Source organism: Triturus cristatus, chromosome 9, assembly GCF_964204655.1.
Source record: "Triturus cristatus chromosome 9, aTriCri1.1, whole genome shotgun sequence".
In the NCBI taxonomy this organism is placed as follows: domain Eukaryota; kingdom Metazoa; phylum Chordata; class Amphibia; order Caudata; family Salamandridae; genus Triturus; species Triturus cristatus.
Window position 1 is genome coordinate 695,323,507 of NC_140592.1, and position 72,089 is coordinate 695,395,595.

Here is a 72,089-nt window from a genome sequence, read left to right on the forward strand (position 1 = left end):
TTGCACTAGTGTGTGCTGAACTTCAATTTGTTGCTACACATTGAGAGTGTAGATATTGTGTAAGAGCACCAACTTTAACAGATTTGCTGCATCACCTCCAAGTAAGGCTATTTTTTCAAAATAATCAACTAAAATACAATATATTTTCACAACTTTAAATAGTCTATAACAATGAGTCAAACATATTCTGCCCAAATACTAAAGAGTTTCATTTTGAAGCTTAATCATGTTTTAAGAAATAAACCTAATTTACAAAATGATGGCATTATGAGCTGAACTGGGTAGTTGACAACAAAGAATTTGATTAGTCGGATGGAATTGCAGGAAATGTTTTCCTTCAAAGATACACCAGTACAAAGTCCAAATATTGTAGACTGTACAAAAATAAGGTAATAGAATATAGAGATGGTGGCATGTCAGTACAGGTTTTGATGCAACTGGCATCCATCAGAAGAGCACAGTTTATCAGATCTTGCACCCAAGTTACATGTTGGGTGATGGGAATTTGTGTTCCAAAATCTATGTTGACATCATCACAAAATCATATGTCTTTGACACCGATTGCTTTAAATGTATGTGCACCAAATCACCTTCCAGAGAGTAGACATTGTAGCCATAATTTCTTTACACAACGGGAGGGGGGCGCGCGTTTTCCCCCTTCCCAGGGCAAGTTTTGGCCCCAGGGACCCCATCCCCAATGGCCTGGCCATATATGAATGGGGGACGGAGGCGACACAGACCCGCACTCTGGGCGATTTCGGCCCCGGGGACCCCGCCATGTATCCCTGTATGCCTTGTTCCAGCCAGGGCACTTTGTGTGCAGCATCGGGACCGCTGGGAAAGCCTAAAGGCCCCTGCGCCCCCCAGTTAGCTCCCTGCCTCCTGCAGGAGCCGGCATTGATACTGCACGCACGGAGTTGCTGGAAATGCAGTTCCCTGCGTGCAGGAGAAATAGTTTCATCTCTTTCCCTGCCTGCATTTCTGTCACTTTGACAGCTCCTGCCCGCTGGAACCCGAGTCTTTGCATTTGCTTGGTGGGAGTTATCAGCCCCCACCAAGCAAAAGAAAACAGCTATGTCCCCAGGGCCATTAACGATCCCTCTTTCTCTGTGCACAGGCCGGCCTCGGGTTGGTGGTGGTCCCCGGGTCAGTATATGGCTTGGGGTGGGGTTGAATGTGGATCCCCCCTTTAGTGTTTAATTTATCCCCAGGGAGATATTGGCCCCGTGGGGTCCACCGGGTCCGCACAGGGCCCCCTATTCATTTTAATATATAGCTCCGGGGAGGTGGTGGTCCCTGGGGCCCAGGGGGGTCTGGGCAGCCCCCTGCATATCTTAAACATAAACCCCGGGGAAGTGGTGGTCCCCAGGGCATACAAAATGCCCATGGAGGGAGGCCACGTGTGCCCCCTCCTTTAATTTAGTAAACTTGGCATGCGCCCGAGACCTGGCCCACCCAGGGGCTTAATTAAAAACAAGCCTGGAAGACCGGGCTTGTTTTATTATTATTTTTAATTCACAGTGATATTCGCAAATATTTTATAAAAAACGCCTTGAATTTTAAAAATAATGCTTTTTTGCCCTGCCAGGGTCCCTCTAGGACCCCAAGAGCAAGGTTGGGGTTCAGGGTATTCCTACCCTGCACCCTTTTCTTTTTTTTCACCTTTTGTTTGGGACTCGGCTGAAGCCAAGTCCCACGAAGGCTGCCATGACTTCCTAGCTGAAGTGTTGGCAATCAGAGCTCTGCAGATCACTGCATGAGTTTGTTATTATTCACCAATTAGACACGATTGCAGATTAACACATTTCCTCAACAACTACTGAACAGATTTACACCAAATAACTGAAAGTGTGATCTGTGTAACCAAATCTACCTCTCTGCCAAATTCTGTGATATTCCGTCCTGCAGTTCGGGCTGTAATCGTGTTCAAATCTCCTATGGGAATTAACATAGGAAATTCACTTTTTTTGACGCCCCCCCCCTCCCCCCCTGATTTTGTCGTCCGCCGTTTGACAGATCACCCTGAACTTTTCCATGCGCAACAAGAATCACAACACACTTTTTCGTGAAGATTCGTCAAACTGCACCAAAAATATAGGCAAGTAAAAAAAATGCTTTTCCTATGTAAATGGGAATGGATACAGATCCTCATAATGTAACGACTTGAATGAGGACGAGTTAGACTGAGAGTAGTGAAAGTTACCGGTAAGTAATTTTGCCATTTCTGAAGACTCTAATAAGGTGTGAGGACATTATGGAAGCAATATCACCACAGTAGTGAAAGGACTCCTGAGACAGTAACAGCAGAATTTACCAACCACATTTAACAGACTTGAATGACTAGCCTTTATCAATCAAAACTCCTCAATCATTTTACAATAGACACCAGGTTTGAGCATTAACCATGATTTGCAGGTCAAAGATAATATCCCCCGATTTGACATTTTTCCGATAATTAAACTCTATCTGGGCTCTATAGTTAGAGGTCGAAAGTCGTGTTGCATCCTTAGATTTACCACAAACATGACTGGAAATGAGACCAACTCTAATGGCTCAGATGAGAGGAACGTGTTTTCCAACTATGCTGGTAAACAAATGAAACACAAAAATGGATGTAAGGTCAGCCAGAGGCCATGTATAATGGCTGAAAAGCACGGGGCTAAAAATAAAATTAGAAAAAACACGCTTGTGTGCTTCATTGAGAGTCAGTCTCAAAAGGCTTCCACAGGGGTAGAGTGGCACAAAGGGAGCCCTGACACTGTGAGCCTATGAAATGCATGAACTTTGACCGATCATACAATATGTGGTACCATATGTGGTACGATGCCACTCTTTTGATATGTCTGGCACAATAAAAGTTACATTTACACAGTTTCATTAAAATACATTAAAACAGTTTAGTCGTGCCACACACACTGACAACTTATGCACATTACAGGCCTCAAAGTATGTTTTTGAAAGGTGGTACACCCAGAAAAAGGCATCCATTCGTTTTTTTTTAAAACATACTTTATTGAAAACCTTAACAATATAATAAAGTCACATTATTGATACACAAGGTATTTTGTCTTTTGTTGATGTTCCGACTTATACACTATACATATTTGTCATGGTATATCTTCTAGAAACAGATGTAAGGCATCCATTAGTTGATCTACAAACCTTTAAACTCAAAGTTTCCTGATTGGAAGTTAGAAATTTTGGACAAAAACCATTGGGCCACATAAGTGTAGCCTTGCTCCTGGGCGCTGATGGAGTTCTCATCGGCGCGGAGGCTCCGGGTACCGTTGTGGAGTGTGTCACCAGAGGCGGAGTCAGAATGGGAGCCAAAGGAAGCCCAGTGGTGGATTCAAAGGGCCCAGCTGGTGCAGAGGTGAACCCGTCAGTGGTTCTCCAGATGGTACCTCGGCCCGCTGGGAACGGAAAGTGTGCGAAAAGAAGTAGGTGAGTCAGAACCTGACCTCACAGAGCAGTTTGCTCTGCCTCTGTGGCACAGAAGGCCCCAGAAACTCATGTCATGCCAGGACAAGTTGGGGGATAGGCTTAGACAACGATCAACTTTGGGAGCGAGATCGAGAGGCATGATGATGCCCTTGCACCTTCTCAGGAGTGTGTGTGGCGGAGAGTCCTGCTTGGTTTTTTCTTTGTTTTACCGAAGACTTGGAGCATGAAGACAACTGACCTCGGGTACGACTCTTGCAACTTCAGGACCGAGAACAGGACCAACCCTTTAACTTGGACTGGTCTCATCATGGAGTCTTCTGGTGCCTGATGACAGAGTTTCACCTTGCGGTCCCTTATGGTCTTTGGGTTCATCAACGTGCAGTCACCACAGGCCTTAGAGTCAAGGCCTAATGAGGATCTGTCATAGACCTGTTTGTGACAGTCCTTACAAGGTTTTAGTCTTGCTGTCTTGGTTGGGGACATTTCCCTTCCATGCTGTAAATTTTTCATTTGAAAACTGCCTCAAAGAGAAGAGAGGTTGCTCAGGATCTGCGCCTGGTGGCGGCGAAAGGAAGGAACTGACAGGGCGCAGGAGTGGTGTCTATTTTGGGCCTGTATGTTATTTCTGGAGATAACGGCATCAGTGGGGAGCCAGATGGCACCACCTACAGGCATGCAGAGGTAGATCACAAACATTTCTGGATCCAGTCTGAAGCCTGGGGAATATTCAAAAGGTGAGGAATCTGTGGTCCGAAGTCTTTATCAGAAACAGTTTTTTGTTCCTCTGGTTCTCGAGTCTCCCATGTGACTATTCCCTAATTGCCCTTAAAATGCTCATACAAAGACTCACTGCGTTACCTGCAATAAGAAGATAAATGGTGAAAGAACCAGTCTGACCTTGATCTAAAAGAAAATTATCCCGATTGTATATTCTCTCAACCCAGAGAGTTCAATACTCAATAGCAACAGCTGGATGCAATCACTGAATCCTCTCACCTGCAAAGACTGCCAGTTCCAACCCGCCTATAAAGAGTTGGAGGCTATGATGAGATTGAACTCTCTAGTCTCTCCTTAGACCTGTAGCGGGTCATTCCTGGAAATAGCCACACAATTTCAAGGAGTGCATACCTCACAGGAACTTGGTCCCCTGCTAGGATGTTCAGGTGAGACCTCTTCCTCTGGCCTCCATTTCTATCCTGAGTACAAAGGCCATTACCACACCCCAGGCCTGCTTCTGTCTCCACCTTGACAGTCATTCATGGAACAGCCTTCACAAATCCTTCAAGGCAACTGGTATTCTTGGAGGAGGTAGGAGCGCCAGGTGAACGCTATATGTTCAAAACCAAAACGTCTAGTCTTCCCTGTAGAAGCAGTCATGCAAGAACTTACCACAAGTGGCTCAAAGGTGTGGACTCTGGATAATAACATCTCAGAACTGACATCAGAGATGAAATCAGTTAGGGCGTACCCATTATCATTTCACAGCAACCACTCAGCAACTGAAAAACATTTTGAGAACTTGGAAGATTGTCTAAAAACTGTGCTAGGGTGGAGTCAGAAGATCTGGCAGGTACAAAATAAAGTTTATGGACATAGAAGATGGGCCATAATTTACAAGTTATGCTTTAGAAGAAATCCAGAGAAGATGATGTAAAAGGGTTCCTAAAAGTGCTCATGCCTGAACTGTTGGGGATCATGTTCTTTCTGCCACTTGAATTCCTAAGAAGTGAATTAGGCCAATATTCCCTGCAAAAGAATTAAGCTCAAAACCCATTACTGCCTACTTTATAAGGCACGAACAAGCCCAACAAGTAATACAGACAAAAACCAAGAATGGCCTATTCATCATAGAAAGGCATGCTGTGCCTATCCCTGATGAGAAATGCCTTCATAGCATTTCACCCGAAACTGCACAAATTGGACATAAAATATGGATGGGAGAAAATGCGGATCACCAGAGAGGGCATATCCTCTGGATACTCAGATCACAAAGAACTGAAAGTTTTTTTGAATAAAGTGGAACCCACTGATACAGAAGTCTCCACAAATGGCCACCAGAATCTGAGCCGAAAAATAGCTCCCATGGATTGAAGTTCTTGTTACCAGTTCCAGCAGCACTGCACAGCACAGGGCAGACATCTAGGTATGGAGGGACTGAACAGAGTAGTAGAGGCACTGTTTAACCCTTTCGATGCGCATGACGGAGCGGTTCCGTCATGCGCATCGGTTGCGCTGTGCGGATGACGGAACCGCTCCGTCATGGCCCCGCCCGTGCACGAACCCTTCAGCACAGCGCGGTAATCCGTGCCGCGCTGAAGGGGTTAAAGACAGAGAAATCTAGCTCCCCTCTGAAACAGAAAGAACTTGAGCCTTCATTGTCCAACACAAATACTGAGCAAATTTCATGAACGGCTACTCCTCTCAGCTATCTCAAGTAAATTCACCCCGGCCTCAAAAAATGTTACAAGACCTGCAGGTCTAGTGACTTAAATAATGTACTCGACCTAATTATAATGCTCTTGACCCATAAACTGTTCTCATATTATGTGATCCTGGGCAAATATTTTGATCTACTGAGCTGCCATTTTCTTCTTTATCACATGTGAGACTTCCTTCAAATAAGCAAGTTCAGCTGGTCTGCTGTACAAAAAACCCTTTTTTTAAATTTAATAGACCACATGTTTTGCTGCATATAGAATACTAATCTAGCCACATATAGGATACACATGACTGCTGACTGGCCCCTTAGTTCATTAACAGCATTGCCATCAGGGCAGGGGCAGGAATGTTTCTCAAATCATGTTTATGACTTTTAATAAATACATACCTAAAGCATGAATGGTAGCGCACTCGTTCGCAATCAGCAGATTTTTCATTGAAATGGCCACAAAATGTCCCACTGACATGCTACCTACTGATAAAACTGTATAGTGTACAAACACTGTTTAGAAATCAAGTTTCTGTAAATATTTGTCATTTGCACCTCACCAAGTAAAGTGTGCTGATTTGTTTTGGTCCTATTCCAATCTTTGCTTGCATCACACTTCTGAATTACAAAAGAAATATGCTTTCTTAATTCCTGATACATATTGAAATAATTGTACCATTAATTTACAAGCTGTTTAAATATAATCTGTTAAAAAAAAACTGACATCTTACAGCCTATTGTTTTACAATGGTTGGCAGATCACTTGACAAAAACCCCTAACTGTAATAAGAGGGAAAAAAAGAAACACTTTTTTCCAGGATAAGGTAAGCAGCAATTAGTAAAACGACAAACTGACATTTTATCTCTGTCCTTGAACAGACAGCAAATGTTTCAAGACAAAAACAAGATTTAAAGGCGTGTTTATTGCGCATTCATTTTCTGAATGAACAGAATGCCTGGTCCTTTCAAATTTATGTTCACTTGCCAGATTCGACAAATAGGTCCTATAAATAGTTCAACATGATAATATCGGACTCGCCATAGCAAGTGGGCGAGTTGATTTTTCGAGGCCTCTCACCCCTTTGTCTAACGCAACATTGTATTATAATGTTAAGAGAAATACTGTAGACCGCTGATAGAGGAACACCCGAATAAAGTACAGTTCAGAGGAAATAAGACCACAATTGTATCAACAGGACACCCCTTTCTCCTCTCCCTGACAAAAATACAATGTCTTATCATGTTGGATGCAATCTGCACTTCCACAAATTTACTACTTTGCATTGACATCAGCCCTTCATGGACTATAGGACCCCAAAATCAATCATACCCTGTCCTGCATGCCCCAGTCCCTCCTGTTCCTACCTCCCCTTGCTCCCAACCTAGCAAATACAAGGTATCCTTGCCAAACTTCAGTAATTACCCAGGATCCAGTCCCATGTAAGCAGAGTGCCATTTTTGTGTGTGTCAACTAGGCGTCACTACCGGTCACCTAAAGCTTTTGATCCAGAATAACCTTGTGACTGGTACCACTACCAAGGGAACGTATTTACACGCACTCAGGGTAATTACAACACCCCTTCAACCATTCATTTCCCAGCAAACCCACCCCCAAAATACCCTCAACCCAGATACTTCATTAGCCATCGACATTTTCCTGCTGACGGAGGCCAATCCCCCAAACACACATACACTTTCGGTACTAACAATATTTGCAACACATAACCTTCAACAGTGGTCACATTGCATCAGTGTTCATTACTGTTGTCAAGGGGAGTCCTCCAGCATTTTCTCAAAGTTTCCTTGCTGTGTCAATCGGGGTGTCTCATTATGTCAAAAGAAATAAGATACCTTAAACCAAAGCACATTCACATACCGCTATTGAAGGAGAAGCATCTATCTCCAACAGAAGCAGACAAACTGAAAAGAGACTGTGTAGGCATACTTGTACACAGTAGCCAAGTGGCATATAAACAAGGATGCACTGAGATAGCCCCCATCGTTTCCAAGAAGGGTGGATTTGTAAGTCTACAAAAGAAAATCACTGCCATACCAGATATTAAAAAGGTGGTCCAAATATGGAATATTCTCCTGCCTATCCAAAGTCATTATGGAACTTGGGTCCACCCTTATGCTGGTAAGTGGAGACTGATATATGGCCATTGACCCTACCCTGGACAGAAAAGCCCCAATTGCCTCTAATAATGCAAATGGAGTGGCTTTCCTGTGGAATTTAATTTAATTGAAGATCATTGAAGATAATGGCCTATTAGATGTGTGGAGGTTAATAGACTTGACTGAGAACTACTCCTTCTTTTCCTGTAACCGTGATATCCTCTTGAGAAGACTACTTTCTTGCTACATACAGTTGCTGCCCCATTTAACAATGTGTTATGCCCTGGAAAATTCTCTCTCGGGCCACTCCATGATCACAGTGGCCATATCCTGTGGCCTTACTGTTCCCACTAATACAATGTAGTGAATACATGTTTGTTAGTTGCATGATGCTGATGAGATACATCCATATCCAAAAAGAACTGCTAAATGGAGCAAACCAGACTAAAATCTATCATGAAGATCTAGCCAGCAAATACATTAAATAACTCAATGAATGGTACAGCAGCATACTAAAAAAAGAACAATTCTGCATAAACCCTTTAATGAGCTCCTGGGGTAATTACGCCATGGCATGCCTGTAGTGGCACCATTATGAACATGAGGAGAATACATGGAGATTGCTAGTAGTGCAACTCAAAGAGAATGCCAATCCATGATACCAGCTATTTACATGAACACGGCTCTCTAGAAACACCTCCTCAGCACATTGCAGAAACATCCCCTGCATTTTATAAAAGGCTATATGAAGCTGAAGAGCCAGTAACCACTGATGTAGGAAGGCAAAGATTTCTGGCTCTCTCACCTTTACGTCTAATGAGGTATTGAGATCAGTACTTTTTAAACAGGGAGAACATTCCTTCTACTGTGCAAGCTACCACCCGATCTCAGCAATGTTGATATGAAAATACTAGTGAAAATCCTCAAAAAGGTGATTCTGTCCATCTGTCCCAGTTGGATATTAGTCTATTTTCTGAGCCTTACCAAGGATCTCCACATAAAACCATAGTCCTCTCCCTGTATATGAAAAGGCCTTCGTTGGGGTTGAGTGGGGATACCTCCTCAACAACTTGTGAGGGCAGAACTGGGTGAAGAAACATTTCTAAGTGAAGGTGGCTATGACAACATACAGATTAAGTGAGAGGGGATTCCTCTCCCCCACATTTACCATCCACAGAGGTACACAACAGGGAGTATCCTGCTTCCCATTCTGTTCCTGCTGGCCCTGGACCCCTGGAAGTCGCCATAAGGCAATCAAATTAAATTAGATGAATTCAAACTCAGGTTGGTGAATCCAAAGTACTATTAAAGGCAAATATCATGCTACTTACACTAATAAATATAGACATTTACCAGCCTTTCCTGATGTCCCTACTCACAAAATTATCCCTTTTCACTGGCTGTAATGTGAACTAGAGTAAAAGTGTGGTCCAACTCGTGTCCAACACCACTGGCAAAACATGCACCGGAGGCTTCAGTTTCTAACAGGGACAAAGTAGATTCAAATTCCTAGGCATACTTATAAACAGGATTCTTGAATGCATGTTGACAACATCACAACTCTGACCTCCAAAGTAAAGTGATATGTCCTATGGACATGGCTACAACTGTTGCTATGGAGTAAAATTGGTGAAAATTGCAGTGGGTCCAACATTTAACTATCTCCTCAGAAAGTTGCAACTACTTATCCCAAAGTAATAGCTTCTCCAAAGAGATTCAGGCATTCTGCCATTCGTCTACGGAGACTGAAAAAAATAAACAAAGTAAGTCTGAAAACCTATGAAGTACAGGACGATACTGACTTGGGAGGTCTTCGTTTGAATGTATGTCGATACTTCGCATACCATTACTTCGCATGCTTTTACTGCGATGTTTTTACTTAGCATAAACCATTACTTCGCAAGTTTTAACTGCGCATGCATTTATAACGCAAATGGTTATAAATGTACTATGGTGTATGCTAATTAAAAACATCGCACTAAAATCATGCTTACACTACACTACCTTACACTACTTAAACACCACTACACTACCCTAAACCCTAATACACTACCCCCTACACGACCTTCCCCCTTCCCCCTGCCTGGACCCTACACTCTAACACTACACTTCGCGACTCCCCCCCGACACTACCCTAAACCGCTACCCTACACTACACAAACACCACACCACTACCCTAAACCCTAAAACACTCCCCCCAGCACGACCCTGCCCCTACCCCCAAGCCGGTCCCTACACTAAAACACAACCCTACACTACACTAACACCACATCACTACCCTAAAACCTAATACACTACCCCCTACATGACCTTCCCCCTTCCTGGACCCTACACTCCAACACTACACTTCACGACCCCCCCAACACTACCCTAAACCCTAAAACACTGCCATACACTACACAAACACTACCCTAAACCCTAAAACACTAACCCCAGCCCAACCCTGCTCCTACCCCCAAGCCGGTCCCTACACTAAAACACTACCCTACACTACACTAACACCACATGACAACCCTAAAACCTAATACACAACCCCCTACATGACCTTCCCCCTTCCTGGACCCTACACTCCAACACTACACTTCACGACCCCCCAACACTACCCTAAACCCTAAAACACTACCCCCATCACGACCCTACCCCTACCCCCAGTCCTGTCCCTACTCCCAAACACTACCCTGCACAACCCCCCCGACACTACCCTAAACCAAAATACACTACAAAAACACAACTACACTACCCTAAAACCAAAAAGACTACACCCTGCACGACCCTCCCCCTACCCTTAACCCTTAAATACTACACAGCCCCTCTTACCTCTCCCTCCTCGGTTCCTCTCTTCTCCTTCAGCCATGGTTCCTCTTCTCTGGGATTCCAGTGTCAGTTGCACATCGTTGTGTGGAAACGGAAGCACGTCCATTTCCACACAACGATGTTGATAGCCTTGCTTCGCAAGCGTTACAACGCATGCGATGTTACAACTTGCGTAGTAAAGGTTACGCGTTGTAACATCGCATGCATTGTAACGCTTGCGAAGTAATGGTACGCGGACAAACATCCGCGTACTAATGGCTGTTTACCCTTCAATTACCACGTATTGAATCATCTTACAATGCACAATGTTTCACAGCAAGCGGAAATGCTCCATTAGTTACCAACCACCTCTCTTTGGGTTACTGTAGAGAGAGAAGTAGTAGTAGTAGTATTTTATTCGATCAGGGTATGATCATTTAAATACAAATACATAAAATATAATTGAAACAAATACATGCAATCTGAATAAAACATCATCATACTGCTCAAGACATTATTATAATTCATAATACCGAATAAATCATAGTGCAGGGACTAATTATGTTGAGTAATTGAATCCCAATTAATAAACATCTCATGTGGTAGGGGTATCTTTATGCTATAACTTGTAGACCAAATTATAGAGGAGTAAATACAAAAAATCATCTACGTTAATAAAACTTTCCCACCCTAAAAGTATATCTGCTATGGCATATGGCTAATGTATGCCCATACCTAAGACAATGTAAAACAAGACCATAAGTTAAAATACCTCAACGTTCACCATTATAATACAACATACATTAGGCAGCAATCTTATTGGTTTGTATTACGATCATGTATTAGCATATGCTTGGACCCAGTGTTTTTTTTAAATCTAACTTTAGTAGATGACAGGGCCTTGTAACGAATGCGCCATGGATACATTAAATATCTGGATACTGAGAACACAAGATATTCAGTGTTTTCTGTTGTAATAATATGTATTTCATCTGTAAACGGTTCGTGCATAAAAGCTGACAGATGTAATTATCCACCTTCTACTGGTTTTTGCATAGGCAGGACAAAAAAGCAAAGTGCTCAACAGACTCCAGGGTGTGGTTACATACCAGACATCCTGGTGAAGTCGAACTATGTTTAGCTTTTACTGAGTTAACTGGTAAAATCCTATATCTGACTTTTAAAAATAGTGTCCTAGCTACAGAAGGTTCTATACAATCCAGGAATGATTCATGTGCTAAAATACATTTAATATTAACATAAAATTGTCAAAGTGCCAAGTGCCATTGTAAACAACCAGTTTTGCAAGAAATGGGCCCAACATGTTTACTTCAGTTTAGCCAACATGCCTTTCTCTTGTTTTCTGGGTGGACCCACGCGTCTTCAAGGCGCAACTTAAGCAGCCAAGACTTAACATGTCTGAGCCGTGGGCTTAATGTCCTTGTCTGCACTGAGTTAACCTCTTATACAGCTTGTTTGATGGGGATCTGTGATTTCCCTATCCAGATCCTTATCCAATACACCAAGGGCTTTAGTGCGGCAATATGTGTTATATTCTTTATACCCAAAACAAGCCTTATTGGTACAAGCGGAGCTCTCTTAGGCATTGCTAATATAGCCATAATAAATGTATCTTATGTTATTTCCGATCCGTTTATTTTGTCAATCCCCCAAAATTCTGTTCTGTAGAGGGCAGCGCCAGGCCCTCTTAGCACGTTATATGTGTTGCATAGGGGCTGTAGGGCGATAATTAGATCTATTTATTTTCTTCTTAACTGCTGACTCAACATGCTGGAGTCATTTGACTCCTCATACTCTCGTCTGTCTATAAAAATTACTTGACAGCCTTACTCCTAAGTAGTCAAATTCCTTGAGCTGTTCAAGGATCCCTGGGCCAAACTTTATTTTCACTTTAAATGACTTCTAGGGCTGAAGGTCATTAGTTTGGCTTTGGGACCATTTATTTCTAATCCAGATAATTCACACATCTTTGTTAACCGATTCAAAGCATTTTATAAACCCATGGGGATTTTTGAAATTAGCATCGTATCATCAGCAAATAAAAGTGCCTGTATTTGTTGTCGTGCCAATTTCAGGAGTGGGGGGGGTCACCATCACACCTGTAAAGCATTTTTATTATCCTGTTCATATAAAGCGTGAACAGTGTGGGGGCTAAGGTGCATCCCTGGCAAACCCACGGGATAGATCAATGTGTTCAGATAATTTGCCTTCACTTCCCCACCTTACTTGTGCAAGGTTCCCCTCATGCAAACGAATTACCAGACGTAACAACTCTATCGGCAATCCTATTTCCTTCAATACAGCCCACAGTTTTGTACGTGGTATCAAATCAAATGCAGATTTGAGATCCATGAATACCACATATGTTACATTTGCCAATTATAACCATTTCCATAAAATCAATAAAACCCGTAACACTTGGCCTATGGTACTCGTATCGGTCCTAAAACCTGCTTGCAGGTGGGAAAAAGTCTGTAACTCCTCCATCCATGCTTGTATTTCTGTTAACACCTGTTTGCAGAAAATGTTTGTACTGAATCTATTAAGCTAATTGGTCTAGAGTTGGCTACGTCCCCTTTATCTCCCTTCTTGTATATGGGTATCTTTTCTACCCCTTTCTACATACCTGGAATTTCGGCCCCCCTTGCTATTGCGTTTGGGATGCTGTTTAATATAAAGCCCCAAATGGTTGGTTCCGAGCCATTTATATCTTCCGGGATTTTCCCAGGATTCTATCCAAGCCTGGCGCATTTCCACTTTTTCCACTTGCAATTGCTGCCAGGGTTTCTTCCACAGTGAACAAAACAGAAGGGATCCTATCCTGAATTTGGGCTACAGTCTTATTATCACTTATATTGTCTTGTGTTGTAGTCCCTACTTACAATTTGGAAAAATGTTGCTCCTAGATATACGGTTGCATGTGGAAGTCGCCCTCACTTATGGTATGTGGTATTCCTTCAGCAAGTAAATGCCAGAAGGACCAACTATCTTCTAGAACAGCCGCCCTAGCGAACTCATGCCATGTTTCCTACTCCCATCTATTTTTTGCATGTAATTGAGTTTTATTATATAATCTTCTCCTTTCAGCTATAGCCACTATATCCCTAGTTTTTACAACCAGCACCAATTTCCTTTTGGTAAGCTTCAAGTCCTCATTGAACCATTCTCCTTCTTTTTACTTTGAGCCTGGATGCTTGGTGAAAAATGTTCCTGATTGAGATGATCAACTCAGTAAGTGTGTGCATTAGTGCTTGCTCACTTTGGGCTGAATTCCAAATCGAATTGGGGGCATAAATGACTAGGGAATACAAACACAATAGAAGTTCACTGTTCATTTGGACTTGCGGCCATTTACCCTCCTTCCATCGTTTGATGTCATAATTGGCAAATCCAGCAAATGCTGGTTTTGATTGTTAGGTTGATGAGGGGTATTTTTTCATTCACGAACCCAAGCATTAAGGTCACTATCGCGTCTTTCAAGGACCATCATATAATGAAGTTAGGACACAGATCAAAATCAATTAGTAATTAGTCAATTCTATTTTTAACGTTTATCCTTTTATAAGTATACTCAGCCCTTCTGTTCGATTTGGTGCGCCTGTTACATGCTCGCAATCCATTAATGAGGGAGAACAATGATAATTGCAGAGCTGCCTTAAAATGTCTTTTCAGTGGTGTGATCAGCAAGTTAGCCACACCCCTTTCTTCATCTTCTAACATCAGATCCTGTTTATACTCTATAGCAGAGGTCTTCAAACTGGGGGGCGTGGATGGGTTCCAAGTAGGGCGCTAATGCCTCTACGAGTACATGTAAATGAAGATGGCCTGGAAGTGAGTTGATGTTTATTTGCTGCATTTTCCGTCTGTCTTTATTTACTCCAAAGCCCTTCATGTGAGATCAGAGTGCAGTGGGGCCAGAGGTCAGTGAGTGTGCTGCTGTGGCCTCGGCTGGGCAGCGTCTCATGTCTTATCTCCGACACGACTGAGTTTTTTACAGGTCTTTAAAGATCGTTTGCATATTTACATACCTTTGTAAACTGGTTACTAGACTTCTTTTTTTTCTGGTTCCAGTACCCCCTGGGCCCCTACTCTGCCTATTCCTTACATTTGTATTTTACATTTACTAGTGTGAGAATGAATTTCATGAAAAGGAATATAAAGTAGGGTTGCAAAAAGAAAAATGCCAGCCACGTGTTGTTTAAAGAGCTTGCAAAGACCTTGTGTTGACACTAAATAGGGTTATAAATAAAAAAGTATGTATTTATTTGTAGTGTGACTTATCTGTCTTTGTTCCATTTAATTATCAGTCATGAATCATTCAGGCCACCCTAGAACACAGTTAAAAGTGCTTTCTATTTGTATTTGCTGTTCGAAGTACGCAAGATAAGTGCTTAAAATACGGCTTTAGATTACTTTATTTTTGTACCGTCTGGGACATCAGAATAATGAGCTGGCAACCCTAATCATCAGAACAGAAGTTTGTTGCAGGATCAGCAGATTATTTATTTCCTCCTCTCTCGATCCCTGATTAATGCCATAACAGCAATAGTTGAACTTATATCTGAAACCCTACGCCGCCGTCAATAACATGCTGATTTACTTCAAGTGTCTGGGAATGCACACTGCATTCAGAAAACTCACTCCTCATTCTCACCCTTCACTTTCACGCTCACCCTGCACTCACAGCGATCACTCTACACTCTATGCACTTGTGCTGTTCACCCTGTACCTCACCCTGCAGTCACACGAGCACACTACTCACCCTGTACTCATGTGACACTTCAATCACCTGTCTCCCTCACTGCTTAATGTACAATCTCACTCAAACCAGCCCATCACTAACCATGCATTAATTTGTCCCACTCTGCACTTACATCGACACCCAAAATCATATGGTCACCCCACTCACACCAGTCGCTCCTCTTACCCTACTCTCACACTGTCGCATCGCTCACCGTGCACTCACATGGACACTCCTGCCACCCACACAGCGCAGAGGGTTAATGTGCCTGCTAAAAAGAACGTGTACCATGCAGATCACAGAACTGAGTGTGAGTAAACTATGAGTAGCACTATAAAAATATTAAATGTTTGTCTGAAAGGTGCTATAGAGAGATGAGGTACATTGTTGGTGAGTGGTAGTGAGGGAATTCATGGATAAGAAGGAAATTGGGGTGCCAAAAAAGACTTGCACCGTGTGCGACCCGTGGGGCCAGCCCTGGCTGGGAGTGTTTGCCCCCCCGAAGTTCGGGTCTAGTTGCACCCCTGGTGTGCTGGCAGACTCAAAGAGGTTGCTAAAAAATAAAGCCCAAGTGTTTTGTTTTTTCAAAGTCATGCAAGTGTATATAAATTAACGCAATAACACCTTAGTTGGATAATGAATGCAAGCTAAACTAACTGGTGATAAATGCACTCTTTTAGATTATGAAACCTCAGTTAGCAACTATCAACACTGCAGATGTCTGTGTGTGTTAAAGCTGAGCAACACATAATTGAACCCAAGTTGGTGCAGAGGAATAGTGACCTTTGTATTTATAGTCAGGGCCACTGGAATTATGCAATTGTGCGGTTTGGGCATTTTGCGCATAGTTATGGATTTCCCGCATTTGTAATGTAATGTAATTTATTTTTGTAAAGCGCGACTTACACTCCAAGGAGCACCATGGCGCTGACCACTTATGTCTAGGAGGTGTTTGGCCAAAGGAGCTGGTGAGGCACCAGTAAGACAGTGTCTGGTGTCTCTAAGGGTAGAGTTAGATTAGGGCTAAACAGGCTGCGTCTGTGAGTTTAAAAATCCATGTCTTTAGAGCCTTTCGAAAAAGGTTCTCTGACGGAGTCTGACGTAGTTGGGGTGGTAGTTTATTCCAGGCCCTAGCATTTGCCACATAATCCATCATCTGCTGCATAATTTGCAGATTTTTAAAACAAAACTTATTTCTAACTTAAACGGTTAAAAATTTACAAAAAATACAGCAACATATGATACCTCACAGTGGCAGTTCCTTTCTAAAGGTTGACTGGTCACCTTTCTGTTGCTTATTGCTATAAATGGGTAGTAATGTGGTACTTATGAGGGGCAATAAAAGCCAGGACAGTGTTAACAAGTGTAAAAATTGCAAAATAATGCAGTAATGCTATCACAAAATATGCAGCATTATGCAGCATAATTCACCTTTGCTTGCTGCTGAATTTAGTTAACCCTGCTGCATAATTTGACCTTCTCCTGCCGCATAATTCCAGTGGCCCTGTTTATAGTGATATGAGGTCCCAGCCTGTGGCAAAAACAACTGTGAATATGCAAGTCATTATTTTAAAACAGTATTTACACACTCTAAGCTAGGCTGCTGCAAAATGATGCAGTGGTTGAGATAAAACAAGTTCTTACAAAATATACTTTTTAGTAATAAGTAATCAAACTGTATCCAATGAAGACATTTTTGTAAGTGTCTCCACTATTCAAGATCTCAGCTGATAACACCCTTTCATTACATCTCAAAAAGAATAAATCTTTGCCACCATTAATCTTTAAGCAGAGCCACTGGAATTATTCAGCAGAAGAGGACCACATTATGCAGCAGGTTTGACTAAAATTATGCAGCAAGAAATCTAAATTATGCAGCACAATGGGCCACATTTTGTGGTTAGCATTACTTCATTATTTTGTCATTTTAACTCAAGGCAACGCTGTCAGAGGAAATATTTCACCTCATTAGTACCAGTTTAGCAGCCAAATACAGCAGTAATCAACTACAAGATTATCAGTCAATCTTTGCAAAGGGCCTTGCACTGCTCCGGAACACTTTGTCACGCTTTAAGTAACTTTTGTTCCGTCTGAGCTAGAATCAAGTTTTTTTTGTTGAAATCTGCAGATTATGTAGCAAATGCAGTAACTCACAATTCCAGTGGCCCTGGCTTTAAGTGACTCAACCAATTAATGGCTGGTAAGAAGGCTTATTTCTTTTTGAACTTTCTGCACTACCACCACACCCTTCACTTTCAGGCAGAGGCACCTCAAAGTCAGTATTAACCATTCAGGGGCAATTTTTATGTGAAAGCTGAGACCATGGGGTGCAGGTAGAAGGCTAGCAGGGTTGCATTCAGATGCAGAGCCCTAATCCTCTTGATCCCTGGGGCCTCACCGTCTAGGGGACAGAGGAAAGGAGTGAGATTAATAGATATTGTCAAAGAGAAGGCCCAGAATAGGGAGCACTGTATGGGGACTCATTTTTACGATTACAAATGACCAGAGACAGCTTCTTCAGAGAGATACCCCAAAGAAGGGGACAATACAGGTGTTTTTTTTTTTTTTTTTAAAGGGACATTCATTAGTGAAGCTGGTACTGCTGCGAAGTGTGTAAATGGTCACTGCTGGTTATCATTAAGGAAGCAGATACAGCAGGACTGTGGCCCAAGGATTTGAGGGGCCACTGCATCACAGTTATGACTGTCTACCTTTAAAAAAGGGGCATCAGAGCTTATTTTCCTTTCAAGCATTAGAACAGAGGTGATGATCCCTCATGGTGGGGAGGAGGTAAAAGATGCAGAAGAGATAGCCTGCTACTCAGGACTGCAGTTATTGTTAGTGCAGCAGGTGTAGTTGTATTTGGTCAAAGAGTGCGAGGGGCTCACAACACAAAAATTATGGAGAGCACTTTGAGATAATTTCTGTTTTTGTTTGATGCATTTGCTGTTCTATAAGTCTCATATTTAGTGCGGTTCATAAGCTAAGGAAAAAGTATTTCTAAAATAATCTCATAAGCCCGCTCCCTGCACGCAGCCATGACCCTCCCGCTCCCCAAACCCTTGCCATAAAGTTTTGGAGGGGGACCCGACCGCAAAACATTTTGCTTAGGGGGGGCTCAGAGTAAAAAAGTTTGAAGACCTATGCTCTATAAGTTCAAATGTAGTATTCATATCGGCAGCTGTAACAAGATGATTCTTTGTGTTATCCCTTCCTAAGAAATCTGCTAATGTTATCATTGTTTCTGATTCAAAGTTCAAGTTCACAGGACGATTATACAGGTTTATCAACCTTATTCCTAATTGCTCATTTATTGAGGTTATGTCTAAATCCAGAAAGTCAGGAGAAGTTAAATAAAAAAAAATGTATAGTACAGGCAACAAAAGTCTTGACCCATATTAATAGGTCACCCTCTGGTCGACCCACAGTTGACGGTCTTTCTTCAACACTAAAGTTTGTGTATCTTACCCTAAATAATGGGTTTAGGGCCAAGGTCTCCTGGAACACATATATGGAATTTGTCTATATAAGATCCCTACTCTGGGTTTATTTTTTTGGATCTAATTCCCGCTATATTCAATGATACCATTCTAAAATGTATATTGTCTTTTTCCTGTGGTGACTAACAGTAATGGTGTTTGTTAAATTGCTTGAGGTGGTCCCCCCTTTACCTATGAACAGCTGGGTTGGTGTTAGCCTGATTTTTGGATAATAATGGGAACGTGTACTGAAGCTGTGGTGGAGTCTCTCTTATTAGAGTGGCACTATCTTTCCTGAGTCAATAATTTTCATTGCGGTCATCCCCAATCTTCCCAATACCAGTAAGACTTGATGGACTGCTAACTTGCTCCTGACACGGTACGTAGATCTAAGTTCAATAATCCTGCTCCATATTCTGCTCAAGTCTACATTGTGTAGTGACATCAAACTCCATTTCACCGCCAGCAGATCGTGTCTAATGAAGGAGTAATTGTGTCGGAAACTCCTCACCCAGTGAATGACTTTGATTTTTGGGGATTAACGATTCTCTTTAAATAACTATTCTAATTTGGGAACGTTGACCATGCATACCTGTTTCGGGGAACTCTCATTTGGTTTAGAGATATTTTCCCTCCTTCCGGTTAAACCATTTCTCGTCATCCGCCCTTGATCTTGGGGACCCAGAGGTTGCAATATTTTCCTATTCCAGCTATGACCATTTCTCTGTGTATATGTACTCTCTGAGTGATGACCGGTGTGTCTGCCGGAGGGATTGTGGGAGGACTAGGTGTCCCAATCTCCCCTATTTCCTCCCCCTTTTACATTCCATTCTGATGCTTTGTTGTGTGAGGTGTTCTTTTCCTTTTTGTGGTTTAAGAGCCTCTGCAACACTGACCTCTCTTGTTGGCCTAGTGTCATACTATTTATGTCCTTGTTACTTTGACGGGAGCCTAGTACACTTAATACACTTGGGGTGATGCTAACAATTATAGGGAAGGTAGGAAGATTGTATGGGTAACTTAACTGCAAATGCTTTTAAAGGATTTTTAGAATTAGGTTAAGGACATATGTTAGACTGTTAGACTGTTTAAAAAAAGAAGACTGTTGTGACTGGTTGCCCATTGCTTGGAGTGAGGAAGAAGAAGCTTTAAACACCCTAAAGAAAGCAACTTCTGCCTAATGGACTTGACAGTACAATGGCAGATACATTGATCACGAATGACCTACTCTACAAAGTTTTTAAATTGGCATTCAGCTGCAAGTTTGCACAAGGCAGAGAGGTAAGTATCAATATCTTCTATAGGTTTATTTTCTCTTTTGAAAAACTTGTATTTCAACACTACCAGACTTGGAGTGACATCAAATCTTTGAACTAGCTTTTTCACAGCCTCTTCATAAACTTCAAGTTCAACCTCCCCTTCAGCGATTTGAGTATCAGGCAGATGTTTAAATGTAGATCTGCCCTCAAAACCCAAAGAATGTAACAGTAAATATCTCTTTCTCTCGGGTCTGTATCTTGAAGCTCCAATCGCTCCCAAGTAGGTTTCAAAGGCATTGGTGTCTCCAAAAATTGTGGTGGAGGATTCACAGACTGCATTGTGTATTATGATGCACCTCTTGTTGTAAGTGAGCTCCAACACAAATGTACAATTTCCTTTCTTGAAAAAGACAATAAAAAAATAATAATAATGTAACAGTAACTCCTTTATATGTAAAACTGACTCGCATTAGAGTAAGGGCAGAGTCACTGGGCAATGTCACTTAGACACCATAACGAACCCCCTTGAAATATATTGCTACCAATAAAAACTTTGAGAGTGCCTGAAGCATAGATTAGTAGAAAACAGTACTACAATGCAGTTGTTCTCAATCCAAACTAATTGTAAGAGATGGCCTCCGTATTTCTCCTTTATTTCTAAGAGTTAAAAGCACTCCCACAGATGGCTCAATGAATGACTTTTCTTCCTAACGTTTCAAAATGGCCCGTGGATTTTTCATTGACTTTGATGAAATTAGGGCTTGCCTGAAAAGGATCCCATCCTCGTCGCCACGTGAAATAAGTGGCAAGAGATGAGAATTAAACATAGATGGTTTTTCTTTGAAGATACCATGGTTTTTAAAGGGAGACGTAGCTGTGGTAAAATTTATGTTGTGATTAAAGGATCGAACATCTTGGGTTGGTTCCACCAAGGGTTTTTTGGGATGGTTCTACGCCCTGGTACGAAAGAACAAGTTTCTGTGACTAGAGATGCGAATGACATTGAGCATTTGTTAAATGAGTTTCCCAGTGTGTTCTCTGGTGAGCTTGGGAAGAGTGTGGGTTTTCAACACAAGATAAAGATGAAAGCCAATGCCATTCCTGTGAAGCATAAGTTAAGGGGAGTCCCTTTAAGCGTGTGCAGTGATTTGGAAAAGGCGTTGGAAGGGTTACGGATGAAAGGTATAATTGAGCCCGTTGAGTCCTCATTGTGGCTTTCTCCCCTGGTCGTTGCCAAGAAAAAGAATGGCGAGTTGAGGGTTTGTGTTGATCTCAGAGCCCTCAACAAAGAGAATATGGGTGGATTCTCATCCTCTCCCCAGGATTAGCGAAATCCTGTCTGCCATCTCTGGAGCCAAGGTAGAACTGGCTCAGGAGTCACGTCATCTTACGGCATTCGTTTCCCCTTTGAGGATATTCCACTACTACCATATGCCATCTGGCCTGGCATCTGTCTTCGCCATTTCTCTTCTGTTGAAAGACAGGTCCGATTTTGCGTGGGATAATCAGTGTTTTGCCGCATTCTCCGACATCAAACAGCAGCTAGTCAGTGTGTGTGCGCTAAAACCTTTTGATCAAAATCTCAAATGTTGTTTGACTGTGGATGCGAGTAAGTTTGATGTTGCGGCAGTTTTGACACAGAAGGATGCTGAAACAGAAAATACCATTGGGTTTGCATCCAGAGTCCTTAGGGAGCCTGAGTTACATTATTCTGTGATAGAAAAAGAGCTTTTGGCGTGTTGGTGGGCCACAGAAAAGTTTACGTGCTATCTCTGGGGAAGAAATTTTATTCTACAAATCGATAATAAAACCTTTAGTCTCTATTCTTAATGGCACCAATTGTAAGACTAGTACTCAATTTTGAAGTTGTACATATTTCTGGAGGGAGAAATGTGAGAGCGGATTATTTGTCCAGAAATCCTATTGTCGAGAAGGATGAATTGACGGGTGAGTGTGAAGATGAGTGTTGTTTCTTTGCTGCCATGCAGGTTGAGAATTCCAGTCATTTCACAGAAGATGTGTGGAGGAAAAGCTTCGGTGATGACGTTATGATGAAAATGGTTATGGAGAATGTTGAGTCAGGCTGGCCAAGGGAAAAATCGCTTGAATTGAGTTTACAACCCTATTTCAAGGTGTCAGAGGAGTTAACTATTTAGGACAGCCTACTTTTAAGAGGTGACAAACTTATTCCTCCATTAGAGCTTGGGTGCAATATTTTGTCAAAAGCTCATGAAGGTCATTTGTGGTCCACGTTGACCAAACGCAGGGTGCGGGAGTCATTTTGGTGGCCTTAGATGGATGCAGAAATTGACTACTTGGTCAAGAGTTGTGTTGTGTGCTCTACGTCCAATGAATCTTTTGAGACTTTCACCCCACCTACGGTGCCTACTGACTGTCCTTCTGGACCGTGACTTGGTAGGACCATTTAATGTTCTGTCACACAATTGTCGCTTTGCTTTAGTCTTCATGGACTACTACTCTAAACAGGCCTTTGTCAGATTTATTGGTGAACCTGACTCCAAAGCTGTGATTCTTTTCCTCAAAGACATTTTCTTGAGTGTAGGTCTACCTAAGGAGATCATCTCAGACAATGGGGTCCAATTTGTCTCTGGTGAGGTGGAGACATTTCTTAGTGAGAGCTCCATTCGCCATCTTAAGAGTTTGCTTTACCAACAACAAACCAATTGGCTCCTGGAGCGTTTCGACAGGGTCCTTGGTAAGTGTGTGAGGTGGGCGTTAGCTAATAGGTGTGATGTTAAAAATGCTGTTCAATCCATGTTATGGATTCCCAGCAGGTACCGTTAGTACGGCCACTTCGGTGCTGATATTTAGAATGTTTTTTTTGTGATGACGATTAGGAGTTTTGCTGCTCTCTCTATCGTTTCCCCTTTTCTTTTCCTGGCCCTCCCCGTTTTTTCCATTTTTTTTCCTGTGGTCCTTTTCTTTCTTTCTTTCGCCCTGTTGCCTGTATCTCAGTTCAAAAAGGGACAACTCATTGTAATATCTTTGTTTTTCTTTTATTGCTTTAGACTGATGTGTATTTAGTGCGCTGTAGAAAATGTTTATTCTTATAAGCTATGTTACTTTCTTCTTTTTTTAGGTTGCGTCAGACATTTGTTTTTTCTATGAGACATATGTTAAAAAAAAGAGGTAAACTAAATGCAGTCTTCATCTCTTTAACACCTCTATTCTCTGCTGGAACACTGCTGTCTTTGTGTTCCAGAGAGTGGCGGTTTGAATTCACTTGTTGCCTGAAGCTGCCGGGGTATTTGTACTTTACACTGCTCTCCCTACATTAAACCGTCTATGTTTCATTCTCGTCTCTTGCCACTTATTTCAGATTCAAATTAGAAAAATGACAATAAAACCTTTTTGAAATTAAAATAAGCTTAAGGATTAAATATTCCATGGGAAAGGTGCAGGTACACTGCACTACAAATACTACTCATAGGAAAATATATAATTACAGTTCACTACAACTATTCTTTAAGGGGCTAATTAAAAAGGGCCTGGCATTAGGAGCATTACTAATGTACCCAATAAATACTGACATTGCAGGGTTCCGTATCCCGAGTGTCGTCTCTTCTATTCTTAGTTCTGCCACTCGGAACGGGGGATGATTCTGTTATACCGAATGTTTTCCTCCATTCTGAGTTACAAAAGTTAGAATGGTCTGGCTTATTCTCCACAGCACAAATTCTAGAATATTCATATTCCTCGTACCATGCAAGTTAGAGGCAAACTTCTAGTTTAGCCCAAAGGAAAATTACCAAGCACTGAAAATTCAGCCCAAAGGAGAGGATTTCAGCAATACAACCACGGATGCAAAAACAACATTTTCACAGATATCCGATATATATATGCTGTGAGGGGGTATTTCCAAACAAGATGAGCTTTCATACAGAATATCCCACATAGCAAGCATATTGATAAAATGGACTGAGTCATGCCACTTTTGAAAAAAAAATATCCGCCCTGTCCATTTATTGACACCTTTAGAAATGTATCTTCATTGTTGAATAAAAGAGGAAAAGATCATTGGACTATTTGATTCTAGAGCTGTAGACGCCTGCAGTGCCTCCTGATGTGCCATGGAGACCTTAGCTAAGCATTGGAAGATGCCTGGAAGTGTCGAGAACACCTCTCTATCAGACCACGCCTTTGGGATCCCAACAGTAATGCTTGTCGCAGTGCAGTGCATCCAACTCCTCCAGATCCTGTAGGGAAAGTTCAAAGTCAAAAAGTTGGAAATTCTCAACGATGCGTTCAGAGTTGGTGGACTTGGGGATCACACCAACCTCCCGCTGCAGGGCCCAGCGCAAGAGGACCTGTGAGGATGTCCGGTTGCACCTTGCTGCCACTGCCTGCACTTCTTGCCGCTGTATAAGATTTCCACTCCCCAGAGAAGTGTAGGCCTGTAGGTGTATGCCAGCTGACTGGCAGAAGCGCAATAGGTCCCACTGGGCCAGCTCTGGGTGGTACTCCACTTGAAGCACGGCTGGTCGCACCTGGCACACAGCGAGTAACTCCTTCAGGTGTTCCTCGGTGTAGTTGGACACGCCAATGCTATGGAGAAAACCAGCGGAGTTCAGCTTCTCCAAAGCCTCCCAGGATTGGCGCCGGCTTTCTTGGTTACGCGGGTCATCACTTTTCCATCCCTGTTTGCCTGGCCAGTGAATCAGGTAAAGGTCTAGGTAGTCTAAGTCCAGGGCTTGCAAGCTACGTCGGGCTGCATCTTCAGCCTCTTCACCGTGGTCTCGTGGTGCCAGCTTACTGGTCAGGAAGATGTCCTGGCGGGTTAAGCCATGCAGGGGAAGGAGCTCCTTTAAAGCCCGCCCGATGTCTACCTCATTCCCATAGACGGCTGCTGTATCAATGGAGCGGTAGCCACATCCTAGGGCTGCATCCAATGTGCTGTAGATGGTGTCGTAACCCTGGATGCGGAAAGTGCCTAGTCCAACGAGGGGCATCCGGATGCCATTGTTAAGAGTGACACTCTCCATGACAGGCAGTGGACGGGCCAGCTATAAAGAAAATAAACATTTTAGACAAGTGGGTAAAGCGTGGAGAAATACCATATATATTTATTTAACACCAGTAGGTCTGATCTAGAGATAGCTGTAGCTGCCTTGCTTGTAATAACTCTTTCAACAAAATATCCCCAGTTGGAGACACACTTGGAAAGCAGATGAATTCCACTGATTCTTTTAATAAAAGGAAACTGGCATTTTCATTCAGATGCATTTCATTGCCTTACGCGTTTCAAAGCATTAAGCTCCCTGTTCACAGGATCCATGGTACTGCACAGAAATGATGAAAAGGCACTCCCCTCTTGGGATTCATCTGCTTTTCGAGTGCGTCTTCAACTGGGGATGTTTTGTTTAAAGATTTATAACCAGCCGAGAAGACTGCACCACCCTTCAAGGTCAAGGTTAGGGGGCCACGACAACATGGAACTACTCCAAGTCTTCCTTAGTGGAAAAGCAAAAAAGAAAAAAGAAACTGAACATTTTCATCTCGGGGGGGCCCACAGGAGGGCTTTCAAATTAAATGAACATTTAGCTACAGCACAGAAACCTACTCAAGGTAAAGGAATTTTGAAAGTGCACTACTGATACCAGCATGCAACACTTAGTTGAACTCCCTGTGAGGCCCACTGAGGGCTAATTAAATGGACATGCAGAGGGGGAGTGCATTTTCACCATTTCTGTGCAGCATCATGGAGCCTGTGAACAAGGAGCTGTGCTCTGAAACTCGCAAGGCAATGAAATGCATCTGAATGAAAATGCCAGTTTCCTTTCATTAACCCCTTGCATGCCCGCCCCTTTCCCCGCCCAGTGCCGCGCTTTGTATTAGCGGGCGGAGTTCATGACGAGCTGGACTCGTCATGGGCACAGCGCCACCGCAGCCCATGACGAGTCCAGCTCGTCATGGGCACTGAAGGGGTTAAAAGAATCATTGGAATTCATCTGCTTTTCGAGTGCGTCTTCAACTGGGGATGTTTTGTTTAAAGATTTTCCAATTTCTCTATGGGAGATTGTGCATTTGCCGGTTTATGGGTGCAGCACAAGCTCCCATAGAGAAATGGGAGCATGCGACCGCACTACGTGCACATTTCTACAAAAACGTAATAAATAAATAAAACACAGCAGGCTTACCAATGTTTTTTCAATAGCTAAATGTTCCTATGCCGATTTAGTTAAAACAGAAGTAGGGTCATATGCAAAACTTGTTTATTTTTTTTCTTTTACATAAGAAAACAAAGTAACCTTACAACTTAAACATTTGAAAATAGTGAGCATTAAAAAGGCCAGAGAAGGAAGTGTAGGAACATAAAATAGATAATACAAAATGAGAATGGAATTATATTGTGTTAAGGTGGATTAGGTGTGTTTACATCAGTTTCCCCAAAAGAAAGGCAATTTGGCTGGAACCTTAGTACTGGAAGGAAGGAGTTTCTGAGGATGGTTGCACCACCAGAGAACGACTATTTCACCATGAGCAGGGCCATTGGAATTATGCGATTGTGCGGAGTTTTTCGCCTAATTTTAGATTTGCTGCATTTGATACATAAGCCATCATCTGCTGCATAATCTGCAGGTTTTAACAAAAAGAATGCGTTTCTAGCCGGTTCAAAATTTACTAAATATGCAGTGACACGTGTTGTCGCAGAGTGGACGGCCCATTACCAATGTTGACTGGTCTTTCTGTTACTAATTCCTGCATTTGGGTGTTAAAACGGTACTAATGAGGGGCAACCAATACCCAGATAGTGTAAAAATGACAAATAAGGAAGTAATACTATCATACAATGTGCCGCATTATGCAGCATAATTTGGCTTTTCCTGACAGATAATTTACTCAACCCTGCCACATATTTTGAACCTTCCCTGCAACATTATTCCAGTGGCCCTGTGAGGGAAGTTTTGAATCAAATGTTTCCAGCAGTTTAGAGTTGGTAAAATGGAGAACAGCAATTAAACAATCAAGATTACTTGTATACCGCTACAAAACAAAAAATATGGAAACTAAGGGCTCAAAAGACGACTGATTCCTCTAAAATAGCAATATCTTCACTGCTTTCCTCTCATTATGCACTGAATCATATTTCAAGCATTCATCACATGGAAAGTAACAAATAACACTGATAGCAGAATTACAGGCTAATCACGATTAAGCCACCAACCTTACATTTCTGATGTTTTCAGCCAGCCCTGGAAAATAAAAACACATGTCCACTAGTCATGTCACCAGCACAGCAACTGCCATATGAGAATTCACCTATTTATGACTAACCTGGGACTTTTCACCAATATTCACAGCCCTTTGATACCTTACCCTTACACTAACTACTCACCTGCAATGTCTGGCCTGTGATGACTACTCCATATGCGGACTAAGTACCTTGAGACTTTTCACCTTTAGTGATTGAAAATTCATTTACATGGTTGCTACTTTGTGACTTTTCATTTAGAGTGACAACTCAGTGATGGATGGATGTCACTACTTCGGTGACTGAAAAATCGGGAATAATTCCAAAAGGAGTATCATTACATAGTATCTTCATAGGTAAGTTTCAAAGTTTTTTCAATGTGTTTGTTTGTGCACCCATACACTCATCCATGTATTGTTTATATTTCTTTGCAAATTAATCAAATCTTTTTTTTAAATCCTCACACACTTTCAAAACAATATCTTTTCAGGCTTAGACGGCCACATAGCTTAAGCAAACAAGCATTGAAAATGCAATAGGTCTCGCCTTTGATTAAGTTAAAGCCATTTGCTTTGCTAATGGTATTGTATAGCAAAGCAAATGGCTTTAACTTAATGAAAGGCGAGACCTATTGCATTTGTAATGCTTGTTTTGCAGTTGTATATAGGGTGAACTCGACTCGAAGGTATCAGAGCGTTTTACATGATCACAAGTAGCATTAGAGATGGATACATTCATTGTAGGCATGGGTAGATTAAGTGATTTGCCCAGAATCGCAGGGTGATTTAGCTTCCAGCCAGACTTGAGGCTGGTTCCCCAGCTTCAAAGTCGGCCGCTGTAGCCATTAAGCCACACAAATGACGGGTGACATCATTGTTAAAGCCTCAGCACAGTTATGAGAAAGACACTTTGGTATTATTTCCCAATGCCCTGAGGTGCTGTTGCATTGGAAATAATAAGCTGGCAAAACAATCTTTATGGAATGCCTCACCGCATGGGTGTACTTCCCTCCATGCATAAACCTGCTTTTTTAGGATTCAAGTTGTAGCTGTTACCCCAGAGGAGCTAGATGCAGGGCCCCCAACGCCGTTGGGTTGGAGTTTAAATAGGCTAGTGGGGGCCAAAAATATGAGACTCGACTGCTGACCAACCACAAGCATTTGCAATGCAATAGATCTCGTAGTTACACGAGTTTAAGCTATTGCCATTATAAATAACAATGCCTTTTACTTATGTTTTTAAAAAGAAAACAAAAATAAAAGGCATTGTAATTTGCAATGTCAATAGCTGAAACTCGTGTTAATGCGAGACCTATTGCATTGCAAATGCATGTTTATTATAGTTGCTGCTGTTCTTGCTGCCTGATTTTGTTTAAGTTGTTTTTGTGTTATTTTTTTGTCTCATCACATTGGCAATCTATGGTTGGAGAATCTGGCTTTGATAATTGCATTCGTTGCCATTCTACCATAACTAATGCAAATATCTTTTTTATTTTTTTGGCACTGTCATAAAGTTTTAACAATAGTTTAACCTCCCAAACAAAAAAAACACCGGCCCAGCGTCCTTCAGTGTCCGCTTTTCATTCCAGCCTAAGGTCTCTTGGAAATGTGCCTGTGTGCCTGCCCTGGCTTCTCTTGAAATGGGATTTTAGGGATGAATCGTCTCGTTCTCTCTGTTGCAAATATCCCGGCCCGTCTAGCTCGGCAATCATGCTGCTGGGGATCTTGGATGTGTTTTCGAGCCCCTGCACACGTTCTTTGCACGGTTGGGGAAACACTGCTGCAGATAAAAGGATGCCTTTTCTCGACACAACTACACCTTCTAGGGATTTCGAGTTAGAAAAAGAGCTACATTAGGTTTCTTGTTATTTAAAATAAAAGAACAGAGGGTAAATATAAGTAACTAACAAAGCTCCTGTTAATGAATTAACATTTTACAGAGGAAACAGAAAGGGAAAATGCCCGCTTAGGACTTAGCATTCAGGGTATTTAGGCAGCTCACCGAGTCACAAAGGGAAAACAACTGTGGTGACACATCAACTACACACACTGGGGTTACACATCTACTAGACACACTGGGGTACATTCCAGCTGAACCGTTCTCACTTAGTAAACATTTAATTAAGAGTTTTGCTGAGTGTAACCTTTTGGTTACTTCTGTGGGTGAAAGAAGACTTTGCAAGCTTTACGAAAGCGCGTTGTAGGGAGAAAACACATCAGGTAGGGTTGGTACCTACCTAAAGCACTGATGTTCGGCGATCGCGGCTCGAGAGCAGAGCGATCGTGGAGAATGCTAGTTTTCAAATATACTGCCATGTACCCGGGTGCACCGTACATATAACATAGAACCACGACATGTGGATGAGCTGGCACCTCAATTAGAGAGCTGCTGTCAGCTGAATCACAAGTTTACATGTGGTGAGGGCAGGCACGCGGTGTGTACACACCCGCACGAGCTGAGACTTGGCATACAAGCATGTAAAAGCAGACAGAGCATGCAATCTTTTATAATAGACAATGGTCGTACAAACGGCTCAAGTAGACATTCTGTATACAACACGTGTGAGCAGGCATATCTGGCGAAAAAACCGCGAAATCCGGCATACCCACTTGGCTTCGTTCATGTATAAGCAGTGAAAGTACGTATACTTGGTGTGCAAACAGAGAGCTGAGCCTGAACCATGACGTAACAGAGTCACTAACACCAAGAAGAGACCCGCATGCTCTGCCAGTCGGCGGAGAGGGCCCCGTGAGGTTGCAGACTGTCTGTCACAGTCTGAGGCCAAAGATCGCCAGACTTCGCTTTCTAGTGCCGCGCGCCAGCCAGAAAGAAAAGGCGGAAGATTACAGTCACAAACAATGTTCTGGCACCACACCCAGTCTGACAAAGATAATATTACTGAAAACGATGCTTGCCCCAACCGTGCTCGCTGGGCACTGTGGCACCTTCCGGAAACACCATATTATGGCAGACGAGATGCAAGGGTATTACGAAAACAATCATGGTCTCCACTGACTCTCTATCCAGTCAACTAACTAGCACCAGCTGAAGCAACTGTCCCTATCTTATCGCAACTGGGGTGAACTAAATGTTCTGCACCATAAAAAAAAAAAAAAGAAGAATCTTATTAGTACAGAAAACGCACTGATTGAAAGAAAACTCTACATCTTCCTAAACAAGTGCTCGCCAGGCATCCGCTGTTTATTTTTGCATCGCGCTTTCAAAAGTGAAAGCGAGATGCAAAAATAAACATGCGGTGCCCTGTCTGTTTTTTTGTCCAGCCCAATCAAAGAGCCGGACTGGCGCGTGCAAGGCAGCGTGACGAAGCTTCTGATAAGAAACTTCGTCACGCCAGCTGTAATGCAGGCGAGCCAGTCCGGGTGGGCCGGTCAAAAAAGGAAGAAGGAGGCAACCTGGAAAGCTTATTCCCAATGGCGGCAAACCGTTTAACATAAACGGTGACACGAGCCAATGGGAATAAGGGACAGGGCTTAAAGCCCTTTACATAAAAGTACTCATATGCATAAAATCTCGCCGAGCGAGCTGCGCATGTGCCCAGCAACGCTAGTCGAGACCTAAAAAGGAAGCAAGAAACTATGGGTAGGTCCCAAGTTTAGGTGGCGTGTGCTCCTATATAGAGCATCCTACAACACAAGCGTACTTTGAATCTGCTTACCTCAAATGTCTGTTTTTGTAGCAACGTTTTTCGGCATAGGCATAGTGCCAATCCACGCCAAGGTAGTAAGTGAAGTCTTTTGCCACTTGTACAGCAACATTTTTAAGAATAGAAATAGGCTAGTGCCACCATCCATGCTGAGCTGAAAAATGACAAAAACCTTGTACACTTCCAGGCATATTACAGCTTTGGATTGGTAAAATACTCCATGGTAAAAGGTTTTGGTCATTTTTCAGCTCTGCACGGATGGCACTAGCTAGACTCCGGGCCTCTTTGACGCATTTGAAGTCTACGGACGAGCACTGCCATCAGTTAGTGACGGTCACAATTTAACACACATGCTTTTATATTGCTAAATCAATGAATGGATAATCCTACCAACAGAATTAACTCATTTGAATGGTTTTAATTAACTATCCAATAAAGGTTTATAAATAAAAAAGGCCTTCTTCTGACCTCCCACTTATACACTGAGTACCTGTGACATCACTCAAAGTGGCTTACATGACCTCATCTGCACAGAAAAAAGCCCTAACATCATCTTTAAAAATATATATTCTTTATTGATTTTCACAGGATTTGTACACTATCATGACTCCAGTGTAGCAGCATTTATACGTTATAATAGCAAGAATAGATATCTTATAAACATTTTCCCCAAATCCCCCCACCCCTCATAGCTGTTCATATTTTATGACCAAGACAGGAGTTGCCACTAATGTCAATGCTTGGAGTTCACATATCTATCTGTTCGGCCTTTTGCCCATGCTTCTGAGTTTCCGGTCCTTCAAAAAGGCACTTTCTTCCAGTCTACCAAGTCTTCAATCATCCTTCCTTACTCACAGCATTTATCAATGTCCTATACTTCGGAGTCACTTTCGACAACTGCTTAGGTCAGACAACATCTGTGCCCAGGCTGCCAAGCCCTCCCCCAGATGTTTATCCCTTCTCACATGCTGCATTCTGACTTCTTCTGCCACTGCTCATTCAGACATGTCACACTGCCAAGCAACGCAATCGGGAGCTTGCAGTCTCATCCACTTAATAGCAATTTGCCTCTTTGCAAGCAGTAAACCCAGCATCAAGAATTTTCCACTAAGTTTCTTTTTCGACGGGTACGAAATCAGTCTTAATAGCATCGCCCGTGGGGTGTGTTTGGCCTCCCAACCCTATTTAATCTTTGCAACACTACTTTCCAAGAAGGCGCTACCAAAGGGCAACTTCACACCACATGCACAAAGTTCACAGCAGGGCTATAAATGCAAATTCCCTTGCTCTAATGGACATGCAACCCTGCCCCTGCACTGCCTGCTGACCCTGTGCTGCCTCCTGCCCCTGCGCTGCCTGCACCAGAACCACCACCAGGACCACAAATTCAGGCTGCAGCACGACCACGCAGCGAACACGCAAAGCAGGTGCACAGCCAATGCACCGCTGGTTGTACAATTTCCAGCGCCAGGACTCCCCGGTCACCAGACAGTACAGTGCTAAGGAACTCCTCAACCCGAATGTCAAAACAGCTGTATTTCTTACTCCCCGCGATCTACCCAAGGACCAGTCACCTGCTGACACTGACACTTTGCCTATGACACAACCTATGAAAGGTCCCACACCTCTCCGGCCCACAATACCAAGACCACCCTGCTCACTCTGCAAACATGCCACGGAGGTCCGGGACACCATCCCCACCCTCTCCACGGACAAGGTCTTCCTCCCTGAAACATGCCTCAACCCCCCCTCGAACTCTGACATCACCACTGCCACACCTGAAGGCTACAAGATGATACACCGTGATCGCCGCAACAAACAAGGCGGAGGCATCGTCATCATCTTCAAGGAAGCCATCAGATGCACCGTCCCCAACAACGACCCCACACCTCTCAAGGAACACCTCAACTTCCTACTACAGACTGGTTCAAAGACCATGATAAGAGGCATCCTCGTCTACAGACCACAGAGACCCCGAGCAACATTCTGCAACACCATGCCCAAACTCATCGCACCCCTAGCAATCGACTTGCACCACTTCCTCCTCTGCGACCTCAACTTCCACATCGACGGCCCCTACGACACCAACTCCATCATCCCCCTGGAGAACTTGAACAACATCTGCCTCACCCAACTGGTTACTGAGCCCATGCACAAGGCCAGACACACACTCAACCCTATCTTCACCTCTAGTGGCAGAATCAAATTCAGCCACACCACAGAACTCACCTACACTGACCAAACCATTGTACACTTCACAATCACCGACACCCAACACACCATCACCAGGCAGCAGATCTCCTACCGCAGTTGGAGCAAGATCACCGAAACTCAGTGATCACAGACCCTCACTGCCTCCAAACCTGAGGCCTCAACAGACCTCAACCAGGTCATTCCAGAACTTCTCCGCCTGGTTCACTGAAAGAGTCACCCGCTGAAACCTACAAAAACCAACAAGAGCCCCAAACATGCCTGCTGGTACACCCTAGATCAGGAGCACCAACTGCAACTGGGACCAACTGGAGAAACAATGGCACACCACCAAGAATCCTGCCTACAGAGCCGCTCACAAAACAGCCCTCACCAACTACCACGTGCACATGAAAGAAGCCAAGAAAACTGCTATCACCACCGCATCGACTCTGCCACCAACCACACAAACTCTTCAAAATAGTCAAAGAATTCTCCCATCCGACAGCAATGGAGAACACCATCCACCATTCCTAAGAACTCTGTGGCTCACTCTCAGACCACTTCCACAGCAAAATCACCAACATCTACAACAATTTCAACATCTAACCCTCAACCATCAACTCCGACGAGCTCAATCAGCCAGCAAACAACAGCTAAACCATCACTACCTGGTCACCGCTCTGAACACTCAGCCATCATGTCTTCCATCCAAGCAGGGGCGCCCACTGACCCCTGCCCCCACCACCTCTACAACCTAGGACCCCTTCTGGGGAAATCATTAGTACATGGCCCATTGTAGTCGGCAGCACCAGAAACACTCTCTGCCAGCATGAAAGGAGTGTGGGCCAAGACCAAAGCATATGAAGCAAATCAGCATTTAATTGCATACAGCGAGGACATGCAGCTAAGGTTCCCGTGTATATTATGATAATTCAGGCAGGTGTAAGGTAGACTCAGTTCAAAATATTAAATTGAATATCCTTAAAATGGCAGCCTCTGGATACTTTGTGGGGATAGTCCAATATTTTAGCCCAGTCCATATCATGTAGAGGTTTAGCCATGCCAAACTCCCAGGTATTACGAAGAGAAGCCCAAAGTGGTCTCCATGTTGCAGGAAAGCTCTGTACACCCATCTTATCAGTCTCCCACTAGTCCCTACGGTGTAGAGCGTTTGGCTCACCTTATAGAAGGCTTGTGCTAGGTGGAGGACATGAAATAGGAAATTTAATGATTGTTTAAGGTTTTCGTAAGTAAGTAGTTGACCCAGGTGAAGATTGTAGTCTGTCATAAGAGTTTGGAAATCTAGTATGTCACCGTTAACAAACAACCCAATTTTGAGAGGCCTGCAGCATGCCTCTGATGGAGTTACCGTGGGCTTAGCTGTCCTGTGCTCATGAGAAGGCATAGCAAAGGTTGTGCAGGAGCATAGCGTTTCTTCATGTTAGTGAATTTACGGGTTCTAGTAAGGCAAAAGAAAGCTGAATGGAATAACCCCGGGTTGCGTTTGGTAGAATGATCAGTAGGAAACAATGAGTAGTGATGTAAACTCCCCGTACAGTCTTTACAGGTAAATTTCATGCAAGGGGCATCCAGACAGCCACCCATTGGAGCGGTCCAGCTAAATAATAGTGTTCCATGTCCAGAAGGGCTAACCCACTCACAATCACGGGTAGTTTTATAGAGGAGAAAGAGCTACCCGGCGGCACCCCAGACCCCCAAAATCAGACGTGGGACGTGTCTGAAAAAAACGAGGGATGAGCGGGGAAGATTTGAAAAATAATACAATAACCAGGGTAGCACTACCATCTTCACTACTGCCACGTAGCCCATTACTGAAATTGGAAGAGAAGACCAAAATTTGGCTTGGAGGGACTGATCCTACAAATCAGTGGGGTAACAGTAGATATTAATCCCTAGGTATAGAAAGGTAACTGATTCCCAGTTCAATCTGGGGTCTAATTGTTTATAGGAGGGAAAACACTACCATACATTAAAAAAACACTTCTTACATTTTAAAATCTTTATCATGTTCTTACATCTTGTTTGTATAAATACATTCCAAATATTTTGAAGATTCTATGTGTACTTTGTAACTTAGGGATGAGTCAGATCACTAGTTTTGCCTTGGCTCGACTGCAAAACCATTTTAAGACATGGAGAGAGTGGACAATTGCCCACCACAACCTTCCAAGGGGTCTGGCCTCTGCTCACCCTTCACAAGCATGACCGCTGGACCATTGCACCAGAAGAGTTTGCCAGAGTGGTAGGTGCTGCTTGTCCTAACGCTTGACAATGCCCCTTCTGTTTCTCTCCTCTCAGATGAGACAACTCGATACGCAGTACTCTCCGATACTCATGGCGGACCGATCTTGTCTGATTTTAGGAATTGTCCCACCTTGTTCTCTTCCTTATGCATCCAATTCAGAGCAACAACCCTTTGGTTCGGTTGCTGTGGAGCTCCCATCTGATCTCAACCTTATCCTCTGGTTTAATTCTCTGTGATTGTTAGTCCGGGCTCCACAGTTCTGAGATAAATGTAGAGTCCTGAATGCACACACTAGTGCTGTGAGACTAAATACAAGTTGTGGATACCTCATATCCTGACATTAGATGTGAGACTGTCACCCACGCCATCTGCTCTGCTTCATTAATTTGCTTTAGGTTTAAAGTTCACTTGAGGTGGAGGTGAACCAAATGTTTTTGTTCAACTTGTTTAAACTAAAGGGTCACTTACCTTAATGCTTCCCAACCTGTTTACCATGGGCTTTAAATTGTTTAGAAACATAATCAAAAGTTTGCTGTGGCTTTGTTTTTAAGAAAAATTGATTACATTTGGGTAGAATTCATGGCCTCGACACCATGCTCATGGGAATTAGTTTACCGTTGGAGAAGGATTTAATGTGCCACCTGAATGTAGCATACCTAGAAGCAATCACAAAAAGACCATATTGAATAAATAATGCCATGTAGAAAATAGTACATAAATGCTCTGATAAAGTAGTGGAGTATGGCCTCTCCGTGGATGTGTCCATAAAACTGATCTTTTGTCCTGTATTTCTGTCCAGAATGCTGATCTTTTGTCCTGAATTTTAGTCCTCAAACTTGATCCCTTGTCCAGAATTTATTTTACAGCCGTCCAGAATTTACCTCTATGCCAGGTGGTCACCCTACATGTCGACAGGGATTGATCTTCAGCAGGGTATTACATGGACCGGGTCTCATACCCGGTAGTAATGTAGATTTTCCTAGTAATTTATGAAGAAAAGACTTAATTTTAATAAAGACATGGAGGCGAGTATTATGCTTTCTACTCTTGCTTTTATTTATAAAGCAGCAGTCAAGAATGTTAAAACTACAACTACCAAAAGTCTCAGCAAAAGGCTAGCCAATGGGAACTGTAGGAAGGTAGGGTCCTTCTGCATGGTTACCCCCACTTTTTGTCTGGTGCTAAGCTGTTTTTGACTAGTCTGACTGGGATCCTGCACACAGGACCCCAGACTCTCTGCTTTCTCCCTTAAATTGTTGTGGTAAGCTCTTGGGTACATCCCAGATTGGATACTGGGATTCCCTCATAAATCTTCAGTATATGATACTAAGGTACCCAGGGCATAGATACCCCAGAGGTCCCCAATTGGCTGAAGCATGCACTATGCCACTCATGGGGGACCATTCAAAATGAAACTACAGGCCTGAAATTGCAGCCTGGGTAAGCACCACTTACTAAAGATATAAGTTTCCTATATCTAGGGTCACTGCACTTAAAACCTATAAGTCACTCCTATAGGAGGCCTTTTCAATCCCAAAGGCAGGGTGCTTGGTTCTAAGTTAGAGAGTGCCCCTGCATGAGCAGAACACCCCTACAGTCTACCGAGTCCATTCTCCCGGGTTGTCAGTGAAGCTGCCATATACTATAAAGAGGGGCACCGCATAATTATGCGATGACCATCTCAAAACTGGCTGCAACAAATCCTATCATGTTAGGTATCAAACATGTTGGAATCATACCCCCACACCGTAAACGTTGAGGGAGGTATGATTCCAAGCATTGGAAGAGCCCTCCATTAGGCTCTCGGTGTTCCCGGTACCAGCCTTCTTGACCTGGACAGAACAAAATGGTTGCTCCCAACCAGAGACACAATTCTGCCCTCCTGCCGCTGAGCCAAGCAGGGGAAGGCAGTGCCCACCTCCTAGACAGGATTTAGTGTATTGGGTTGGGTGGGTGCACTTGCCAGCGCCACTCAGTCTGCATGAAGGACACATTTGGTGTCTCCATGCATAGTCCAGTTCAAACCTAGGCTCTGGAGCGAAACTGGACAAAGGACATGGGAGTAACTTCCCCCATGTCCAGACCCTCCCCTGGTAGGGTCCCCTGAATCGTCCCAACCCGTTCCCTAGGGTACTTTAGGGCTTACCTGGGTGTAGGTCCCTAGATTTGTCGTGGGATAAGATTCAGATCAGACACCACTTCTTCTACCGCCTAGGCACTCTGGACTTCGCTGGACTTCTTTTGAGCTCAACTTCGTCCCCCTTCCAGTCTGCTGTGTCATCTGTGCCTGTGCACCATACAGGAACCTTCCAAGGCATATGGACATCAAAGACACCTGAAGGACTCTCCCTTGGAGTGAAGGAGTCACTCCCCTGCATTCTCAGGCACAGCAACTAAGTCGATTGGTCTGCTGATCCTGAGCTCCTCCAGACTCCGTAACGTTCTGCAACACAGGTAAAGGTTCTCCACAGCTCCAGCGGCGTGCTCTGCCCTCTCACCAAGTTTGCGGCCAGTATCCCTCGTGAGGGCTGCAATAACCGAACCCCTGTGCACTGCGTCAACTTGCAGTTGCAAAGGCCTGTTGGCTCCCTTCCAAGAAGATCTTCGGGCTTCAAGTAGCCCCAACCTCGAGTACCTCCAGTGACCAGAATCTTGGGCCACACCGCTTGTGTGCAGCTTGGCGTGCATCTTTTGGTGAGCTGCTTCAGGTCTTCTCGTGACTCCAGTGCCTCTGGCCTGTGGGTCCATTTGAGGGTCACCTTTGGTTCTTTTGGGCTCGCCTGATTGCTCGGGGCCTGCCCTGACTTCCCTGCTTGTGGTGAGTCCCCTGAACCTTGGTGGTCCCGACGTTGCTCCTCCTTCAGCTCCTGCGTTGGTTGCATTTGCCAAGGCTTGCTAGTGCTCCCGCCAGACACCGACCCCTCAGCACTTGACATCCTTCGTGGGACAGCTCGTGCACGGCTCCTGGTCTTCCTCAGCGTCGCCTGTTCCTCACAGCTGCAGAGACAAGGTCATCGTCACCCATCCTGCAATACCCGACATCGGAGGGCATTGGTCTTCCAAGTCTCCTGGTCACTACTGAGTGACATCGACTCTGTCCCCTCTGCTTGTAGGTACCTCTCATCTAAAATCCACCTTTGGATTCCACCGGACACTTCCTCCTTATTCAGCAGCGGCACTTTTCTGAAGTCCACTATTGGGTTTGACGGCGGCTTCCAACACCACTTCACACGTATGCAGCCGGCTTCCCTGGTGTAGGTAACGTGGGTACTAGGGTATCCACAGGTGGGGTGGCTCTCTAACCTTCTGTCTCCCACAGGGTTTCTTCAGGGTCCACTGGGAAGAGTCCTTAATCTTTAAAAATCAAACCACGACTTACACGTAGACTTGTACGGAGCACGCGGTTGTGTTCCCACACTGCACACGCTCTCCCTGGGATCCCTATCTACTCAGCTTGGGTGGTTCCTTGGATCCCCAGCACTTCTACGTCCTCTCTCTCGACCTTGTCTTGACCAGAGTCATGGTTCTTATACCACTTTCTTTTTTTTTTTTTAATTTTTTTATCTTATACCACTTTCTTAGTATATGGTTTGGTCCCCCACGGGGTCCACTGTGTATTACGTGCTTTTTACTGTGCATCTTTGCTTATGTATGGTGTGCGTTGTGCATATCTCCGGGTAGGAGATATTTCTATGTGTTAGAGATTATTATATAATAAACACATTTTTATAAATACCTTGTGTGGTTCTTTTTCACTTATTCTATACTATAAGATTGCATTCTGGTAAATCAAGCTGCTTTACACTCCTTCTGGGCTAAGCCTGAAGGCTGATCTCTACAGCTACCACTTAAGAGAGCTTTCTAAGGTGGTCTAAAACCTCTTGAATCACCATAAGGGTTGTCTGGACTGGTGCAAGATGTCCACTTACATAAGTGTACATCATATCCCAGGCCAGCTTCGCACAGGGAACAAAGAAACAATCATTACCGTAACATATAGTATCACAGTACTATGTATAATGCCACACTTGACTGTGAAGAGCGCTCTTTTCTTGTGCGAAAAGTTCAATAGAACCCGAAAACAAAGGAAAAATGGACAACACAATAGAAAATGGCAAAATAAACATAAAAGGTTCCTGGCTAAAGTTCATAAAAGTGAAGGTCCAGGAAGGATCCAACAAAACAGGAAAATATCCACGTGGATATGCTGAAGCAGAAGATGAAGCTGAAGATCATCTTGAACCATGACATCCTTAAGAGGAAGTAGGCGTCAATACTGATGTTGCTGTCAGGGAGGGAAACAAATACAAATGACCAAGTGTTGATGTGGGATAATGCTTGCCTATGTGTCTTTCATAAAATTAAGACTTTCCATCATAAATTACTAGGAAAATCTATATTTTATGTTAAGACCGGAGGCTCCTATTATGATTGTTTAAAGCACGTTAACTACCACTGAAGTTGCAGTATGAAGAGGTTTACAATAAAATGTCCTAAAGATATTATCGTCCCTCCAGTCAGCTGATCTCAGAATGACTTCTAGTCTGGCACCTGCCCAAAAACCTTTAGAAGCCATGGCACCCTGGTAGGAATCCGCTCCGAACACAGAGGTATCAATGCTTGCCAAACACATAATGCATCTGACTCAATGAGCCAGGATGGCAGCAGAAACTGGATTGTGGGGTTTCTGAAAGGAAATGAGGAGTTGGGAATAAGAGGACGTTCTGAGATCAAAGGTCTGCTGTTTGTATACTTTTAGGCATTGGCCAACACAAAGTGTGGGTTGATACGGAAAATAATTTCACGATGTGAGAAACAAATCGCAAGGAACACCTTTACAGATTCAATTGGTAAAATTTCTAGTGACGAGTAAGGTTTATTAAGGTGTCAACGGCGTTTCGATCCATATGAATAATGCGCCAGCGTAGCAGCGTGAGGCCACCACACTTAGGCCATCACGCCGAACGATCACACGGTGTTCCCTTGCGATTTGTTTCTCACATCGTGAAATTTTTTCTGTAACAAACCGTAAGCTTTGCCTGAGCCTCCGTGTGTGTTCCCTAATTGTTTGTTTCTGTTGGTGTAGTAGGATACAGGCTTGTGTCCCACTTTTTGTATTTTCGTGTGTAAACATTCTTGTTAATGAATACTGCAGCTCTGGCAAGATTGGTCGGGCCTGCAATTTTCATGCAGATAGAGTGAGTGAGTTGTCGAGCACTAGGTTGTAAGGGTTGCCCAAAGGATCCAGAAGAAGACTGGGAAAAGATAGGAGAAAGACAGGAAAGTCTACTGCTAGTTTGAAAAGGAGAGGAAACCATACCGGAGATAACCACAACGGGACCACTATGACCACAATTTCTTGCTGATGTCAAGCCTGAGTCAGAACTCTAACTCTGTTGATCATAAGGATAGGAGGAAATGTATAATTGACTGAAGTGGACCAGTCTTGTAAAAAGGCATCTGTAGCTAAGGCTAGAGGGTCCAAACGCCAACAGAAGACTTAGAGTTTAACCATGAAGCAAAAAGATTACTCCTGAAAGGACCCCATTTGTGAGACTGGAACACTGAAGGATGAAGTCTCCAATTGCTGAAATCTCGTAGATGACGGGAGTGCCAGTCTGATATTAAATTTAGCTAACCTGGTAAGTATTCTGCTCGAACCGAGATCTTGTTGAGTAGGCAGTGTTCCCGAAAACATTTTGCCAGTTCCGCTAATGGTTTGGATTTGGTGCTTCCAAAATGATTGATATAACGTACTGCGGAGATTTGTCCATGCGGAGAAGAATGGAGCACTGTATCCTGTCTTTTGTCAGACTTTGGATTGCAAAGGAGCCTACCAGCATCTCTAAACAGTTGATGTGCAATTTGGACTCCTCAAGTGACAATATACTTCCAGTTGATATTGAACCACAGCGGGCACCCCGGCTCGTCCGACTTGCATCTGATTCTAACACAAGATCGGGGCTGACACGAAGATAGTCCTGCCCTTCCAGGGGTCTAAATGATCGATCTACCATTGAAGTTCTAGACTGGACTCTGTATCCATGCTGATAGAATCAGAATAAGCAAGGCTGTTTCGCAGGTGATGAATCTCGAGACACTGAAGGGCTGGGTTATGAAGTGGACCCGGAAAGAGGGCCTGGATGGAAGAGGACAGGAGACCCACCACCCTCGCTAATGATCCGAGGGACATTTGGGAACTGCAAAGCATGTTAAGAAGTTCGCTTTAGAGAGCTTTTACTTTTTGTTGAGGAAGGTGAAGAGTAGGACTTGAAGAGTTCACGAGAAAACCTAAAAACTCTATCTGCTAAGTGGGAATCATGATAGATTTGTCTGTGTTTACCAAAAAGACCAACTCTGATATCAGAGAACAAGTGAGATGAAGATAGGAATGAAGAATCTGAATATTTTGACTCATGAGCAGTATATCGTCCAGGTTCATTATCAGTCTGATCCCTAGAGACCTGAGGTACGCAACCACTGTTCTATTACTTTTATGAAGCACCATGGTGCCGAAGAAAGACTTAAGGGAAGTGAAGAAAATTGGTAAGTTTGTCCCTGCCACTGAAATTGAAGAAATTTACTGTGAGAAAGATGAATGGAGATTGTAAGATGAGTGTTTCGTAGATCTAACCTTACCATCCAATCATGTTGAAACAGAGTCTCTGAGGTGAATGATAGTTTCCACCTTGAAGTGTCTGTAAACTACAAACTGGTTGAACAATTTGTGATTGATGACCGGTCTCATTGTATTATTTTTCTTTCGGACTCAAAACAGGGAACTGAAAAACCCTGAAGGATCTGGGTTGGAAATCTATATTTCCTGTTTATGTAGTAGCGCCTGAATTTTTAGGGAGATTAGGTTGGGTTTATCTGAAGAGAACTTTGGAGGAGGAGGAAAAAAGTTTTGAAAAGGTGTTGCGTAAAACTCCATAAAACAACCTTTATTGTATTTAGCACCCAAGGATCTACTGTTTGCCATTTTGAGAGACAATACTGAAGATGGCCTCCTACAGGAGGAAGGCCAGAAGACAGACTCAAGTTGCCGATTGGTGGCTCTAAAGTTTCTTTGTCCACAACCACGATTACCTCTCCCTCTTTGTGGGTAGAACTGTGGTTTGAAGTCTTGGTAGCCATAAGATGAGTTGAAGGAGCCTCTGGTTCGCTTGTTGTGGTAGGAACAGCCAGTAAAGCGGCTCCTGCATTTACCGGCCTGTGCAAAAACATGCTGGGAAAATACTTTTTTCAGAGATTGTTGGACCGTATCAATAGTCGAAAACATGGTAACATAACGGCTCAGGTCCTTGATAAAGGAGTCCCCAAAAAGAAGACCATCTGCCTTGATGCCTGGATCAAGAGTCGGCAGATTCACTAGCTTTAGGTTCAGTTTTGATAGGAGACCTTATCTTTTGAACTTAGAATAGGTTTTGGAATTCCCCTCCATCGTAGGAAGCCTAGGAGGAATTACGTCCCCGTTTTGGCAAGTGGAACATCACTGCTAAAAAGTGCAATTTCAGGAATTGGAATAGATGTGCGTTTCTTTTTTGTAGGTAACAACAGCATTTTGCGTTTTCTGCTTTACACCGCAGAATAGACCACCAGTGTCTTTGACATCCTAGTCATTACAGAGTGTCAATATTTTTTGCTATATGGTCCATAAAGGCCACAATGGCTTGTTCAACTGAGTAATTAATAAAAATAATTTAATTTGTTTTCAAATGCTTCCCCTTCATCATTTTCCACATTCATTAATGGAAAGCTGTCTAACTCCACAGTGAATACTCAATTTTCACTAACTTCAGGCAGAAAAAGTGTTAAAATTGCAAAAGAAACCCAAGGGGGGAGTGAAGCACCAAAACACTACCTCAGGGTGCGAACGCGCCAAGAAAGGCAGCAATAGCGATGAGAGAAGGCGGGTCTAAAAGCCTCTACCTTTATTCTGAAGTTGCGTGTTGAAACGGCGAAGAAAACCAACTCTGCTGAGGAGAGAAGCTGAAGGAAAGTTCCTTTGCCGAAATTAAAGCCGCAGATAAAGCTGCGACTGGCATGGCACTCAACACGGTGACCGGCAGAAGGGCAATAAAAAAATGGCAGAAGAGGGAGCCGCTGAGATGCAGAGCGCACCACAATGCACGAAGAGAGCAACAATTGCGTTGAATACACAACGGAGAACAAGGTACCAAAGCCTACCAGTAAACAATGTGTACTAATGACAGCTACAGAAAAAGCATTGGCAATGCAATAGGTCTCGCAATTCCAAGATTTTAAGCTATTGGCATTATAAATGATAATGCCTTTTATTTATGTGATTTTCAAAGCAACACATTAACTAAAGGCATTGTCATTTATAATGCCTAATAGCTCAAACTCTCACAAATGGAAGACCACTTTAATGGTGGCCGCGCCCCTTTCTTTAGAGACTGCTCTCTGTATTCAGGTTACAGTGAACAGCGTCTAGAGAAAGGGGTGCAGCCAAAATTAAAGTGAAAGCGCGTATTGGGGGCATTTACAAAAAGTGGTAAAATAAATAAAGAAAGCTTTTGTAGCGCAGCCGCTAAAGTGAAAGCGGGCACGCTGTAAATTAAATAAATAAGTGCAGCTGCTAAAGTGAAAACAGCTGCGCTGTAAATTAAATGAATAAATAAGCACGGCCGCTATTGTTAAAGCGGACCACGCTGGAAATGAAAAAATACATGACTTATAACAATATAAAAGGTGGTGGTATGCTGCGAGGTCATGGATTGAATAGGGAAGACCATCAAAGAAAATAGTGCTCACCGACTAGATAAAGCGGACCGTGTAACCACACGAGTAAAATGTCCAGTCGTTATGGGAGGTTACAAATGCAGACAAGGCAGTACCAAGAAGGGATTAATAAGCTTATTCAAAAATGAAAAGTAACAATTTCGAAAGGACAGTAACAGGAGCCAATTGAAAGATGGGTGGGAAATGGGCAGAGCTTCTATGCTATACCTCAATACAGCATGCCTTGCAGAGCAGCGCATGCGTTGCATAGGCTCAAACTAAAAACAATGTTAATATACCATATTGAATACCATAAAGCAGGGATGTGGAATTCCTAAAGCCTGACGCCCGGGACATATTGTTTGGGGTCAAGCGCAACAAGTTTTCATGTGTATTTTGTCCTTGGGACAAGTAGGCCAAACCCCCTACAGCACAAACCCTTTGGCTACCATTTTACAGTGCCACATTATTGATCAGGGAAAGGCATTGCCTACAGTTAAGGTAATATTTGAGTCCATCTGTTAATGCGGTTCAAATTTGTATTAATGGTTCATTAATGCAAAGCCTTTATTATTAGGGAGAGTTCACTAAGTACATGTTGTAAGCTCAGAATGCACTACTGACAGTGGTTCTAGTATAAAAATGTGTACAAACGTTTTCAATGTTTAGAAATATGAGGTTATGTATAATGCTCCCGGAATGCTCTCTGCTTGGATGCAAATATTTGCCGAAGCTTGAAAGCAAGATTAATGATTCTTTGCTATAAAAATAAAATGTTCACAAAAAAATGCAAAAACATTTAGCTAAACTACTTTCAAATTTTACGTACCTTTTGTTTGCAGCATCATTTAGTAAAATGTGTTGATGTATCCTAGTATTTCTCAAAAATATTCATAATGGAAAATCAGTGTACCAAGTTTTAATAAGATTATGGGATACATAAAAATAAACAAGCATTGGTAAAGCCAGTAGGTCTGAAATTGTTTGTCAGCCTTTTCGTTTTGTCAATGCGTGACTTCTTTTGCATGGTTTTTGTAAAACCTTATCGGTGTGGGGGCTGTCGGGCCCTCACCATTATAACAAACATTGGCAAAAGCAAAAATAGTTCTTGGTCTCAAAAAGCACACATTGCCATAGTAGTTCCTGGCACTGAACAAAACGATTGTGCGTCGATATGCTCCTTGTGAAAGAACAGAATGCTCTCACTCAGAGTGAAAAACAATGTCTCAACTGGAGAATATTTTGGAGGGGGAACCAATTTTGACCAAGTGAGATAAATCACATAAGAACCAAGGGGCAAGAAGGGAGACCACAGTATAGGTAGAGTAAGAAAAGGTATTTATACAATTGTGCAAGTAGTTAAAGAAGCACTACAATACATTCACTTGTAAAATGACCTAAGCACACAACGTAAAAAACTGAACGTGCTGGTGAATAGTGAGCGACGCAGTGATACAGAAGTGTGAAAAACAGCATGAACGGCGCAAATGAAAACAGGGGTACAAGGGTCAACAAACAAGATAAATATATACAGTAAAGTACAAGAAATTATTTGGGATGTTTTGGTTGACCACAGGGAGGCCTTAGTTCTAGGCTGTGTAGTCGACGGCGTTTCGACCTGGATGATTTCAGGTCATCATCAGGACAGAGGTCATAGATTAAAGAGTAATGCTTCTGATGCAAATCATGCAGGACACGAGTAATAAAATTGTTGAAGGGACACTGTGTGACTCAAGATTCGGGATCCAAGAGGAACAGAACGAAGGATGGTCGTCCGACCTGAGTGCGGGAAGGATCGGTGGGGCACAAGGCCGGTTGCTTGTAAGGGTAGTCGTGTTCTCAATAGAAAGATGGTAGGACCAATGTCGAGCAAAGTGGCCAATTTTGTTTAAAAAAATCCAAACCGACTGGTCCACGACGAGGGAGTGAAACTTGTTAGGGTAGTCCTATTTCCAATTGAAGGATGGTGGGGCCCATGTCGAGCAGAATGGCCAATATTGTTAAGAAGTCCAAACCGACTGGTCCACGACGAGGGAGTAAATCCAGGGCCAGGGAACAAACCGCAAAGCCGTCGGTGAAAACCTTCCGAACCTTTGGTCATTCTGCTCGACATGGGCCCCACCATCCTTCAATTGAAAATAGGACTACCCTAACAAGTTTCACTCCCTCGCCCTTGTGCCCCACCGATCCTTCCCGCGCTCAGGTCGGACGACCATCCTTCGTTCTGTTCCTCTTGGATCCCGAATCTTGAGTCACACAGTGTCCCTTCAACAACTTTATTACTCGTGTCCTGCATGATTTGCATCAGAAGCATTACTCTTTAACCCCTTCGATGCTGCGCAGATTCCGCCGCTGTGCTGACGGAATCTTGCGCGGGTGTGGTCATGACGGAATGGTTCCGTCATGAGCACAGCTCAACCGTGGGTCATGACGGAACCATTCCGTCATGAGCACCGAAGGGGTTAATCTATGACCTCTGTCCTGATGATGACCTGAAATCATCCAGGTCGAAACGCCGTCGACTACACAGCCTAGAACTAAGGCCTCCCTGTGGTCAACCAAAACATCCCAAATAATTTCTTGTACTTTACTGTATATATTTATCTTGTTTGTTGACCCTTGTACCCCTTTTTTCATTTGCGCCGTTCATGCTGTTTTTCACACTTCTGTATCACTGCATCGCTCACTATTCACCAGCACGTTCAGTTTTTTACGTTGTGTGCTTAGGTCATTTTACAAGTGAATGTATTGTAGTGCTTCTTTAACTACTTGCACAATTGTATAAATACCTTTTCTTACTCTACCTATACTGTGGTCTCCCTTCTTGCCCCTTGGTTCTTATGTGATTTATCTCACTTGGTCAAAATTGGTTCCCCCTCCAAAATATTCTCCAGTTGAGACATTGTTTTTTGTTGTACATTGCGCCCGGTCTCTCCTGGGTTAACGGGTTATACTCCTGTGTATTGTTACTCACTCAGAGTGAAGCTGGCCAATAGACAGAGAGAGAGAGAGACAGAATTTGAATAAACACAAGAGGTCATGGTTAACACCAAACCTAATTAAGGGCACAATTATTAAATAAAGTCTCAAAATGCACCCGTGTCCTTGCATTAAGTAAAGATATACGGCATTCGTCAATTCACAAGACTTTACAGAACTAAGCCAAGAAATAGTACTCCTAGAAAATATTTGTGAACTGCATGTTAGCATGAGCAAATATGCAGGTGTAGATTTGCAAGTTCACTTTCCCTCCAATCGCTTTTTTTCTGAACCCTGGAAGAAGTTTTATGTCTGCCATTATCAGGAGGAAATTTACAACTTTTTTCAGTATTGGATAACATTAGAGAAGTTTTAGTGAAAATCCTTAAAACATGCAAGTTAAAAGGTTTTCACAGACTCAAAAGGGCATTCAAACCCTGGAACTATTGCTTACCATTACGTTCAGCCCCAGTATGTAGATCTGCGGAAAAGTGGAAACATAAGGGAATGGCTAGTATTCAAACCCTACTATGGAAGGAGCCCTGCCATAATCAGAGAGGCTATTTCAGAGCTCTTATGTAATGAGATTGCTGCCATAATTTGTCGCAGCATTACATTGCACAAAAGGGACAAGTGGATTTTGTTACAGGACAAGTAGATTTATTAAACAACCCGCCTCATAAACAAGCAGATATTTTATGAAATTCCACACCCCTGATAAAGGGAATAAATAATGTACATTTCTTGACTGTGAGCAGCAAGAAAAGAGGGCTGTTTGCAGTCAAGTGTGGCATTATTCATAGTACTGTGATACTTTTGGCTATGGTGATGATTCCGGTTTTTGTTCCCATAAGCTAGCCTGTTGCTAAGCCTCTTGGGATTTGTAGTTTCAACGTTCTTTGCTGCAGCAATAGAAATAAAAGAAAGATTAGAAGGGATAACAGGAGCCTCCTGTCTTGACATAAAATTGAGAACAGACATGGATATGGGACATTGCCCTGTATTCATATCCTGAACCATAAAAGCAAATTTGTTTAAGCCATGCCCTTAGTTACACAGGCCAAACCTCTTTAGAAGGCCCCTCCCATTTCTTTATCTCACTTAAAATCCTGCTGTTCCCCATCTTACAAGCACAGTAACTTTCTGATTACTTTTCATCTAAACAGGACCCTTCCTCTGCTGTGGCTGCCCTGTGGCATTGCACCATTAGCCATCCCTGCCATTACCACGCATGGGGCGTTAGACTAACGCATTTCAGTGTGGTGGTCTGCCTCACCGCACTGAAATGTAAAGTCACAAATTATACCCAGCGTTGCTAATGCACTATTACAATAAGCGTGAGTGGCAGCTGCTTGGCAGGCTTGGGGGCTGTCTCAGCTGTTGGCAGGCAGCTCTAGCTACTATGGTAACACTGTAACTTTAAGAATTCACTCAAGACACTGCGTGCGGTATAGTGATGCATCATGACTGATGTCTGAAGTCAGTGCTCCCAAAGCTACTAGCGAGACAGTCAATGAGAATGATGTCAGGACAAGTTTTGTCAGACACCCTCTTTAATAGCTAGAACGTCCTGCCGCCCACGCCGCGAGCCGAGCGAGTGGCAGTTCAATAAAGTTTGTTTTGGCTGCTGGCAAAGCAGCGCAGGCAGCGCAGTAATCTTTCTGAAAAATTATCATCCAGCGACTGGACCCGTCACCCAGCAGCGGCCAGCTGAGAATGAACCAAGGGTGTAAAGTCTTGACTGTGACGCGATACGCCTAATGCGTACGTGTCGGGTCACGTGGCGTAAGCAAATATAAGACGGTCGTGCACGTACGTACGCCACTAGCGCTACGACGGCGGACCTTGTAACAACACCAATTAGCCTCCTGGTCATTTATACCCGCGTAGGCCCTTAGTCGTGACTTCCCGGCAGTCGCGTTCCGTCTACCAACGACGGGATCTGGAGAACACTACACAAACTGGCGACGAGGGCGGGCGTGCCCTCGCCGAGGTGTGGTGCGCTGGTGTGGCAGCCGCGAGCGCTGCATGTGGCTCACGGCGCTCTTGCCCCAGCGCGGAGTGCGGAGTCCTGAGCACCTCGTGGTGTTCCTGGTGCGCGGTGAGGTCGCGCTGCCCCACGGGAGGGCGCTGCAGTGATCGCGCACGAGGCGCGTGAATCATCGGTCTGCCAGCCACGTGGTCCAGGCCTCGGAGGGTACCGGTCGTGGCGCCCCAACGAGTGTGAGCCCTGCAGGTGACTGCCGATCGTGCCACAAAAGGGGAGGCAGCTCCTGGATTGCTCTGTGAGTACCTGGGGCTGAGTGACTGTGGCCTCAACCTCTGGGAAGACAGGGGGGACAAAGCTCACCTCACAGTGCAGAGGCCTAGCCCCAAATAACATTACATAGAAGGGAGGCCTATTAGGCAGGGGCAGGCCCAGTGCACAGTGGAGAACACCCAAGCACACGCACACAAGGAGACAGGGGGGGTGCCCCGGAAAAGGGGAGGCCCACGAGAACTGGAGGCAAAGCAGGCAGTGTACACACAGGAAGAGGCCAGGGAAGACCACGCACAGCGCTGAGCAATAGCCATGGCCACGATACCTCCAATAGAACCTTTCATAGTAGAGGGAGCACCTTCGTCGATTGCGGCCAAGTGGAAGGACTGGGAAGATCGGCTGCGCATATTTTTCGAGGCCACCATGGTCCATAGGGACCAGAAAAGGGCAATAATCATACACCTGGGTGGAAAAGACATTCACAACATCGTCAAAACGCTAGCGGAGGCCACTCCCAGAACACACCTGACACTGATAGCCGCCGTTAATGAACATTTCAAACCGATGGCCAACCAAGATGATGAGAGGTTCATCTTCCGGCAAGCGCGCCAGCTTCCGGAAGAATCGCTAGACACGTATCACGCCCGCCTGAAGAACCTTGCAGCCACGTGCGGATTCTGGGATGAGACCGAAGAAATCAGGGGGCAGATCATCCAGGGCTGTGCCTCAGCCAAGCTGCGAGAGCGCATACAGGAAGAGTCCAGGAAGCCGTTGGCGGAAATCCTGACGATGGGTCGGACCAAATAGCTGTCGAAAGCGCAGGCAGCGCACATGGAAGCCGCTCTTCAAGCACCAGTGAAGACTGAACCTGTGAACGTGGTGTCGACCAGACCCACACAGAGGTGGAGCAAGAAGGGAGCGGCAACACCCTCCCCCGGACAGTCGAAGTCGTGTGGATACTGCGGGGGATCGCCGCACGCAGCAGCAGAGTGTCCGGCGAAAGGCAAAAGGTGCTCGGGGTGTGGAAGGTTCAATCATTTCGAAAAAGTATGCCGGTCAAAAAAGTACCGCAGGCCCCGACAAGCGGCAAACACTCTCAAGGAGGAAGACCCAGCGACATGGATGATGAGGAGGAGGAAGAGAGAGTGGTGCACAAAATCCACATGATTGGCACCACCACCCGCAAGGCAAGACGCCTACCACAATGCAGTATCCGAGTAGGGTCTCAGGAAGTCACCGCAGTTGTGGACACAGGAGCCACCATTAATATCATGGCCGCAGCCCTACACAGCACCATGAACCCGAAGCCGGCCCTACACCCCTCAACGATAACAGTGTTTGCGTATGGCCAAGAAGCTCCTTTGAAAATACGTGGACGGTTCCGGACGGTAATCTCCCACGGCACGCCGTCGGTTACCACCAACGTCTACGTCACAGAAGATGGCCAGGGGATGCTGCTGGGGTGCCGAGCGGCCGAAGACCTGGGAGTCGTGAAATTTGCCTTTGGAGTACACCAGGAGTCCCTGCAGCACATCCTGGACGAATTTGAGGAAGTCTTCCAATGGATCGGGAAGTTCCGTGGAAAAGAAATCCACCTCCACATCGACCCAACGGTCCAGCCGGTCACCCTACGACATCGGCGGATAGCGTTTATCCTGAAGCCACTGGGGGAGAAGGAGCTCAAGAAGCTAGAGGCAGCAGGAATAATCGAAAAAGTGTCCGGTCCCACACCGTGTGTATCCCCCATCGTCGTCGCCCGGAAGCCCAAACAGCCGGGCGCGGTGAGAATCTGTGTCGACATGAGACTTCCCAACGTCACGATCAAGCGGGAACGCCACATCACTCCCACGATAGACGATCTCATTGGAGAAATGGCAGGAGCCTGTTGGTTTTCAAAACTAGACCTGAGATCCGGATATCACCAACTGGTGCTAGACGAAGCCTCCCGCAACATCACTACATTCTCCACACATGTGGGACTCCGGAGGTACACCGGGTTCCGTTTTGGAGTATCCAGTGCCGCAGAGGTATTCCAAAATGTGATACAGAGTTAATTGCAGGCGTCCCAGGGGTCATCAATGTCAGCGATGACATCATGATACACGCCAAAACAATCCAGGAGCACAATGAGCGACTCCTTCAAGTACTACGCCGGGTATGGGATGCAGGCCTCACTCTTCACCGAGAGAAATGCGAGTTCCTATGTAAAAAACTGCAATTCTTTGGCTATACTTTCTCCAAGGAAGGGGTCAACCCGGACCCTGAGAAAGTTTGAGACATTAAAGAAGCTGTCGCTCCCACCAACGTCACGGAGGTCCGCAGCTTCCTTGGGATGGTCAATTACTGCGGGAGATTCATCCAGGACCTGGCCAACCTGACGGCACCGCTGAGAGAGCTGACCAAGGAGTCCATCACCTAGAAGTGGGGCGGTGAACAAGCCCAGGCCTTTGAGAAAATCAAGGAGTCTCTCTCTGAAGCCACCACCCTGGCGTTCTTTGACCCCACGAAGCTAACATTGGTCGCCGTGGACGCTGGTCCGGTCGGCTTAGGAGCCGTCCTACTGCAAAGAAGGAACCCTCAAGAAGAGTGGGCCCCGGTGGCATTCGCCAGCAGATCCCTTACCGCAACTGAACAGAGATACTCACATATAGAAAAGGAAGCCATCGCTATTCATTGGGGGTGCCACCATTTCCATTTGTACTTGTACGGAAAACCGTTTGTAGTAGCAACAGACCACAAGCCGCTAGTGGCGCTCTTTTGAGGAACCTCGACCAAGCCGCCGCCACGGATTGAGAAGTGGATGCTCCAACGCCAGAACTATAACTGTAAAATAGAGTATCAGCCTGGGTCTAAGAATCCGGCCGACTACCTGTCCCGCCATCCGCGGAAAGCCACGGCCCAGGAAATGGAGGATGCCGCTGACACTGAGGAATATGTTAGGTGTGTCTCCGCCCGATCATGCCCCATACCCATTTCCATGACGAGCCTACGGGAAGCCACGGACCAAGATGAGTGTCTGCAGCGCGCCAAGGGAGCCATCCGGAGCAGTAGCTGGCATAAAGCGAAGGAGGAGTGGAAGAGTTTAACAACCACGGCACTACAAATAATGGACAGTTTGCACCATGTCAGGGATGAGCTCACCGAGGATGATACAGGGAGCCTGCTAAGAGGACACAGGCTGGTAATTCCAACATCCCTAACACAGAGGGTGGTGGACCTTGCCCATGTAGGACATCAAGGCATGGTCAAAACAAAATCGAGGCTTCGCACAAAAGTTTGGTTCCCACTAATGGACGACATGGTAGAGGCCACTGTCCGTGCTTGCCTATCGTGCCAGGTCACCTGGGAGGCACCCCGACCTGCCCCTGTCATTGTGGAACCTCGGCCGAGGGTCCCCTTGTCTCGAGTGAGTGTAGATTTTGGCAGTCTGCCAGATGGGCGCCATACTCTGGTAGCCTTTGATGACCACTCTAAATATCCTGAAGTGGAGATACTGTCAGCGCGACTGAAGTCATACCGAAACTCAAGAAAATCATGGCCGCCCATGGACTCGTGCAAGAGATAAGAACCGACAATGGATCTCCTTTCCAAAGTCAAGAATTTGCCTCATACCTGCAAGTGCTGGGTATTCGTCATCGCCGGATCAACCCCCGCTGGCCGCAAGCGAATGGGGAAGCTGAAAGATTTATGCGGACACTTAACAAAGTAATACGCATTGCACATGACAAGGCTCAATCCGTAGAATTGTCCATATTCACTTTTCTCCGGAGTTATCGCCAGACACCCCACACGACCACTGGTGTGGCTCCCGCGTATCTACTAATGGGAAGAGTAGTCACGGACACGATCCCGCATCACCCCGAGTGGCGACCAGAAACCCCCGAGGAGAGTACCATTGACGCCCGGCGGCGAAAAGCACATGCTCATGTTAGTCTCCGGCGGAAGGCCGCCCTACCAAACATCCGCCGAGGGGACACTGTGCTGCTCAAAAACAGAGCCCAGGGAAGTAAATTCTGCCTGAGTTTTGAAAAGGAACCCTGGACGGTGGTGTCTGTCACAGGAACTTGCGTCACAGCCACTTGTGGGAGAGAGAAAATAACCAGAAACGTGTCGCATTTCAAAAAGCATTATCCACAGCGAGCAGAAGTGGTCCCTGACCAGGGGGGCGACACCCTCAACACAAGGCGGGCGGAAGACGTTGAAACTAGTGGCGGAGATATGGAACCAACCATGGAGGACACGGGAGAAACTGACTTTCCCAAGTCGTCTCCGCAGAGAGAATCGTATGGCCCAACAGTGAGTCCTGGGCGACAGTCTCAAGAGGTTGTGATTCCTGTTGAGGGGCAAGGCGGAGATACCGGAGACTCACAAGGCCGGGGCACGTCACAGTACAGCCTGCGGAACAATCCTGAGTCCTCCTGTCGTTTAAAAGACTACCTCACGTAAGAATGTTCCATGTTACATTATTCGGAAATTTGGATTGTTCTGCTGACAGCGAATGCTGGGCGGGGGGTTCAATGTAAGGAAGGTTGTAGTTAATTTTGGTTTTTCATGTTTGTTGGAGAGGAATGCAATGTCGTGACTGTGACGCGATACGCCTAATGCGTACGCGTCGGGTCACGTGGCGTAAGCAAATAAAAGACGGTCGCGCACGTACGTACGCCACTAGGCCTACGACGGCGGACCTTGTAACAACACCAATTAGCCTCCTGGTCATTTATACCCGCGTAGGCCCTTAGTCGCGACTTCCCGGCAGTCGCGTTCCGTCTACCAACGACGGGAGCCGGAGAACACTACACATGGGGAGGCCGCTGGTCGGATTGGTTCCTCACCCAGAGTAGCCAACTATACCACACAATAGTCCAGTCTGTGCTGCCTTGAATACTGCCCGGCGTTGCTGCCTGGCCGGAAAATCCGAGTCATACTCCTCGGCCTTGAGGTGGGCCTGGCAAAGTCAGGTATTGTCTGCTTTGGTTATATTGCTTAGTTTTTAATAGCTCATACTGACTGGGGTGCTGTGGTCTCACCTCTCTGGGTCATGGGAAAGGAACAATGTTAGAAAATAAAATAAAGGAACAACAGCGCCAGCCTCAACCTCCCGTAAATCCAATGCCTTTTGTGCTTGTGGCTGTACTCGTATTGTTTATTTTCATACTCTCTGCCCGCCGTCTGAAATACGATGGTGCCCAACAAACTCTGTGCTAGTGGAGGAGCCTTCTGCAGTGAGTGCGTGGCGCATGATGTTTTTGGTCTTCAGAGGGGTCAGGGCCAGTGGTTAATTTGTAAAAAAATAAGTGCCGGGGCTCTCATCAGGAGGCTACTTGAACCCCTGGCTCAAATTAGTCACTGTTTAGAAGGCACACGTTGGAGTGAGATGCAGTTTTCACTTATTTGTATGCCATGGTACTGCAAATAAATATGGCCCAATACCACGTTATTTAGTGTTACTGTACTAACATACGTACATACATACATTACTGAAAATGGCTTTGAGAATCTGGCATGTGTTCACGGGAGCGCACGTGCTTGCAAGGACGTAAATCCAGAAGAAAAGTGTGCATGTGCGCGGGGTGTTTGCTGAATGAACGCACAATACATAGCCACGGCCCCCAGCGCCACATACCGCCTTTACTGCATCTATTCGTCAGAGCTGTCAGCGCTGTTTAGAAGTTTGAACAGAGGTGTATGTTGAACTTTAACAAATTGGGGGTGGGGGTATAAATACCTACCTGGATTTCAGAGAAAAACATTTGTAAAATTTGGGGCGAACGGTGCACTCTAGAGCATGACATGTAGAAATGGTAGTAATAGCAAGGGCTGTCACCCACCGCTACTACCATGGGTCTCGCAATAGTGGACCTTGGCAATGTACTTGCACACGGTCGGTGCTGGTGCCGGAGGCATGAGTGCTCAGGGCAGGCCTTGGACTCGTATTAAGTGAACTGTGAAGTCCACTGCCCTGAACAATCATGCCTCCAGCGCCGGCACCGTCCGTGTGCAAGTACAATGCCAATGTCCACTGTTACGAGACCTATGGTGGTAGGGGTCCTCAGTAGGCCTCGCAACCATGTTACCGCGGTACCGCTTCAAAGCCCGGGGGGGGTCAGCCTCACAGCATGACCTAACGCTGGGAGTCCCAAGTGAGGGAAACATGCCAAGGTCTACTGCCACTGTCCGGCCCGGCCAGAAGGCTGGATGAAGGGCAGAAGGGGCCGGTGCAGGGCCTTTAAAGTTTAACCCCATTACTCCGAACTTCATTGCATGCGGGAGCCGGAGTTAGCCTACCAAGCCTGTGACCATCATAGACATTGTCACGCCACCCACCACGCAAAAATAAAAATAAAAAAACAGCGTTCCTACTTACAGTTACTGGTGGTGGGCGGCCGGGCACTGGCCTGCCTGTCTTTATTCATTGGCGGCCTAGGCCTGTTGATACCTGCACTCAAGGTTGGGCTAGCCGATGACTCGTGGTGGGGGGCGGTGCGTGCGGGTGTGCCGGGGGGTGGCATTTTGAAAAAAATCTACGCACGTGCTGCCTTCTGCACAGCACAGCCCTACCCCTGCAAAACCAAATCCAGCCCCCTGCCCAAACAGCGTCCCACGGCCCGTCCATCGGCAGCAACACTGAAGGGCCCAAGCCGCCACCTGCCACCTAAAGCAAATTTGAAATGCGCATTGTGATTGGAATACATAAATAAAATGAGTCGGACTCTCTGGAGCAGACAGTCAGTCAGTAATCAATCATATGCGATGCGAGCGCCGAGTCTGAGGTAATTTAATTTTATATATTGACTGTAGAAGTCTCTAGTCCATGCCACGTTCAGATTGCCTGACATATGACAGGCCGAGTCAGAGTTGCAAATGCGTGGTGTTATGTAGACCCGGCCCTGATAAATAGGTGCCGGTGCTAAGCACCGGAAAGCACCGGCACAAATTAAGCACTGGTCAGGGCACTATTTCACTTAGCGTGCTCTCCCCTCACTCCTGGGCCCCAGCCCCCCTCACTCGAAAGACTTCAAACTTGCAGATCAATTTATGTTGTTACCACTGGAGTATCAACAACATTCTAATTAGCTTGCTATCTCGGCATCAAATTGGGAAAGTGTACAGTGTGACTGGGGTGTCTGTACTCTTGGCACGTGTGTACACTTAAAAGTGCCGGGCAGTGGTGGCCTGCCAGCTCGAATGCACCACACAGTGACAAGCAGCTGCCATATTCGGAGGCTGCCTGACGTCAGACACACCTCACACTGGCCCTCTTATAACCAAACAGCTCTAGTTCAGCGCCAGAAGTCAGCTTAAGTGACTGTGCAGCACCTGCCTGTACAATACACATGTTTCTTTGTAAAATGTAACGGGTGCTCATATAAACCTCTCCACTACCTTCAAGTCAAGTACGTGATAAATAAGAACTGGGAAAAAAGAACTAGGCAACGAAGAGAAAACAAGCCTCAGTCAGGATCAACCCATTGTAAGACTACGGGCAGCCCCCAACATCAGCAGCACTGCTACTTTGAGGTCACTGCCCCTCTTCACTGCGCAGAACACTGGCTAAAGCCAAAAGTGGCTTCACTCAGACTGGCACTGCATAGAGGCGGATTCACTGATCATGACACAGATGAGTCCAGCAGCAGAGTACTCACCGAAGAGGAGTGCAATGTCTGTGCGACATGTTGGTTAGGGCCCTTCCATTGATGGTGCTTTGCAGCAGTTTTAAAAGCTCTCTGGTTTTTCATTGCTCAAATGGGTGTAATTTCTAATGTTTATATGTTCCCACGTCTTCATTGCTTGCGAGAAAGTGTCACTCATAGTCGTTGAATGTCACTCATAATTACACTGAAATTATGAAAATGTCACACATAACTAATCTGAAACCTTGTATGATTGCCCTCTGCCAAATCACATGTGCAGTGACATTCGCATCGGTGCACAGAGTGGTTGCAAGCTTTAAGACTGTCCTGCTTCCTCTCACCTGTACATTACTTACTTATCATAGCCATAGCATGCTCTCACCTCTACAGTAATCTCAGCACTATGCCAGAACTTCCAAGTTCCGCGTCTCTTCTTTAGTGTACTTATTTCAGTTTTCCATCGGAAATTGAGAAGGGACTACACGACAGCCACCACAACTGACGTAGGACTGCACTTCTAATCACAGGGTGACGGCCCTGTAGGCAAGCGACCTCTTATAGTTTGCTAAATTACTTATTATGTTGAGCATTGTTGCGGGGATATGGTTGTCTCACTTAGATCGGCTGTCACATTTGAAGCCCCCAGTACAGACATCGCCTGCTACTGTGTACCGGCGGCCGCCTTGTCACGTAGGAAACATTAGAAATTGATTTAAATCACTAGACCACATAACTAATGATAGCTAGAAGTCTTATTCCACCATAGCGGACATATTGGGAGAAGAAAGTTACGAAAATCCAGTAATGTTTAAATGTAAAAAAAATACCAACTTGTCATAAATCACACTACATGGAGCACTTACTTACACTATTAGGCATTAAGTGAGTCTTTATAAAAAAACAAAACAGCAGGTTACATAATGAAAACCCGTCGTATCTTGCTAGGTCATTAACTAAGAGGAGTGTTAATTGCTATCAACAAATTAAGGTCAATTGACGAGAGAAAAGGCACGCAGATTTGGGCGCTTTGCAAAAATTCTCAGAGGGCTTTTATTGGAACTCGCTGTTATTGTAATAGCTCAGCGTGAGTTTGTCAGCCGTGACCAGTTGAACGGAAAAACAGCCGGGCTGTGACATAATTTAAAGGGACGACTGCCGTTCGATACCAGGAGAGGGCACCAGTGGATGTAACATATAAGAGAGCAGGGCCAAAACAGACAGTGGATAGAAGCTACACATATATCATTAATAATTCCTCAAAAACGTCATTGTATAAGTTTAAGCTTACACGGCAATATCTTCAGTAGATCCGCATTTGGTGTCAGTTGGACGGTTTTCTCGAGCGCCTCGACAAGTAGATCACAGTTTTGGATCTTACGTTCCTTAACTTTCTCTATTTATTGCACCTTGATCTAATGTTTAAAATGTTTCTGTCCATGACAATATTTTGTGAAACTGTCTCTGTAAATAAAGATAGAAATGTTTTGTGTGAATGCAACGTTTATAATATCGCACATGGCATATTCAGACCTGGCAGGGATTGGTAGATTACATTTAAAGGGCAGACGTGTACTTTGATCCAACAAAACTCTCATTAATACCCTCTGCGCCAGCATTTAATTCTCAGAACACACTGTCTTGAATTGGCAATAGGATTACTTTAACTTAAAGCTCTATTAAACTAGAAAATGTTCCAGATTGATAATGTGCTGCTCCTGCCCCTTCACTTTGTTTAAACTGGCTATACCATGAGAGTGTTCCAGGTATGCACTGCTTGTACCTAGAGAATGCAGCTGAAGCACTGAGGTATATGAAAAAGTGATAGATGGAATGCTTGAAATAATCTCAGCCATGGTTATTACATGGCCGCATCCCAGTCCATTGTTATTTTGCATTCAATGCAGGGGCGTAGCTAGAGCTTCTGGCGCCCGGGGCTATCCCTCAGATTGCCGCCCATGGCAGGTAGCGGGAGTGGGGGGATGCTGGGTAAAAAGAACGGCGAGCACTTGAAAGAGGTCCTAGACACGTGATATCGCCGCTAATAGTTACCTCGATCATGCAAGTTACATGCACATACATGACTCAGGCCAAGGCTACACAGTTGAATTCACCGGCAGTACAAAGACATACAATTGATGGACGGAATGCAGAACAAATCAAAAAAATTCACCCCCAGTCAAGAGATCAGGGTTAAATCCATCATTCTTTTGCTCACCATGCAACCCCTGTTTAGACTTGGTCATATGCAAATCAAGACTGATTTGCATATGGCTGGGTTCAAACTGGAATGGCATAGGGAGCAAAAAAACGAAGGCTTTAGGCCCAGATCTCTGTACTGAGATGAATGTGTGACATTGTTCTGCATTCTGTCCATCAATTGTTCTTTTTGAAATAATAATATACAAGTACAGAGGTATCAAGGTTGACTTGTTTGCAACCTCCAGCATATTTAACCAAAAATATGACCAGATTCCTATATGCAGTGGCAATGTGTTGGTCTGAATAGATGTTATTACACCTTCCTAAATTGAGGCTATTAATAACTCATCGCAGTTTCTTTCTGCTTTTGAGCACTCCTCAGGACTTAAAAAAGTTAATGATTGTGTTGTATGACTGTCAGATGCTTGCTAACCAAAATGATTTCAGATCTGTGCTGTGTTTATTCGCAATCGTGGCTGCGACTCTCTCGGTGATGGCTCACAAATATGACTGGACACTTTCAGTTTCATGCACACTGCGTCCCCTGTCCAACTGGCGGACCTGATTTCCCACAGCTTGGTGTTGGCTTTTTGTTCTTGGGAGATTATTGATGCCGGAGTTGCTCGCTGTAGAGCCATTGTCTCCGGCCTGGGTCAGGCTTGCCCTCACAGCAGCTCACTTGTAGTCAGTGTCCAAGGACAGTCAAAACCTTGTCTTGTTGCAAACCATTGCAAAGCTGTAAGAGGAACATGTCCAGGAATCAGATGTCACTTTAAAGTTTTAAGGTCCCACCTTCGTGTGTAAGTGGCCCTAACATCCAGTGTCACACTGAGAAAGCATGAGTGGTTCTTGGTGGCCTTTGGTGAGAGAAAGTAAGAAACCTTTGTAAAGGCAGCTGGTTTCCTTTCCTTTCTTTTGCACCCTGCATTCTGAGGAGTGACTATGGCTACTCTAGAGCCATGCATGTAAAACGTGACTTGCATTAACGTAGAACACATGCTTGTACATGCTGATCTCTTGTGATGAGCCTACACACATACTAGACCCGAAACTTCACTTATAAGGTGGTGGCTATGGAAGATCAAAATAAGGAGAAATGATACCTATTAGCATGTATTTGATAACACAAGTAAGAAGAGTAATGGTTTCATTCTCAGGAATGTTCTAAGATGAAATTGTTCCTATCACTTGCCGACAACACCAAAGACCGCAATCGCGAATTTCGACCTGAAGCAAACTTCAGTTTCTTTATCTCCTGCTGTTCGGTGCTCAGAAGCATGGCAGGCTGTCTCCTAAACCAAGGCTAGCTTGAAACCTATGGTAATTAATTCTGTATCTGGGACCCCATGCTTCTTTACCCCTTTCAGTTCTGAGTTTTTACTTGGAGATCCATAGATAAATTTAACCATACATAATAAATAAAGCTTCTTAGGGAGTGCCAGTTTTCCCGATAGAGTTAGAGTGGGAGTCAAAAGCAAACCAGCCGAATCCTGGAATGGCTTAGGTTCCTCTCACAAATTAAGTTACTGAGGGAAAGAATGAAATTTTAAATGTGGCCGACAAATAAGCAAGAAATAATCTTTGTGAGATTTTTAAAAACCGATGGAAACTTCATAGCTTTACTTGATCATCCATAGGGGATAAAGGATGTAACGCACATTTTATAAACCCCTAAAAAACACCAAATAGCTTGTTTTAAGATCCAGAGGTCTTCACAAGTAGGGTTAAACCTAATAGTGAAACATAGAATCCTAACAAAACCAGGTGTGAGAACAATTGAGAGCTCCTTTAGGCATACATGACAGTAGACTCACATAGCCCCAACATCAGACTACAAGTGTCCTCTGCAATACCGGTTGTTTTGTGTTCAGAAAGTTACAGCCAGTAACTGTATGCACACAAATAACAGAAGGGAGTAGTCCTTTAAAATTACAGACATGGTGGTCTGCTAACCCCAGCAGGCCACCATCCCTGTAATTTTCTCCAGTAGTACTGTGTTGCAATTTGTGATCTACCTTAATTTTCATAAGGAAGGTCAGATTCTGACCCACAACGATTTAGATTTTTAAGATTAATCCTACAGCACTTCTTAAAAATCTTAACTGTTCGCAATATGCAGCGAGTACTTTGTGACCAGATTTTTGTGCCTATGGCTCATCGTTTTCTTAATGCATGTAATCCTAATATCTCTGTTTTGAACCCAACAGTGTGCTTTAAAGGCACCTGATCCTTGCAACTTTTACTGATGTACACTCATGCTTGTATCAACTTTGACTCACTGATCGACTTCTGCATATATCAATATATTTTAGATTACTTTTTAGTCAATTACATTTTTTGTGCTAAGTTGTGTAATATGCCAGTGGTCAAACGTTTTGATTTACGATTGCAAATGCAATAGGTCTCGCAATTGTTTGATTTAGAGCAATTGGCATTGCAAATGTTATTGTATATCTGTAATAAAAAAAAGGTAAATGAAGCCTTTAAAGCATGCAGTTTAAATACATGTGACAAACAGTTTCCATTAAAATGACTGGGAGGGCCCCTGAGCAGCTGTACTGTACAACTTCCTCCTCCCCCGTCACTAGCAATCACCTCGGCGGCCTGCTCCAAATATAATTACCACTCTCCTCACGGTTAGATTTTGGGCACAAATATTTCTCACATCATGTATAATCACCTGGTTAATTATCCATAGTAGCCCTTTTCCCCTTCTTGGGCCTCTGTCTTCGGGGGGGCTGGTGCTTGTCCGCGCTTCATAAAGATTGTCTGTGCTTCGCCACGTCTTTGTGCTCAGGCGCCGCTGCCTCCTCATGCTACTATCTCTTATAGTGAGCCCTAGTTCTTAGGCCTCGCAGCAGTAGCTGCACGATGTAACTAACTTGTGTGGTGTGCGGAGCAGGCCCTTTTCTTTTCCTGCTGTTTGGCCCGGGCTCTGATACGATGCTCCCAACCTGCCTTTTAGTTACATGATTCATGTGGCCACATCCCGACATGGAAGGCGTAGTCATCATTGGCACGGAGAGCAGTGGTGTAGCGAAAGTTGAGGGGGCCCCCATGCACAGTACACGGAGGGACCCCGCTCCGGATTTAACATAGTTGCCAAGGTTTCAGATTGCTATGTGTGACATTTTCATAATTTCAGTGTAATTATGAGTGACATTTCAACGACTATGAGTGAGACACTTTCTCGCAAGCAAATCAAGTAATGAAGATAAGGGAAACCTATTAATATCAGAAATTACACCCATTAAAGCACAGCTGCTAATGTTTCAGATTGCTTATGTGTGACATTTTCATAGATTCAGTGGATTTATGAGACATTCAGTGACTACATTTGTGACATTTAAAGTGACACTTTCTTGCAACCAAAATCCCACAATGAAGTCCATGGAAACAGACAAATATCAGAAAACACACTCATTTGTGCAACATGAAAGTCACACTCTGCAGCAGGTGCTTTTAAAGCTATTTGTTAATTTCTAATTAATTAGCATCCTCCGCCCCAACCGCAGCTCCAGGTGAGGCTGAACCACAAGTAACAAAGGGAACTCTGTGACAAAAGCGGCAACCCACTGAGCTATCCACATACAACACAGGTCTGTAACATGCTGGTAGACTTTCTTTATAGCAGGCATATTAATTGTCTGCGCTACTTTATGGTGAGAGTGAAAACTATCAGTAGAAAACAGCATCACCTCTGTCCAGTGGGAACTTTAATCACCCGATTTATATGTGACTTTCACTTAGCAAGTCTCTTAGTGTTGCGAAAATAAAACCTGCGGCTTCGTACTGTCAAGCAAAGATATTAAACTCTTTGAACTAATAAATCAGTAAATCAACTGCTAGTTTAATTAGACAAAACTACCACCTTAGATGGCTCTGTATTTACAGCACAGACAACTTTAGTGTGGATTTGCACGGCGCTGTGCTGTGGCCCCCTCCCCATTCTCGTAACAAATATTTTAAAAGGCAGGAATAAATTATATTAAAATGTGCCTTACTTAGTCTCTTGATAGAATGATGCTGGGGGACCCTGGAGATTGCTTGCCTGTCTCTTCTTCAGTCAAGGCAAGCAGTGCTGCACTGCCTCAGCCTGTGCCGCCTGCTCCCTATGGGACTCATCCTGTGAGTGGTGAGTCCGGGGCACAAGTTAGGCTCTGCCTGGGCACAGAAACAGCCCATGGCGAGTTCAGGAGGAGGTGGTCGGTTCTCGAACACCGGCTTCCTTCTTTTCTCGGCCTGGTCATGCAGCAGAACAGCAAGTAATTTCCTGGGTGCTTGGGGCCCAGCTGGTGGGCAGGAAATTGAACATCCTGCTACAGGTTGGGCCCACCGGACACGGCTCCTGCCCAACCAACAGTGCGTTCACGTGGGACCTGACAGACACCGGCTCCTTTGTGCCTCCGCCCGTCTTATTGGGGGCCGCAATTCTCCTTCTCTCAGGCGATGGGCAGCGTGGGTAACGTAACCTCTCTAGTCTTGCCAGGTCCGTCACGTCAGCGCGTGGCGGTGACTCGCGTTACTGCTGCATTTTAACAGCACTGCGCAGGGGCTGTCCAAAACATGACGCCCAGGGTCGTCATTCGTAGCGCTTTCGCGCGCTGCGTGATTGACGGCCCTGGGAGCCACATACAAGGTTATGCCGCGCACCGCACCACCGCCACTATGCTAGGTGGTGCGTGCGTGCACTCCAGGAAGCCGGTGCGCTTGCAGGCAGTTATTGCATGTCACATGTGCAGACAGGGTTCCTTAGCGACAGACTCACAGTCGCGCGTGTGGGGTGGGTGCTGGCCGGGTCGCTGACGTGTATGTCAGAGTGTGACAATAAATGCTGCCGCCGTGTGCCACCAGGGTCGCGCAACCCTTGGCCGCCACTGCCCCAAAATAGTGCCACCTGGGGCGGACCGCCCCCACCGCCCCCCCCCCCCTAGCTACGCCACTGATTCAATGCCACCTCAGATTGGACCCAGCCACATGCAATTCAGTTTTGACCCTGCTCCAATTGGAACAGTGCAGCCTGAACTGCCAGGCCAGGTCCTCCCTGAACTGGAACACTAGCAACCCAAGAATGGTTTCGTCCTGTTTGGGACTTTTCAGTCGGATGTAGCATCAATCAATCAATCAATCAGAAGTTTGTTAAGCGCGGCTACTCACCCGTAAGGGTCTCAAGGCGCTAGGGGTAGGGGGGTGCAGGATCCATTCCATCAAGGAGTGGGGTCTGTCGAAGAGACAGGTTTTGAGGTTTCTTGCGAAGATGGGGAGCGATATTGTCTGTCTGAGGTGGAGCAGAAGGGCGTTCCAGGCTTTGGCCGCGAGAAAGAAGAAGGAGCGGCCTCCCGATCTGGTCTTTCTGGTGAGGGGGGGCATGTCGTAGGAGAGCTGGGCTGGTCCTTTGGGGTGCGTGGAATTTGAGTGTGCTGTTCAGGTATGCTGGTCCGGTGCCATGGAGGGACATGTGTGTGTGGGTGAGTATCTTGAAGGTGATTCTCGCCTCGACAGGGAGCCGGTGGAGTGCGCGCTGGTGCTGGGAGAAGTGGCAGTGTTTTGGCAGGTTGAGGACCAGTCTTGCGGCGGCGTTCTGGATGTTCTGTAGCATGCGGGTGAGGTTTTTGTTTATCCTGGCGTAGAGTGCGTTGCCGTAGTCGAGTCTGCTGGTGACCAGGGCGTGAGTGACGGTCTTTCTATGTTCGAGAGGAATCCTTTTGAAGGTCTTACGAAGAAGGCAGAGGGTGTGGAAGTAGGAAGACGAGACAGAGTTGATCTGGCGGTCCATTTTGAGCTCGGAGTCCAGGATGATTCCCAGGTTGCGTGCATGGTCCGTGGGGGTTGGCGGGTTTCCGAGGGTGGGGGTCCAACCAGGTGTCGCTCCAGGCGTCGGGGTTTGGGCCCATGATAAGTACTTCTGTTTTGTTGGTGTTTAGTTGTAGGCAGCTGTTTTTCATCCATTTGTCGACGGCTTCCATGCATTCTCGAAAATTGTGTCTGACGGCTGTTGGGTTGGTTGGATAGGGAGAGGATGACTTGGGTGTTGTCTGCGTACGACACAATTTTCAGTCCGTAGCTCCTGGTGATGGGGGCGAGTGGAGCCATGTAGACGTTGAAGAGTGTCGGGCTGAGGGAGGAGCTCTGGGGGACTCCGCAGCTGGTAGGTGTAGGGTCCGAGAGGAAAGGGGGGGGAATCTGACCCGCTGTGTATGCCGGAGAGGAAGGAGCGGATCCAGTCGAGGGCCTTGTCCTGGATTCCTGCGTCGTGGAGTCTGTGTAGTAGGGTGCGGTGAGAGACTGTGTCAAATGCCGCTGAGAGGTCGAGGAGGATGAGGGCTACTGTTTCACCTTTGTCCAGTAGGGTCTGGATGTCGTCTGTTGCGGCGAGGAGGGCGGTTTCCGTACTGAGTTTTTTTCTGAAGCCGGATTGGGAGGAGTCGAGGATGTTGTGCTCTTCGATGAATGTGGCGAGTTGGCTGTTGATGGCTTTCTCGATGACTTTCGCTGGGAACAGGAGCAGGGAGATGGGTCTGTAGTTTTTGAGGTCGATGGGGTCCGCCGAGTGTTTCTTCAGGAGAGGGGTTGACCTCTGTGTGTTTCCAGTCGTGGGGTAAACAAGGCGGTTGCCAGGGAGCGGTTGATGGTGTGGCGGAGCATGGGTGCGATGGTGTCAGCGGCTCTGTTGAAGATGTGGTGGGGGCAGTATCTGTGGGGGCTCCTGAGTGGATTGACTTCATTGTCTTCAGTGTTTCTTCGGTGGTGAGGGCTGTCCAGTTGTCAATCGCTGGTTTCCGGGTGTCGGGGGTGGTTGGTGAGGGTTCATTGTGTTGGTTGTCTTCGTCGAATTTGTCTTAGATGCTCTTGACTTTGTGGTGGAAAAAGGTGCTGAGTTTGTAGCAGAGGTTTTGTGAGGGAAGGATGTCAGTATACTCATTGGTGGGTTCGGCAAACTCCTTGATGATGTTGAAGAGTTCCTTGCTGTTGTGTGCGTGGGTGGAGATTCTGTCTTCAATCGGTTTTTTCCTCGTTTCTCTGATGAGTTGGTGGTGGGCGTTGGTGGCGGCTCTGAAGTTGTTGTGGGCTTCTGTGGATTTAGTGTTCCTCCAGGCCTTTTCGAGACGGCGGCAAGTGCGTATGGACTCTCGAAGCTCGATGGTAAACCAATTGGCTTTTTTGGCGCAGGTATTGTTGTTTTTCTTGAGGGGGCTATGGTGTTGGCGCTGTCCGAGATCCATCTATGTAGGGTTTGGGCTGCGGTGTTGGGGGTCATGGTTTTTCACGATGGATGGGGTGGAGTTGTTGAGTGAGGAGGTCAGTTGGCCTTCGGTGATTTTGGTCCAGTTTCTTCGTGAGAGCAGGTGCTGATGTCTGTGGATGGTGGGTCTTCTGAAGGTGAAGTGGACGCAATGATGGTCGGTCCATGGGAGTTCGGTGGTGTGGCTGAAGGTGATGGAGCTTCTTGTAGTGAAGAGGGGGGCGAGGGTGTGTCCTGCTGAGTGCGTGGGCTCGGTCACGATCTGGTGAAGTCCAATGTTGTGGAGGTTGTCCAGGAGGGATGCAGTGTTGGGGTCCAGTTGGTTGTCGAGGTGGAAGTTGATGTCTGTCCCAGCAGGGTGAAGTTGGTGGATGCGATGGCCTGCGGGGAGATGATGTCTGTGATGGAGTTGGCGAAGGGTCCGCGGGGTCCAGGGGGTCGGTAAATAAGGGTTCCTCGGAGGGTGGCAGTGGGACAGGCCAGTATCTTGAAGTGAAGGTGTTTCATCAGGTCTGTGTGCGCGTCGGGGAGTGTGCTCAGGTGGAGGGTGGATGTGTGGACGATGGCGATTCCTCCTCCTCCCGGGCGGGTGGGGCGGTTCTTCCAGGAGATCTTGTATCCTTGGTGGATGGCGATGGCGATGTCCGGTCCCGAGGTGGTGTTGGTCCAGGTTTTGGTGAAGAATGCTACATCTGGGGTGGTGCTGTCGAGGAGGTCCTAGATTTCGGTGACGTGTTTGTGGAGGGATCGGACGTACAGGAGGATGCATTGCAGGGTCTTCAGATTGGGTGTGTTCTTGCAGTCGGGTTGTGCTGGGTCCGTGTTCCTTGCGGTGCTGTAGGTTTGTCGGCAGCAGTGACAGCTGAAGGGTCCGTGGGTGTCCACTGGTGAGGCTAGCTTGCAGTTGTTGTTGCGGCCTTGGTAGAGTGCGTGGAGGGCTGCTGGGTCGTAGCGTTGGCGTTGCGGAGGTCCAGGGATCCTGGCGCTGGTGGCAATCGGGTCGCAGACGGGCTTGCCTTTGGCGCGCCAGCGGTGCACCCGCTGCGCGCGGCCGCCATTAAGTAGGGGTCGGGGAGGGCTGGACAACTGGGAGGCGGGGAGGGGAGCTGGATTGGTCGCGCTGGTCGTGCTGCGGGGAGGGGCCGCGGGGTCAGCAGCAGCGGGGAGAGCGTGCAGGAAAGGAGGGAAAAAGGAGGAATAAAGGAAAAAGAAATAGAGTGGAAATAATCAGAAAAAGAGCAGAAATGCAGAAAAGTGCAGAAAGGAGAATAAAATGAGGGTAGAAAAACGAATTAAAAACGGGTGATAAATGGGGTGAGAGAAAGGAGATAGAGGTCCACTGGACCACCAGGGATGAGGCGCAGGTGAACCTGTGGTTGGAGGAGGGCTTCGAGCACCAAACTCTCGAGAGTGCAGGGGCAGGCCTCACTCAATGGTGGAGGTGCGAGGGAGGGGGAGCAATTTCACTGACAATTAGTCAGTGGTTTTTCTCCACCATGGGTCTAGTGTACAGTGAGCACGGGACACACATCTGGGATGCCCGCCGCACTTAGTGTGTCACACTGAAGTATACTCTTAGCTGTTGGTAATTACTTCTGCATCACAGTCCACTGTTGTTTTGCACACCATGCCACCTCAGTTTGGACCCAGGCCATATGCAAATCAGTCTTGGCCCTGCTCCAGTTGAGACAGCCCTGCCCAAAATAGCCAGGCTTATGAGCTGCATTAAGGGCAAAACCGGGTCCTGAGTTGCCTGTGTTCCGGTTCAGGGAGGACCTAGCTTGGCAGTTCAGGCTGGGTCCAAACTCAGGAAGCATGGTATGCAAAATAACATTCTATCCATCATTTTTTGTATACTTCACTTTTTGTATACTTCAGTGTGACTCCCTAAGTGGAACGTGCTACGCAAACAGGCCCAGATCTTTGTACTGGGGTGAATGTATGACATTGATCTGCATTCTGTCCATCAATTGTTCTTTTTGCATTTGTCTCCCTAAGTGTAACGGGCATGAGCAAATGTGGATCCCGTGCTCACTGTGCCACTGGAACTAAGCTATACTCATCTGATGAACCCTAACAAGGGTGAGAGCGGTTCTGGGTTGCTTATGTTCTTGTTCAGGGAGGACCTGGCCTGGCAATTTGGGCTTGATTGCTCCCACTGGGGAAGGGTCAAGACTGATTAGCATATGTCTGAGTCCAAACTGAGGTGGCATGGTATGCAAAATGATGATAGAGTGTGGTGTAGTCCCAAGTAATTACCAGTAACTGAGATTAATTCAAGTATTCCAGCCATCACCTTTTTGTGTACTCAGGCACTAAAGTGAATAGTGTGCTGTGCTTACAAAGGCTACACTAAGAACTGTAGAGCAGTGGCCAGGGGAAAACAATTGGAGCAGTTGTTGCAATAATACCTTGCAAATAGCTTATTGATGCCCTTTCACAAGCTCTCTATTTTTAACCCCATGTGCAACATGTGCTGTAAAATGTACTTGTTAGCCTAATTTTTACTCGAAAACGTTCCCTGGGGAAAGAACAACCCCAAATGCTCTGGGAGGAAGTGGAGCTCAGTTTACTTGTTCGCTTAGTTGAATATGACAATTGTATTTAGGGCTACCATTTTCAAAATTCATGATCCGCCACTGTGTGGAGTGGACTGTAGTGAGTGTGATGAAGATGAGTTGGCTTAAGAATAGTGAAGAATACCGGTAAGTAATCGAAGCATTAACTCTGCATCCTTCGTTCTCATCCTAGTCATTACTTTTGATGTACACCAAAGAAAAAAACAATTGACTCCAAAATATAACACATGGACTTTCAGTATATACTCCAGTAAAATGTTATTGCACACTTAATTAGTGAAATAGCAAAATGAATATGTGAACAAAGGTCTGTCTCTTAATACAAAACTAACTTAAGAACTGTAGTGAAGGAGGATCAGGATTCATGAAGTTTCAAGTATATATTTATTTCATGTAGATGGTACAAGGTGGTATGTCCATAGGTAGTTATTAAAGATGATAAGTAAGAACGAAAACTCCACCAGGAGCAGGCTCCTTTCAGCTCAGCCCCAAGCTCCCAGCTGAACTCCTCAGAGCCAGGGAAACCAACATTTTAATACATCATCAGTGAATGCAAACATTCCAGAAGGTGATAACAGTGGATGAGCAAGGAAGAAGAGAGACAGACACTACACATCTCCCTCTTTTATATATAGAAACAAAATGTACGATGTCCCAAAGTATTAGCAAAAGAACCAAAGAGAATAATAAGGAACATAATGAAAAGAATAGAAAAAGAGAATAGTAAGGAAAGATAATAAAACAAATAGAAAGGGAAGAACGGAATGTAAGAACAATATAAGGATGAGAGAAGGAATTTCATAAGAGAAATAAATGTAAGGATGAAAGAAAGAATATGAAAGAAAGAATTTCATTGAAAATAAGAGGAAAAAAAGATAAAGGAGATATCTTCTTTCTGAACATTATTGAAAGAGAAAAAGTAACAATACAGTAATGAGAGATGGAAAATAGGACAAAATATAAATAAAAGGTAAAACGTTGAGGGTTACATCAAAACACAACTGTTGGCCAGACAGGTATGGAGATGAACACCAAAAAACGTCAGTGAAATAAGAAGAACACAACCAGACTATATAAGCAAAAGTATTCCTGAAAGAAGAAGCCAGAAGGAAAATTCTAGCTAAATAGCGGAAAGAAAGGTGATAACATGACACCTAAAAGGAATACGAACATAAATGAAATTTGAGGTAAAACCTTAATTGCCAGGAAAATGAATGAATAAAATCTTTGCGCAAAGGAGAAAACTGGCTTAACAATTGTTGAAGAATCACAGAGCTCATGAAAGAAGAATAATGAAGAAGAATAATGAAGGTTCCGTGCAAAAAACCATCAAAGTTGAAAACTGACGTCAGCAATTATAATATGAAACAAAAATGTACATTCAATCAGAAGAAAGGGAGATACATGGAAAATTACATTAAGTAGCTTGGGAAGCAAAACTGCAAAATGCATCAAAAAATAAAATTAGAACCAAGCACTAAACATGTATAAATAGGGTACACGGCACGTTGAGCACTAAAACTAGTATAAATAGTGACAAAGGCACATCAATATATAGGGTATAACAAGCATAATGGGTGTACACAACCCACACTGAAATAAAATAGGTGTAAGAAGACAAGCTCCAACAAAATAAATGCCCTAAAGAGAAAAAGAATCAGGACCCGGGAAGTATACAGATCAGGTAAAAGTAATAATGAATGAAGTCAAAGAGGAAATATGATATATGAAATGCTCAATAGAATAACAAAGAATCAAGATGTGCATCATCACGAAGAAAGACAGAACAATTTCAAGAACGGTGTTCCCAAAACATGGAAGAATAGTTAAACACGAGATACACACATTATAAGTAAAAACAACTTCACAACCACAGAGCCAAAATTATGAATATGTGGGCACCCAACCAATAAATGAAGCACAGAAACGCACTAGAGCATGAGATGTGTTCGTGATAAGATTAACTGTGCAAGATAAAACAAACCTTCAAGTCAGAAAGAACACTTAATTAATGAAATAGCAAAATGAATATGTGAACAAAGGTTTGTCTCTTAATACAAAAATAACTTAAGAACTGTAGTGAAGGAGGATCAGGATTCATGAAGTTTCAAGTATATATTTATTTCATGTAGATGGTACAAGGTGGTATGTCCATAGGTAGTAATTCAAGATGATAAGTAAGAATGAAAACCCCACCAGGAGCAGGCTCCTTTCAGCTCAGCCCCAAGCTCCCAACTGAACTCCTCAGAGCCAGGGAAACCAACATTCTAATACATCATCAATGAATGCAAATATTCCACAAGGTGACAACAGTGGATGAGCAAGGAAGAAGAGAGACAGACACTACAAGAACCCCAACAATAAAGTTAGTATTGTTATATACAACATTATTTAGTTTATAATTAGGACTCCCGGTTTTCCTCTTAAACGGATTTTTACATATAAATACAGACGAAAAACAAGTTTTCCTTTGTCTGTATTTATATGTAAAAACGGGAAAATACTACTGCCATGCTCCAGCAGAGTTGTCTTCTCCAAGCCCTCTTCCTGATTCCAGGGCTGTGCCTGCCTGCAAGTAACATCAAACGTTTTTGTTGATGCCCAGCCATTTATTTCCGGGGCTCCGTTCAGCCCCTGAAGTGAGCTCTTCACCAGCCATTAGTAAACAAAAGTAAGTGCCCTCGGGGAAGAGGGGAGGGGGTGGGGCTGGAGTCAGTGGCGTATGCAGTTTTGCGGGTGGCAAAAACAGGAATCGAATGCCAGCACCCCATGGGGTGCCAAAGCCTAGCTACGTCAGTGGAGTGTTGCCGAGTTTGTGGCCGTACTGCAGAGCAGTA

General features: G+C 44.9%; 1 pseudogene across 4 annotated transcripts; it reads right to left on the reverse strand.

Annotated features, from left to right (window-relative positions):
* Positions 1 to 23,281: 23,281 nt before the first annotated feature.
* LOC146798523 (uncharacterized) lies at positions 23,282 to 57,737 on the reverse strand (annotated as a pseudogene). 4 transcript variants are annotated; one of them, XR_014968719.1, is made up of 2 exons: positions 57,588 to 57,737; positions 23,282 to 25,304 (listed from the first exon to the last, which is right to left on the reverse strand). The product of XR_014968719.1 is annotated as an uncharacterized LOC146798523, transcript variant X1 (transcript). The 4 variants fall into 4 exon arrangements; XR_014968722.1 differs by having other exon boundaries at positions 57,614 to 57,697; XR_014968721.1 differs by lacking the exon at positions 57,588 to 57,737 and adding an exon at positions 57,244 to 57,273.
* Between the last annotated feature and the right edge of the window lie 14,352 nt (positions 57,738 to 72,089).